The sequence below is a fragment of the Marmota flaviventris genome, chromosome 6, assembly GCF_047511675.1.
Source record: "Marmota flaviventris isolate mMarFla1 chromosome 6, mMarFla1.hap1, whole genome shotgun sequence".
NCBI classification, from domain to species: Eukaryota; Metazoa; Chordata; class Mammalia; order Rodentia; family Sciuridae; genus Marmota; species Marmota flaviventris.
In genome coordinates this window covers 120,496,093-120,568,181 of record NC_092503.1, presented here as the reverse complement: position 1 = coordinate 120,568,181, position 72,089 = coordinate 120,496,093, and the positions used below count along the sequence as shown (strand labels likewise).

The 72,089-nt window shown below is 37.1% G+C and overlaps 2 protein-coding genes across 2 annotated transcripts; one reads left to right on the top strand and one right to left on the bottom strand.

The window, feature by feature from the left end:
- The first annotated feature begins 2,657 nt into the window (after positions 1-2,657).
- On the top strand, positions 2,658-7,389 carry LOC114099344 (mamu class II histocompatibility antigen, DR alpha chain). Its single transcript, XM_027943621.3, has 5 exons — positions 2,658-2,787; positions 4,898-5,143; positions 5,724-6,005; positions 6,279-6,444; positions 7,110-7,389. Exons 1-4 carry the CDS (start codon positions 2,706-2,708, stop codon positions 6,431-6,433), a joined length of 765 nt encoding a protein of 254 aa, XP_027799422.2. The 5' UTR covers positions 2,658-2,705; the 3' UTR covers positions 6,434-6,444; positions 7,110-7,389.
- A 9,367-nt stretch (positions 7,390-16,756) lies between these two features.
- Positions 16,757-51,844, bottom strand: LOC114099246 (HLA class II histocompatibility antigen, DRB1 beta chain-like). The gene is made up of 5 exons (XM_027943487.2): positions 51,676-51,844; positions 24,003-24,266; positions 21,886-22,167; positions 17,846-17,956; positions 16,757-17,089 (listed from the first exon to the last, which is right to left on the bottom strand). The coding sequence occupies exons 1-4, from the start codon at positions 51,773-51,775 to the stop codon at positions 17,850-17,852; spliced, it is 753 nt and encodes a 250-aa protein (XP_027799288.1). The 5' UTR covers positions 51,776-51,844; the 3' UTR covers positions 16,757-17,089; positions 17,846-17,849.
- Positions 51,845-72,089: the final 20,245 nt, after the last annotated feature.

Sequence of the window (72,089 nt, the reverse complement as noted above, 5' to 3'; positions counted from 1 at the left end):
ACCAAGGGAAAGGGGTCAGGAAAGGGAAGCTGTAAGGGGAATTGAAGGTTCTCAGAATTTAGACTACGCAAGTATGTAAAGTACTGAGGTCCCAGCTCAATGTGGAAGATCCTTCATTCCCAAGTTCTAACCGATTACTCTGCAAGAATATTTCCTCTGGTCTTCAGTATTTGATACTATGGGAGGGTCAGAGTGAGATAGTGAAGAGATGATAGATGGATAGAAGATATACAGATATTATATGCATTGACATTTAGTAATTTTTAATAAAATTTCCATTTATTTCTATGGTCCTGTTTGTATCTTAAGGAACAAAAGCAAGAATATTACATCTCCCTGCTTCTGCTCAACCCAAATTTTCTGAACATACACTTTTCCAGTGAGACTCAGCATTGTGTGGAGCCACCTCACACAGAGGACCCAGGGTTTCAAGGACATGAGTTTTGGCAGCAGCAGACATGAGTGACAACCACAGCAGACATTCCACTCCCTGAGGGCTCTAGAGGAACTGAGATGGCAGGAGGGCTTCCCACAGGTTCCTAACCTCTTTTATTTTTTATTATTTTTTTTTCAAATAAGGGCATTTTTTTATTTTTTTATTTTTATTTTGTTTTTATGCGGTGCTAAGGATTAAACCCAGGGCCCCACATGCATGAGGCAAGTGCTCAGTCACTGAGCCACAATCACAGCCCCCCTAACCTCTTTTAAAGCTGAAAGTGCACTCACTGTTGCTCTTCCAGACTCCCCAACAGTTTCAAGGTGTACTTCTTTATAATAGATTCAATTCTGTTTGGAGTGTCTATGGGTACAGCAGGACAATCCTGAATGACAGTGTTCCTCACCACTTACCATCACCATAAATAGATCACTCAGGTGACCTCAGAAATCCCCTCAAGCACACAGGAAACTAGAATTTGGGAGAACAGGAAACCATGAGTAGCGTCCATATAGGAACTTCTCTTGAATCACAGAGGAGGGGAACTGAAAGTTGTTTTTGAAGTCTATCAAATTTGGTAATCTCATGAGCAGAACCAATCAGTGGATTAGGACTAAACAAAATCATAAGTTGCTAAGCAATACCTTGGGATGAAGGGGCTTTATGACATGTAAAGTGTCTTTGAATCTACCATGCATTTATTAAGCACCTTTTAAGGACAAGGTATGATGGCAGCCAGCACAGGGTACACAGAAAAATTATACAACTTAGCTTTGCCTCTGAAAGAGGAAACAATGAGCCTAAATCATAGAACCAGACTCTCAGCAGAGACTGACACTGCAGAACTCTCATCTGGTGAGAGATGGATACCCAAACTATTTTAGGGCAGGACTGTGCTATGGGTCTCCTCTTAGTGATCTAGGAGTCAATAATACAGGATGTTGAAAGCCCTTGGGTGTGATCAGAAAATCAGTGATGCCCTCCTGATGTGTGAGGGCAGCTGCAGGTCAGGATAAGACCTCACTCAGCACAGCATCTACCCTAAACAAACATGTCATGACTGAGGTTAAATGAAAGACTCACCACCTGATGGGATGTCACTGCCAGCCTGTTCTTCCTTGGAAATATTGGAATTTCAGTCCTTTCTAGGTGTAACTTAACATTTTCTTTCCATTGCACTATATTTTCAGAAACAGGAGATTCAGAGACATTTAACTTTCAGTATTCTCTATGGAGAACATCAAAATATATTCTTTGCATCAGAAGTTTAATAGTCATATGACAGGAGAAGAGCTTTCATAATCTTAAGACATGGCAATATCTCCTCTGGGCTCTTACCCTGAGTGCCCAGTAGAATAAACTGGGCCCAATTCATTCATTGACCTGTGTCTCCCAGGTCAGATTCTCTCTACAGAATCTCTCCGGTCTGGCAGAAACTGGGAGAAGTTCCTCTCTTCACAGCCCATTATCTCTGTTAACCACTACTAAAGGTGTAGCTTTCCTTCCCTCTCAATCTTTGGGAGTGTTGAAGCTCAAGAGTTTCTCTTCCAATGTCCTCTAAATACAACATAATGCCACTGACCCCAAGATCGTGGTCTGAGTTGGTCATTCAGTGATCCAGGACATTGAAAAGAGAAGCATGAATCCATAAGGAGCTTCTTAAGTGAAGCTCTGTCACCCTGTACTGCCCAAATCCAGGCATTCTCTTTAGATGATTCATTTTGGGGTTGGGGCTGGGGTTGGGGCTCAGTGGTAGAGCATTTGCCTAGCATGTGTGAGGCACTGGGTTTGATTCTCAGCACCACAAATAAATAAATACAGGTCCATTGACAACTAAAAACATATTAAACAACAACAACAACAACACCCTTCCCTGTTATCTTGGCCTAGAGGCAGGATCTGTATCGTATTCAACTTTCACTTTAGCTTATTTCCACTAATTCTTTTCTTCAGGTAAAACCCTTTTCCAAAACTTGGATTAGGATGGAAGAATGTGTGGATGATTGACCAACATTCTCAAAAACTTGGATATTTTTGTTGCTTGTTTAAGAACTGTCTTCCCCCCCTCCCCCATTGGACTACTATCTCTTGTCCTGGATCCTTTACAAAAGTCTTCTCCTAGCAACAGACGTGTCATCGCAAAATATTTTTCTGATTGGCTAAAGCCCAACTAATTTGAATTTTAATCTTGTGTTCTTTTATTTTTGCCTCTTCTGCCTCACTTGTGAGTTCTACCGACCCCCCCCCCATCAAAGCACTCTAGAAGAAAATGGCCAGAAGTGAAGTCATGGTTTTAGGATTTTTCTTCATGGCTGTCCTGATGAGCCCTCAGGAATCATGGGCTATCAAAGGTAGGTGCTAAGAAAAATAAAAACTGAGGATAGCAGACAGGAAAGCTTTAGAGAAATGAATTGTGGGTATTTGCAAGGCAATCTTTGGAGTGAAAGAAAAGTTTGAGAGTCTGAATCTGAAAGCATAAAATATAGTTTGGATGAACTCTTCCCTCATCATAAATTGAAATAAGTTGAATTTAGTTTGGAGGATCAAAACAGTTTCACATTAATTAATACCACTAATATGATAAAAGCCAAACTTACCGGGGGTGCAGGGGCATACTTTTCTGACAGGCATTAGCATTTAACATTTCTGGGTTTTAATTTTTCTTTCAGGAATCTTGGTAAAATCCAAATATTGGAAACATCACATAATTTTGTTAGAATTAAAAGAGAAAAAATGAGACATTATTAGCAGTGTTCTTAACTGAATACATGATAATTTTTGGCAGGTAAATTCTGTCAGCATATTTTGAGCACAGGCATTATATTGAAGATCACTAAAAAAGTAAAGTCACCAAAATACATCTATCCAAGAAAGGGGACAGATGTGCTGATATATTGCATTTAATTTACTGTTTCTTGGGATAGTGACAGCCACCCACCTCCTTCCCTGCTACAGTAGATCTTACATTGTCTGTGGTCACTGTTACTTAGTAATATTTCCAAGAGCATAGACAAATGAACAAGTAGAGAGTCTGATATTATTTTCTGCCATATCCAGAACAAATATTTGTGTTATTGTAAATACATGTTGTGGGAAAGTATTCTCCCAGAGTGGCCCTATAGAATGGAAATGAGCAAAGGAATAACCCAGATCCCAGAGACATAATGCCATTATAGGTTTCTACTGCCCAGAAAGAGCCCTATATTGGCATGTTTACCTGGAAAGGTAGAGCCCTCCTCCTGGGTTGGAAAATGGTAGTCAGAATTTAGTTGTTGGTGCATAGATGCAAATGCTAAATAGATCCCTAGGTGTATTTATAAACAGCCAAACCTTAAAATCTGCCTTATCTCTGAAGCCTGAACACAGAAACACTTTCCTTTCAGTTTCACATACCTTGGAGGCTGCATACTCTCCAACTATAGCTTTTCTTTTTATTCCCTTGGGGTTAGTTATTATTAATATCAATCATAATCTTGTCCCATAATGACCATCTCAATATAAGGAGCATTAAGATAAAGGTCAGATTACTAAGTTCAATTCAGATCATTATCCTTCTCAAAGAGCTATTCATGGTATCAGGGAGGTAGGTGCTGTACAATAGTGCAAGATCTAAATCTTAATTTTATGGGTGCCTCAGACCCTAGTTGTATTTTCCATGGGTCTGGTCCTTAAATACAGAGCAGTTTCTGACCTTAAAATGTGAAGCATGCTTGTTAGAGATTTGAAAACACTCCAGGAAATTACTTAATCTCATCTCATTTAATCTTAAAAAAAACTCACAGTAGAATCAAAATCACAGCAGAACTGTAATTGGAAAATTACACATAAGTTGGTAGAAAAATCTGCTGAAGATCACTAGGTAAGTAACTGAACAAGACTTCAGGTTTTTTTTTTATTTTTGTTTTTTTTTTACCCCCTATTTTGCAATGCTGAGTTTTGAACCCAGGGCCTTGCATGTGCTAGGCAAACACTCCTACCATTGAACTACATTCCCCAACCCAAGAATTCAAGATTTTGTTTGATTTCAGAGTTCAGAACTTAACCTTTCAAACAATATTTCTTAGTACAGTGTTGGGAGAAGGAGATGTTCTGGAATTCTGGCCCAAGTATATTTGATACCTGGGTAAAGTATAGCAGCTCCTCTCTTAGGAGCTGCTGCTAGATTTCTGAAAAGAAAATATTTCCCAGCTAGTCAAGTGGAGTCAATTAATAGCTTCATAAGAGGCTGGACTTTCAGCTATCATATCCTTCAGTCCACCTCTCTAACAGTGTCTCCTCATCTCTTCCTTTCCAGCTTTGTTCAGTTTGGCTGTCTGTCACCTTGTTCTCACCTTGTCACTCATTCTGTCTTCCTCCATTTAATTTGGCTCAGTCTGTCTCCATCACCTCCTGCTCACATGCATATGTCTTCTTCATCTCCCCATCCTGATTCCCTCCTTAACTCCCTTTTCTGCATTTCAGAGGACCATACCATCATCCAGGCAGAATTCTATCTGCACCCTGACGAATTAGGAGAGTTTATGTTTGACTTTGACGGTGATGAGATTTTACATGTGGATTCGAAAATTAAGGAGACGGTCTGGAGGCTTAAAGAATTCGGACAATTTGCCAGCTTTGAGGCTCAGGGTGCATTGGCCAATCTAGCTGTGGACAAAGCCAACCTAGACATCATGATGAAGCGCTCCAACAACACTTGGGACTCCAATGGTACCACTCCCTTCTCTTCTCTCTGCTGCGCTCCTGGGTGTAGGGATCCAAAGCTTTAACATAGATACTTCAAGTGATTTGTCGTTTATTGTGACTTTCCCTCCCAGAGGCCTCACCCTAACCATAAACAAACCCCAGATTCTCTTGCCATGGACTCCAAAATTTTGAGTTTGTGCCTTTCTTGATGTGCTCAAGTCTTGTCTCTGTCATCCATGGCCACTCATGAACTCACTGTCCATGTTGGGGGAGCCAGGGATAATATCCTTGAAGATTTTATCTTGAGTGATACCTTAGGAAGGAAGATCGGAGAAGCTGTATCTCTTGGTTTCTCTTTGCTAGAACACACCAGACATAGGCATCATCTAGTATCCCGAAGCTTCAGGATCTGTCATCTCTTTTCTGAATATTGGCTCCAGAGCATCAGAGCCAGGTGTCTTGAGACTGTGGCTCAGACTTCTCAGGGCACAATTTCAACTGGTTGGGTTTAGAGTCACTAGGTAAATTTGTACCACAAGTCATTGGGGGAGAGAGAGGAGCAAGCCTAAGGAATAAAGCTAATTTCTGTTCTGTGTACCCCCAGTACCTCCAGAAGTGACAGTGCTCTCCAGTGGTCCTGTGGAACTGGGAGAGCCCAATGTCCTGATTTGCTTCATCGACAAGTTCTCCCCTCCAGTGGTCAATGTCAGATGGCTTAAAAATGGACAGCCTGTCACCACAGGAGTGTCAGAGACAGTCTTTCTACCCAGGAAAGACCAACTTTTCCGCAAGTTTCACTATCTCCCTTTCTTGCCTTCCAATGAAGACTTCTATGACTGCGAGGTGGACCACTTGGGTTTGGAGAGACCTCTTCTCAAACACTGGGGTATGGAATATCCTTCAGTCCTCTTTAAGTTTCCTGCTATGATGCTTACATCTGGTCATTTAGAACTCAGAGTGTATCATAAAATCTGCTACACTTCATACCATTGTGTTCTTCCATTATCCACCTTCTTCAACTTTTTAATCTGTAATTTCACCAACACCTCATTCTTTCTCTTCTTTCAACTATTCATAACTATACTATTGACTACATTTAACCCTAAATGCTGTTCCTTACCACATGCATTACCATTTACTCTGTTTTATTTTGCCCCAGCGTTTGAAGAGCAAACTTCACTACCAGAAACTAAAGAGAATGTGGTGTGTGCCCTGGGCCTGCTTGTGGGTCTAGTGGGCATCATCATGGGGACCATCTTCATTATCAAGGGCACGCAAAAAAGCCATACAGGAGAACGCCGAGGGCCCCTGTGAGACAAGTGAAGGTGGGTCAGGCATGATCAGAGAAGGACATCTTTAGAGACTTGGGAAAGAGGAAAACAGGGAAAAGCATGAGTTATACCTTAGGAAGGAGGATCGGAAAAGCTATATCTCTTGGTTTATCATTGCTAGAACAAACCAGACATAGGCATCATCTAGTATCCCAAAGCTTCAGGATCTGTCATCTCTTTTCATAAATTTCTCCTAGGTCATACCCATAGTCTTAAAAATAATTTTCAGCACCTCAAGTCATTGTTTTGAATTATAATACAACATCCTAGTATTTAGGAGAGTAAGCTTCAATATTTAGGAAACTTCTGGACTATTTTTCCTAAGACAGGGCTTTGGTACAGGAGCATTTCCAAAGATTGGCACCCTTGGGGTTAGGTAGAATCACTGAAAGAAATGGAACTGTCTCAGAAGCCAATGCCTGTTTTTGATCCTCGTGTCTTAAAAGTGCTATCAGAACATCCAAAATAAGGCAAAGCATTATTTTGCTCAAAGTGATGTTGACAGCTGGCATTGGAAATGTCATATCTACTAAAGGTTAGAAGAATATCAAAGGACTTTTCCAAAGTCAAATGATAGAGGGAAGATGAAGAAATCCAAAGGAAAGAGCTCAAATTTATCCATCTTAAGCTCTTTAATAACTATTTGTGTCCTCTTCTAGGTGATGACCTTTCTTAGAAGTCAATGAAGAAGTTTCTGCTTTACTAGCTTTCCAAAGCTGATGATACCAGTGTTCACCTCTGTGAAAAGAGCCATATTCAGCCCTAAATTTCAAGACTGTGATGGCTTTCCTCCACCTCTCTGTATTCTAATGGCCTGCTGGGCTTCCTTGTCTATTGCCCCTTCCCTCTATTTCCCATTGTTATATTGGCACAATGCAATTCCTCTGGCATGAATCCTGTAGGATTCTATCTCTACAATAAAACATTCTTAACATTGCATAGACATCATCCTGTGTACTTATTGCTTAGAGTTTCTCCAAACTGTTTTTTAACATACAATAAACTATTTTGAATGATTGTAGTGGAATTTTCAGTATCTGAGCCAGTTCTTTGTGGGGAGAGGGAAGGTTCCGGGGAATATGTTCAGTTCTTCCATTCTTTCATCCTGAAGTGTCTTAATGTTGAATGTATCTTATAAGCTCTAGAATTAATTAGAAAATCCCAGTCTCACTAGGGCTTGGTCTAATTTCAAGCATCTATGGTCAGTCCTGTTGCTGGGCCTAGTCCTCTTCTGGGAAACCTAGAGCAGGTTGGTTTTCTGGGAATTTTCTACTGAACAACAGGTTCAGAATCTGTTTTATTCTTGGGCCTCCAAGAACATAATGTATGTTCAGTGTAATGAATCTCAAACCTCGGGGTGTGGCATATGATAATGAGTTCAACAGACAGAGGAGGACAGAAGGGAGTAGATTGGGAATCAGATGAGAATAGGATCCACAGACATAACAGGATTCACATGCTTATCAACATCAACCATTCTAAACTCAATGAGGAATGAGATGGGGCACTGAAGACTGGCATTACCCATTCTATTAGACCATGGTCTCAGACACCTGTTTCATTACTGGGAGAATAGTCTGACTCGTTCTTGGAAGTCTCATTCCTAGAGATGTATCCTTGAAAAACTGCTAGATATGGCATTAAAATGAAGAAAAGAAGGTTTGAAACATAGTGAATTATCATTTGTGAAACTAGGATGATATTTATCTCTAAAATGGTTATGTGAATCTACTACAAATCTTGAAGACTGTTCATGACAGTGTGGCAACTGGCCAATAAGTTCTGTGGAAGTGAAGTAGACTTGGGTTCCATGTTGGCTTATCATTTACTAGTTATATATTCACTGGTATCATACTTACCTTTGCCTCAAATTCCTCATGAAAACATAAATGTTAGTTTTTACTGCATTGAGTCATTATGTGACTTAAAGGAAAAATATAAGGCAAGTAATTAGGAACCATGGTTAATGATGCCAATTATTGAAAAAATTCTACTGTTTTCCTTAAAATTTCTATGGCCTGATAAAAATCCTAGAGGAGAAGGATGGGGATAAACAATCACAAGCCAACAATTACTAATAAATTCAGTAAAGTTTCACTACCCATGGCAAGAGAATTAATGCATAATTTTAAGAATTTTGAGGATAGACTAGGCACAAGTGTTTCTATTACATAATATTACATATTACATATATAATATGTAATACATATGTATGTTATAGATTTACAACAGAGAATACATTAAAATTTAGATGGGTATGTAATAAAAAAGAAAAAATAAATCCATATCCTCCATGTAAAAAGAAAAACATTTTAAATAGACCAGTTTTTGAACATTTTTTTAAAGATAGAGAGAGAATTTTTTAATATTTATTTTTCATTTTTTGGTGGACACAACATCTTTGTTTTGTTTTTATGTGGTGCTGAGGATCGAACCCAGAGCCCCAAATATGCCAGGCAAGCGTGTTACCGCTTGAGCCATATCCCCAGCCCCTAGAACATTTTTAACTTTACAAAAATAAATTCAGAGAAAGTACAGAGAGTTCCTCCACAGCCTCTTCTCTCCATCACCTGATCCAGTTTCTTCTATAATTAACATCTTGCATTAGTTTGGTACACTTGTTATAATACTGATAATATTTATTATAATACTGACATTTATTCTTAGCTAAAGAACATAGTTATACTAGGGTTCACTCTAAATCACACAGTTCTATGGATTCTGATAAATATGTTAAGCCATATATTCGCCATTACAATATCATACAGCACAGTTCTACAGACCTAAACAAATGCTCTGTGTTCCAACTAATAATCTCTCCCCTCCTGCTCATGAACCCCTGGAAAATACTGATCTATTTAATGCCTCTATAATTTTACCCTTCCTATAATGTTATATAATTGCAAATATATATAGATTTTTTTCAGACCAGCTCCTTTCACTTAGTAAGAGGACCTTAAGTTTCTTCTATGTCTTTTCATAGCTTGATATCTTGAATGCTGAATTAACACTCCACTATATGGATATACTATGTTTTATCTATTAACTTATTGAAGGATATCTCGGTTGCTTCCCATTTGGGACAATTATGAATAATGCTGCTGTAAATATCCATACAGGTTTTTGTGTGGATATAAGTTATCCACTAATTTGGGTAAACACTTAGTAATACATTTTCTGAATCATAGTGTGAGAGTATTTTTAGCTTTGTAACAAACTGCTCCAGAACTTAGAAAGGGGTCTTAATTTAAAAAAAAAAAAAATCTATTCGCTAACTTGTAATAAAAAGAAACTTCCTCAATGTGAGAAAAGATAGCTGTCCTATTGCACACATCAGAACCAGAAGCAGAATTTTTAAAAATCTCCCTTTGATGTCTAGAGTACTAGAGGTATTAGACAATGAAAGCTGGCAAAACAAGTTAATAAAATGTGTAAGGATTACAAAGAAGGTAAAATTGTCATTATTTACTCTTGACAAGAGCAGACACTTAGAAAACAAACATAATAGAAAAGTTCACAGACTAATAAGCAAATTTAATAAAGTTGCTGGATATAAGGTCAGCATAACCAAAACCAATTACATTGTGTTCTATCAGAAACAGAAAACAAAATCAAGAAAATGATAACTTTCACAACAGTAACAAACTTATCAAATGCCTATGAATAAAGCTTACAAAATATTGGAAAAAATTATATTGAAAATTATAAAACATCATTGGGAGAAATAATAGATATAAGCAAATTGAGAAAATACCCAGTTTAGAGATTATAACACTAAATATTTTCAAAATGTCAGTTCTCTCCAAATTACAGATGTATTCAATAAAATCTCATTAAAAGTCATGTCAAGGCTTTTTATTTGCTTGCTATTTTGTTTCTTTTTCTTTCATTTTTTCTTTTCAAGGTATGAAGGAATCATCAAGCTGAATTTAAAATTCATATGCATTTGCTAAGGTCTTAGGTTAGCCAAGGAAATTTTTGAAAATTATAACACAACTGGAAAAACATAACATATCAAGGCCTACTATATGATTGTTAGTTATCATAGTGTTTTGTCAAGAGCAGACAAATAAGACAACAGAACAGAATAGAAATTTAGAAACAGACCCATCCCCAAACATGTGTCTATGATAGCATGACAGAAAACAGTCTTTCAATAAACACTACTAGGTTGTTTGAACCCTTAATAAAGTTTATGATGACACTCAGATCACCAGTAACTAACAATTTCAGATGAATTGAAGTTATTTAGTGGAATTTAACACTGAAGCAAAGTGGGCCTTTAATTGTTTTTGGAAGATGAATTTGAGAAAAATAAACTGATTTACTGCACAATTTCTCTCTCTCTCTCTTTTAGTGAGTTTTAAAAAGTTAATTGGGATAGGTTAAAGAGGGTGCACATTATCTGTTACTCATCTCAAAAGGGCATTGTTGTTCTATATCTCATCCCCTTCAATCTGGGCTGATTCTGTTGACAAATAGCATGTGAGACAATGCATGGGCTCTCTCTCATCCAGCGAGGAGGTCCACAGAACAGGGTAGAGGAGAGTGTGGCTACAGAGTTGCTAATCAAGACCTCTGGAGACCAAGCAGGAAGCAGATCTGACTTTATTGTGCAGTTACCATGTATGTATGTATGTATATATATATATATATATATATATATATATATATATATATATATATATATATACACTCAGGCAGTAGCTAGACAGATTATAGGCAGCCACTAATACACTTTCTTGCTAACTGTCCTTGCAGTGACCAATTGAGGAGCTGGCCAGAGCAAGCAGATTACAAGCAGTCACCAGTACAAATTCTGGCCAACTGTCCTTGTAGTGACCAATTGAGGAGCAGGCCCTGAAGCAAGTGTCAGGACTGCAAAACATGGCCTCATGCCCAGGGCTCTGCCTACAGGGTAAGTGGCCTGCTGCTCACACACCTAGCACGAGGGGAGTGGCCTGCCACTCAGAAGCCCTTAATGTATGCCATGTATGCAGAACTAACTCCATGCACCTGTCCCACACCCCACAACTCTGAGGTTGGGTCTAAAGAAATCTTACAGCTGTTATTTTTCTCTCTTGAAAAACATATTTTTGGGATGCTGTGCCCTTAGCCTAAGAGCCCTGTCTTCATTCTTGGGGAACCACATAAGCCACATTTGAGGTCCTGGAACTATAAGCAGAGGGTGTCCCAGTATCCAAGTTGAGCCTCTTAAGGACCTGAGCCGGCTTCCCTCTGGTTGCAACCACATGGGAGACCCCAGTGAGAGCCCCCCAGCTGAACTTGGTCAGTTTCCATTACTATGAGAAATTATTATGTGGCTGTAGTTTTTAAACCACTAGGTTTAAAAAAAATTAAGAAGTAGATAGTGTAATACTGTTTTTTCAAAGACAATATTTCGAAGAATATATTTTTACACAGAAGCAGGCAGTGAAATATTGTGTTTTTCAGATTTTCATTGAAGATGTTAAATCTAATGATAATAAATTCTTTTGGTGTCCTTTACTGTCTTTTTAATATCCGTAGGAGCTGTAGGGATGTCATCTATTTCATTCAGATGGTTACAATTCATTTTTCAGATTTTTTTGTTTTTCTTCCTTATTGGTTTTGAAGGTTGTTTATCAAAAACAAAAACAAAACCCCAAAACCTTCTGATTCTGTTCATTTTCTCTGATATACATCCATTTTCAATTTTATTAATTTTCTTTTTCCTTTTTTGGACTTTTAAGTTAAATTTATTTTGTTTTCCTAGATTTTTGTTAAAAATTTAGATGTCTGGTTTTAATAAATTTATAATTTTATAATATAAGATTTAAACCCTTAAGTTTCTAACAACTGTTTTACTTGCACATCAAAAATTTTGGAAATCTGGGCTGGGGTTTTGGCTCAGTGGCAGAATGCTTGCCTTGCACATGTGATGCCTTGGGTTCGACCCTCAGTAACACATAAAAATAAATAAACAAAATAAAGATATTGTGTCCATGTATAACTAAAACAAATTATTTTTTTTGAAAATACATTTTAATACACCTCTATTTTAAAATATTTTCTAATTTCTCTCCTGAGTTATTCTGTGTCAATCCATATATTGTTTAGAAGTATATTGCTTCATTTCCAAAGATACTGGGAATTTATCAGTCTTATTAATTTGTAATTTGATAAAATTGTGGTCAAAGAATATATACTGTATCACTTTAATTTTTTAAATTTATCAAGACTAGTTTTATGGCCACAGTAGAGATTCTATGTTAAATGTATTATTATTACAATGTTAATATATATATATATATATATATATATATATATATATATATATATATATATATATATATTATATCTTGACTTTCTTAGTGATTTTTTGTTTGTACAAAACTATAAAGATGTTTTTCTGCCTTCTGTCTACCTCCAAAGTTCCTACACCCCCATCATGAACTCAGCAAATGTTGTGAAAAGGGACTCCACCAGCAGGAAAAAGTAGACACATGTTATATTTGGAAAACTCTATAGATTTCAATCTATCACCCAAACCCCCTGGGACATTTAAGAGTTTTCTGGTTTCTCTGCCCTGTCACAGTCTCCCCTTCTGTGGTAGGTCTCTTTTCCCACTCATGTTAAGATTTAGAGATGACCCAAAGGATCAGAGTGGACACTTGTCCCCAGCTCAATTAAGCAGAACTTCTCTCTATATAGGTTTTAAAAACTCTTTGCATCTATAGTTCTTTGGAGTACTTAAAAATAACATTTTTCCAGTTGATTCTTTTAGTTTAGTTTACATGTTGTTGTTACAGTAACAAAGATGGCCTTTGCCTTGTTCCATGTGCTAACTGGAACTATAGTTTGTAATTTTTTTTTTGTTCTAATCCTTGTTACAAACTATAGTCCTAGTGCATTCATTTAAAGCCCATGCATTATCCCCCAAAATGACTATACCATAATATATCTGTCATCTATCTAAAAAGTCAGAATTTTTTTCTTCTTACATCTTTTATCTGCCATCTTGGCTAAAAATATGATAATTTAGACTGTAAACTCCTAGGGTAAAAATACTGAATTATCCAAACCACCCAGTTGGGCATGTCAATTCATGCTCATATTGCCATGCATAATATCTAAATGTCATCTTGTAGTATATTGTCACCTCACATACTTTGTAATATAGAATTTTTATAAGCATGACAAATTTGTCATTTTTTCTTTCAGAATTTGCAAGATATTTTTATTTTTTTTCAGTCCTAGTAGAATTAATAGCCAACTTAAAGTATGCTTGGGCTCATGTAAGATTCATTCTTTAAGATAGATTACAAGAAATGGATTTAACATTTGCATTTTAAAAGCTAGTAGATACTATCCAGCTGCTGCCCATTCACACTCCTGTTAATAGTATAGATATTATATAGATTATTATGTAGATATTAATAGTATATATATTATGGATAATCCCTCTCCATAAGATCTTCTAAGTTCTTGATTCAAAAACAAGCTATTATATTTGCCAATTTGGGAGGAGAAATATCTCATCATATCATTATATGAATTTGCATTTATTCGTAATTATTGGTGAGTTTAAATATTTTATGTTTAGTTGATATTCATATATTCTCTTCTGTACACAGTCATGTATCCTTTGTCCAATTTATTATTGAATTTTTTTCATTGATTTGTTGACAATTTTATATAGTAAGAATGTTAGCCCATTGTCTGAATTGTGTTCCTCAAGTTTTTACTGAGATCATAGCTTTCTTTTTTATCTTTTTCTTTCTTTTGTTATTTTTTCAATTCAAAGGAATTTATAATTTTATTCAAAATATTTTCTTTTTATCTTCTGGGTTTTCTGTTTTGCTTAGGAAGATTCACTTTACAAATATCTTAAAAGTTTTAGTAGATAAAATTTACACATCACAAAATCTATTCATTGTACAGGCAAAATTAAATGACTCTTGTAAATCAATAATTTGTGCAACTATCACAACTCAGTCTTATAATGTATCTATCTCTACAAAAGTTTTCCTGTTTATTTATAATCCCTACCCCCCATTCTAAGCCTATACCCACTGACCATATTTGTCTTTTGTATTTCATGTGAATGGAATCATAAACTCTTGTGTTGTTTATTCCAGTTGGTACAATGCTTTTAAAATCCATCAGTTTTGTTGCATATATCATCATTTTGTTTCCTTTCATTGTCAAATAGTATTGCATTGTATGGATGCAGTGTATTTTATTTATCCATTTACTAGTTGATGGATATTTGGATTGTTTCCAGCATGGGGCTATTGTGGCTAATGCTGCTCTGAACATGTATACACATATCTTGGTGTGGACACATTTTGATTTTGCTTAGGTAGATTTCAAGGAATAAAGTTACTGGGTCATATGACAAATATGTATTTAACTCTTTAAGAAAGTGACTATTTTCCAAAGTAGTTGCAACATTAACACTCCAGCAAAGTGTAAGTTTTAGAAAGCCTCTTTGTTATTAAATGTAATTATAATAATGGTGATGATAGTAATAGAAATAATAACAAATGCACTATTAATTTTATACTTTCTTTATATTTTCAAGTTTTATTCATCGCAGATCTATTTTCTTGAAATGAATGTGTTTTTAATACATTTTGTCAACAAATTGAAACCACCCATGTATCTTAATACATGATCAGGGTTTTGATTCTGGTCTCAGGAACAAAAACGTATCTATTAAAATAGGTGTATGAAATGTATTAACATCCAATAGCTTTTCATTCCTTATTATGCCTCTTTTAAAACATAAACCTTGAGAATATAACTTCCTCAAAAAAAAACCCCACATTTCAGAGTATTAAGTTTAAAAAGGCAATCTTTTTGCTTTTTGTTTTCTTGTAATTAGTTTAAAGGGAGGAATTTAATATTTAATATTTTTTAAATACTCAAAACCTTGAATAGAGGATGCTTATTAAGAATTTATAGGCCTTCATGAGGAATTAACTTAAATCATTAACAACCTAATGGTGTCTGGAACTACTTTTCCCTACCCCAAATCATTCTCTCCTACTCCATCCATCATTTCTTTCCTTCAACACAGGCAAGATTTTGCTCTTTTTCTTCACACATGCAACAGGTCCACTCCACAAAAGCTGAATCATAGTTTACTGAGCCCATGACTGTAATCTGTGGTCCTCTGGGAACTTAGGCCTTATAAAAACACACAAGAAGAAGAAGTTTCCTTTTCCTGCCTTTAGAAATTGTTGTGAGAGAACATGAAAGCTAAAGGTGCAGGAGGTGCCCTACCATCTCAGCACGTTGTGAATGATGAAGATCATTGGAGAAGCCACTGGCCCATTGACTCAAGCAGCCCTGGAGATGCCCCACCTTGAATCCCCCTGCTATGTATCACAGCAAGTTATGAAAAAACAGAACTAATTAGATTGGATTTCCTGCTATTCTTACCAGAAAACACCTTCACTGAAATAAGAGAGCCATAGATTTTAGTTCTACCTTTCAATTAATTTCACACTGTGGATCTAAAATAAAATGAGACAAGTCATTTGTTCATCAGTGGGAACAAAACCAGAGTAAGGTTACAACCCTGGGATCTAAGAGAACAGATATCAACCAATATCTACTCATCAAATTCCTATAGGAGAATCTGCTTTATACAAATAATTCATAGTATGACTTAAAATATATTTTTTATAAATATATACATTTTAATAATTTTAACAGGCATAAAAATAAAATAAAAGTGGTATCTAACAGTGGAGAAATCATGTCCAAATGGTTATTACTTTGAGATAAACTTCAGAACTGATTTTTTGCTCTTTGATTTGACTTATATTGGAAAATGACTCTTCAGATGGAACACAAGAGCAGAACCCTCCATCTTCTCATCCAATTTAAGTGCCTTTCCCAGAAACTTCTTCATAATAGTATATTAATAGAGTCTGTGGATTTTGATCCATAGATTGATTTGAAAGTTACACAATGTTTTAGGCAAGCACCGTCACCCCAAAAAAGTTTTGATTTATTTTTCTAGCTTGTTCTCTATTAAGTACTTTCCATCAAGTTTGCTTTATTTGTTATAGTCTGTGCTTTGGGGCATTGTCTTTTAAAATTCTGAACCAATTTTTAAATTGACAAGTAAAAATCATTTGCCCCATGGTGTAGTGCATCCTGTTTGATATATCTGTATGCATGGAAAGGATAACTCCACCTATTTAACAAGTGGAATATCTCATGCACTTATATGAAAATGAAAGGAATTGTTATATTGTGATGCAGTCCTTCATTTCTCTTTCCTTTCTTTTCCTTAAAACTCTGAAGCAGATGATTTTTCACTCCATGTTTATTTGAGGAAAATGGAATAAAATAATGTGGCACAAAGTGAGTTCAGACCCTCTGGAGGCAGTCAGAGTTGAATATTCAGGGTCCAGAAGAAAATGGAGAGAAGGTCCCCCTGGGGCTCTACTGGAGCTTCCAGGTCAGGGGCAGGGGCTCAGGAAGCAGCAAGAAGGAAATGTTCTGCAGGGTCACTGAACTACAGAGAACCAAGTCCTGAGAATGCACTGTCTATGTGGAAGAAGGAGAGCCAAGCAGGAAGCCTTTTTATGACTTGGAGAGGTTCCATCAGTGTTGTCACCTTCTATTCAGCTCAGGAATCCTGCAGAAGGCAGAGGACAGTGGTATTTCAGTCCTAATTTTGCAAATGGCTTCCTTTCCCCTCTCATGATAGCATTGTAGTACAAAGAGAAAAAAAAAATTCTTAAGTCTCCTAATCCAATGCTACTTGCATAGACCTTTTATTATGTGGAAAGAAGATTTAGTGCATACTGCCTGATCAGAAATTTGGACTCAAAGCCTTTCCCCTTATTTCTGTCTCAGGTCTGGTCACCTCTACCTTCTGTTGTAGGGAAAACAAATCTGTCTCTAAGAGAGGATTAAAGGACATTACCTGTTGGCTGAATTTTTTGGCATCCTAGGAAGATAGATACTTAAAGATATGGAGGCAAATCTTCCCCCAGCCTCAATATCCTGAGTCTTAGATATGCCATCTGAGATTTCTCAACACCACAACCCAAACCAGCCAGGGCAGAGGGTGGAGAACAAACTGAGAGTGTGTGACTAGGAAACTCTTGTCACACAAATAGAATACTTAGCAACTCTTCCTTCATTTTCCCCAGGTTCTTGACCCAGTATCTCTAGTTGTTAAACTTTCTTTTATCTCTATAAGCCACAACCCCTTAGGTTTTGATATAGTTACTATAGACTGTTGATTTACAGTTTTCTAGGAAATCTGAAGTCACCTGGGGAAAGAAAAAACTTTATATAAGGTGTCCTGAGAACTAACCCCAGCAAAGCCCTATTTCTTACCCCAGAAAAGTCTATAGAAAGTCTCAGCTACAAACTGGTTCCTTACCTTCCTAATTCCTGTAGTAGATGAACATCCCCACCCCAAGGAAGAGAAGACCCAGAGCAAAGATCCCAACTCCACTCAGCATCTTGTTCCATGCAGACTCAGACTGTGGCCCTGAGAAAAGAAGCCAGGTTTAGTGATTTTTGCCCCTAATATATCTCTTAGAGACCATGAGAGACAGAGTTTTGAGACTGGAGGAAGAAGGCTTGACTACATTCTTGGAAATACAGATTTTAAAATCACATTGAACAGCTACAAGATTCATGCACTGAATTCATTAAAATGTCATCACCTTGAAATATTGCCTGATGTAGAAGAGTCTGGGACCCACGGAGGTTACATAGCTAGTCTAGGTTGACAGAGATAATGAAAAGAAAACCTGATATTGGTTCTTCTGGATGTCAGCAAGGCCCCTGCATTGCTTCACTTCTAAGATCTCAATGAACAACCCAAAGCAGGGGCACCAGAAACATGAACCCAGTCCAGAGTCAGGGTCTGGAGTCAGGATAAGAAAGTGACTGTTTTGAAACAACCTGGGCCCATTGTATGAAAATGAAATCCAAGGTGCCATGAGATCAAAGAAACAGATATAGGATCTCACAGAGTGCAATTTATTGTGAGACATAATGATGAAAGTGTGGTCCTTGGCAGCAGCAAGACCAAGTGGATCCCACAGTTTGAGGAAGAAGGAGGGGCATATATCCAAGTTAAGACAAAAGTGACTTCATTCAAGCCAGAATACCTGGTTTGTTTTAAGGTAATATTAGGAACATTCTCATCACCAGGGACCAGTTATAAAGCTCCATATACCATTCTAGCAGTTGTTATTTATTCATTGTTTGCTGGGAAATGAAGCAGGAAAAGCCATCTAGTGCTACTTTGGGTGATCATGACAGTTTACTCAAGATGGCTGCAGTCATGCCAAGCTAAGTCTACACTTTCACCTCTTATAACCAGCTCTTACAATCTCTCACACACTCTCTTCTTGAGACATGTCCTAATCTGTGAGGGGTTTAATTTTGTGTAGTCAGCACACTTTGAAACCACTTGTCTGACTTATAAGAAGAATCCACAGCAATAACAGAAGCATTTGAGGGGAGGATTATGCAAATAATAATAACACTCATTTTTTTTTTCACCAGGAGTCCCTGAAACCAAACCAACAATTTAATATGTCTTCTACAGAAGGGAGAGGATAAAATTGTTTGGTATGTGTTGGGTTAAGTGCTAATCAGTGCTTAGGAAAGCTTGCAGTTAGATAAGGACTCTAAAAGAATGTGATAATGAGAAAAATGGAAAGTAGGGGTGGGGGGTGGGGGAGCTGGCCACTTCCTTTATCTCCAATCTGTAGGAGAAAATCTAAATAGAGTGATCCTGGTTGAAGAGGATTGTACTCATAAAACATCTGAAAAAATCCTTCTGTGAGTGGCATGCAACCTGTCATGTATATATTCCTCTGCTTGTAGGCATGGCATGTCTCTCCATTGAATCCTAGACCCCCATCTCCAAGGAATGAGTAGTTAATAAAATGTCCAAAACCTCTCTGATGAGTTCTCTAAATTTCTTTCTCTGGAATTGGTAAACAGTATGTGTGGGGCCTTTGCAGCCCTGGGATTGAACAATGTATGACATGAGGTATGTGATACGAGAGATGTACACACAATGTTTTGTCTTGATAACTGCATGGCTTCCAGGGAAAACAGAAAAAGACTGCAATTTCAGCTATGGATGGAAAAATAGATGCTTAATAGGGGCTTATAAAGCTAAATATGTGTCATCCGACAAGACAATACCGTTGGCATCATCTCTCTTAGATAACACAGCAGTGGCAGCTGATGGCTGGTGTAGTGGAGCAGAGCACACACAGTTGGCTAACTGGATGGGGTCTGTAAGTGATTCCTGAAACTAACAGTGAGATGGCATGTTAGACTGGGAGTGGTCTGAGGTATTTCCTTTAGCCCACTAAGGGCATAAGCCATGACCTGTGGAGGTCTAGAGTCCAAGATCAAAAGGGATAGTTACCTATGACCAAAAACCTATAGGTACCTTTTGTACTCATGTTATCCATTGGCTGCTCCAAGTATACCAATAATTTTCAGATATGAGGGTCACTCCGTCTTGTACTTATGAGATCATAGGCACTGGGCTGCCCTTATGCTTTTGTCACCATGTTTTCTAAAAGGCAGGTGATGAAGCAATTTCATAGGTAAAGGGGCCCAACATTTTCCACTATAAGTTGTTGAAAAGGTCACAACATTGTTATAAATATGCATGCCACTTTTTTAGAGTAAGGGCCTGCATTATAGTGGATTGAGGCTGGTGAAATAGTCTCAGCTACCTTCTAGAGATGAAATAGGCCATCTGCCTACTTTTTTTTTTTTTTTTTTGGTGGACCAATTCATTGTGACCAATGAAGCATTTTTTTAAAATTTTAAATATTTTTTTAGTTGTAGATAAATACAATAACTTTATTTTGTCTATTTATTTTTATGTGGTACTAAGGATCAAACCCAATGTTCCACACATGCTAGACAAGTGCTCTATTACTGAGCCACAGTCCCAGCCCAACAAGTAAAGTCTTGATCAGTGACTCCAACTATAATAGGGTATCGCCGTCTATCCTAGTTAGCGATTTATGCTGGGTTCACAAATCTGACTATTCCAATAACTTAAAATGGCAAAGAAAGCATGTAAACACACAAAAGTAACTTTTCAAAATCTGAGACAGCTCTCCAATCTTTGAGGTCCATGGAAAAAGAGAGAGAAAGCCACTGTAATTCTTTATTCTTATATTGGGGACACAAAAGAGGAGGTTCCATGGAACATTCTATCCCCAAAAGGACAAAGGGGTCAGGTTTCAGGGGCTGAGTCTAGCTTAGTGATATCTTGCTGTCAGCAGATTGACTGACATCTAGGAAAGCCACACCCATTTCATGTGCTGTGTGGGGATCATAGAGCAAGGGAAAAGGACACACACATTGCCTGCCCAAAAAGAGGGGCAACGTCTGTTCAGTCCACTTCATGCACTCAGTGCTCATAGTTCACACACATGCGGCCCATGGGGCGCTCAGTTCCTAGTGGCAGCTCCCAACAATAGAGCATTGTAGAAACTCTATTCTACAGGAGTGTGTCTAGTTTCAGCTTCCTTCTAGAGCTGTGACCAAAAACCTAGAGGTACCTTTTGTTTTTGTTGACCAGAGGGCCCAACTTATGCCATCTTCCATACTGTGACATCTAACTGTATTGGCATGATAATACAGAGCATGCACCTGGTCTACCAAATCCTTGCTTTTTCAAATGCTTACTACTGGGGAACATCTAAGTCCTTGTGGCTTCCTTCAATATCGTGGGTCCAAGCATTGAACTAGATGATAAATGAACAACATGGTCTAGGTAAGATAACTGGCCCCATGGTGCCAAGAGATAGAAGGAAAAGGAGACAGACTAGAATTGCACAGAGCACAATCTTTTAGCAGAAGCAGTGTCAAGTAGATCTTATGATTTGTATTAGAAGGAGGGTGTCCATAATGCTCAGGGTGAAAGTAATTTCATTGAAGCTGGAATGCACCTGGTTTATCTTCAGTTAATATCAAAGAGAAAGGGCATATTTCTGGTTCCAGTGTCTGGTTGTAAACCTGCACCTACCACTCTAATGGTTTGTCTATTTATAATTTGCTAGAAAATTATGCAGGAAAAACCAACTAGGATTACTCTGGGGCTATCATGGTGGTACCATTCAAGATGGCTGTGGTCATGTCAAGCTGAATCCACACAGTGACAATAACCTATGATATTATGGAAAGGTTCAAAATACTTACAACATCTCTTTGAACTACTGGGCATAATTGTTTCCCTAGGGCATATATGTGTTTGTAGAAACTATCACAGGACTGACTACTCCCCATGACCTATGTTACCGGAAAGGAGAACATGCAGCAAATGAAATTATGGTATAGGGAGAAGAGAAACCTTATACTCAGAGGTTAGCCAAGTCTCATTCTTGGTGGGTAGGGATTTATAAGTTCAGGAAGCTTCTCACTCACTCCATTCCACTGTGACAGGGCTCGTCAGGCTTGGGTGCTCCACCTGGCAGGTGTAGACCTCTCCACTCTGAGGAACTGTTTCCAGCATCACCAGCATCTGGAAGGTCCAGTCTCCATTCTGGATCAGGCCTGTGGACACAACCCCAGACTGCTCCTCCTGGCCATTCCAGAACCACCTGACTTCAATGTGGCCTGGATAGAAGCCACTCACTGCGCAGACCAGGAGATTGTGGTGCTGTAGGGGCAGAGTCTTTGTGGGATACACTGTCACCTTCGGCTTAACTGAGGGAGAAAATGTGGAAAGAATATGTCAGGAAGGCAGAGCCATTCTCCTTGGTTGGCTGCCTTTCTGTCTCCCTTCAACTCCAGGCTCAAGTATGGCAGGTCTCCTCAGAGCTGGCCATGGGCCTAACAGTGTCATGTGCCTTGAATTTAATCCTTATAGCAAGAGCCCATTAGTTTGAGAGATTTGGGGAAAATATGCATAGTTTTGTCATAGCTTCAAAAAATATTCATTATTGAATTAAATGTTTACCAGATATATAGGGCATTAATTAAAAGTGTGATTTCTGAACTGCTTGGGTTTAAATCCAGATTTTGTCTCTTTTTTTTTTGTACCAGGGATTGAACCCAGGGACACTTAACCACTGAGCCACATCCCCAGACCACCACCCCCTTTTATATTTTATTTAGAGACAGGGTCTCACTAAGTTGCTCAGGTCTTTACTAAACTGCTAAGGCTGGCTTTGAGCTCACAATCCTCCTGCCTCAGCCTCCCGAGCTTCTGGGATTACAAGCATATACCACCACACCTGGGTTGGATTTTGCCTCTTACTGGTTGATTTTTTGGGGGGTACATTTCCTTGTGCCTCAGTTCTCCCCTTAAAAGAGGATATTGACACTTTAAGCATTAATGTATCTAAAATATGTAAAATACCTTCAATATGTTAGGTGTTTATTATCCTTGTTTATTTTGAAAAAAATATGACAAAGGTATTTGGATGGAGCCTATCCATGCTACCTTGATGGACTCACCTCTTAAAATACCTCAGAGAGGGCTCCACCCTGAGAAGCAGGGACAGACAAAAGTGATTCTCTTGAGTCCCAAAGAGAGGAAAAACAGCAGGGAAAGTCATTCCTTTTAAAATTGATATATTGACACTCTGAGGATGAACTTCTCTCTTTTGCAAATCAAGCACACCTACTATTGGAATTATTATTTTATTATATGTGGGAACAGAGTGTCTTTTGGGTAGATGCCCAGCACCAAGGAGAGGCAGTATAGATGGCATGGGATTAGATTATTTATAATCTCTCTTTCTAGCTGATGCTTGGGGCCTAGACATTAACATGTGTTAAGTGCCTGAGATAATCCCTGACATAACCAATCTCAATCATGCATTTTTATAAAAGAAGACACCTTGTGGAAATATTTCTCAATACTACAAAATGATAGATTTAAGAATGGTTGGCTAATAATAACATTGGTGCAGAAAAATTCATTAAATAAAAATGTTTAAATTATTAGCATAGAAAACAATAAAAAGAATCAAAATATAAAGCCAGAAATTGAAACAAATGCTAAAGCAAATATCAATGAAGTGTTGATAATCTTCTTGCATAGAGACCCTATCAAACACTGAAAAAAACAATAGGACCCCAGAAGTAATAAACATTAGATAATTATCAGAGCAGACAACAATGGGCCAATAAATGTGAAAAATGTCCAAGAATTTAGAAATAAAAAAATTGAAATTAAAAATATGAAGGTATACATTTTAAACTAAGTATTTGGCAATATGGAAAAAATCTAATGGAGAATGAGAGGTAAATTGCTCTATTATACAAAGAAAACTGTCACTACTTAAGTGCTATTAGCATTACATAAAAATAGTTAACATCAATATGTTAAGGAACCAAATTATAACCTGAAAGCCTATTTCATAATCATTTCAATTATGTAAAAATATCTGTGCTAATAAACAAACAAGTCAAAAATAGGAAGTTTTTACCTAATGGAAACCTCAGAAAGACCAGAGGTGCTTCGGAGGTCTCCGACCCTCTCTCCCCACACACCCCCTCCTCCACCTGCCTGGTGGATTCAGCCCATTACTCACCTCTCCGCTTTGACATTAGGCTAACAAGTGCGTAGTTGTTTCTGCACCTGTCCACAGCGGCGCGGTAATTGTCCAGGATGTCCTTCTGGCTGTTCAAGTACTCAGCTATGGGCTGCCCCAGCTCGCTAACTGCCCGAAATTCCCCCACATCGCTGTCAAAGCGCAGGATTTCCTCCTGGTTAAAGATGTATCTGGTCACATGCCACACCCGCTCTGTCCCATTGAAAAAATGACACTCAGCTTTCATCTGCTGCAGGAATCGTGCTGTGAGGATAGGAAAAATCAGTCTGAGGACTTGCTGGGAGGACACTGACATTAAAGGCAAAAGCAATGTGCTGGGTGGGGAGGAAGATGGTTGAGGGCACCAGGAGACCCCTAATTGACTTGCACCTGTCCCCAACCCCCATGTATCAGCACCCAGGGGTTCATCTTTCATCTGAGACAGAGAACCAGAAGTGGTGGGGTCACACCTCTAATCCCATGCCATCTATAATGCCTCTCCTTGGTGCTGGGCATCCACCTAAAGACACTCTGTTCCCATCTCTCATGCCCATAGCTTTTTACCCTCTCTTTATGAAATACCATCTCTGACATTTTATAAACCCAGATGGTCTGCTGCACCTGGGACTCCAAAGACAGAAAAACAGACAAAGCCCCTCCACCCCTGGAGATTAATTCAGCAGCAGCTATTCAGATATTAGAAATGTCAGAAGAAAATTATAAATTTCTTTTATCAGAGATTAGCAAAAAGATCTAAATGACAATAGGGTTCTGGAAAAGAAATTCTTTTCAAGTAAAAAAAAAAAAAATAGATGTGATTTGAACCAGATGAAGAATGTGGCATATGTGTATGTTCTGGGGAAAAGGGAAAGTACCTGTCAGGTAAAGGTAATAATCATGTGAGAAAGCTTGAAAGAACAGATGAGCTTCAGGAAACTGGAAGACACAAGGCACCGAAGCACATAGAGGGAGACCAGGAAGGTAGAAGACAGACTGGAGAAATCATGGGGAACTGCACACTTAAGAGCCTATAGTGCATGTCAGGATTTTAGATTTATGCTAAGCAAAGGCAAAACACTAAAGAGGCTTAAGGAGACTAAAATCAGACTCTAATACAGGTCCACAATCTCTTTTCTGAATTTCCAGATGCAGGGAGCTCAGAAAACAAGATTTTTTTTAATGTGATGCAAAATTCACTTGTCAAACTGACCTGATGAAGTAAAGGTAAAGATGTGTCTCAGAGCTTTAAGAGTCAATCAATCACATGTACTTCTGTAGTTTCAATACATAGAAACACAAATGTAGTATGTATGTACATATGTATACATACAAATGTATATATAATTTTTTGGTTTTTTATATTTAATTGAACTCAGAAAACATTTTAAAACTGTAGTTAAAAGTAAGACAAATGAATGCAATAATCTGATATCATTTATAGTACGGGAATATGGATTAACTGGTTAATTTTGATGAATTTTACTGAAAAATATTTGTAGCAGTCATCAGTATTTATGCCTTATAAAGGAGAGTTGCTGAAAGTTAACAGAGATCAGGAGGACAAAGAACTGATGAAATATTGAAAAACATTGTATAAAGAAAAAATGAAAAAATAAAGATCTTGAACTTGTATTGACCAAATGGATTCAAGAAGAAAGTGGTGAATTGATGCAACTGTGAAGCTTTGGTTTGTTTGCTTTGTAATGAAACAAGCTAAAACAAACCACAAAGAACTGAATTGGAAGAGGAATGTTTAAGTGTCACATAAACAGAATTCTTAGAAATAGCACAATGTAAACTAATGTTTTCCACCTTAACACCATTTATATTTTTTGGCGGGGGGTGGGGGGTGCAGTTTTACCCGGGATGGAACTCAAGGGCACTCGACCCTGAGCCACATCCCCAGCACTGTTTTGTACTTTATTTAGAGACAGGGTCTCACTGAGTTGCTTAGCATCCCCTTTTGCTGATGCTGGCTTTGAACTTGTGTGTATCTTGCTATCCTTGAGCTGTGTGTGTGAGTTATGGGCATTTGAGCAATATGAGGGGACTGGTCTGGCATTGCACTGATTGGGCTGTGCACAGTAAATGTGCCTTTTCTCTCCCACAGTACCTGAGATAGATGTGACTTGCCAAGATGTCAGTCAATCTACTGACCCAAGACATCACAAAGCAAGACTCCACCTTTTGAAACCCTACTATCTCTTGTCTTATTTGGGTGGAATACTCTATTGAATGTTTTTTCCCTAATAAATAGATAGGTTCAGGGTGTGCTGTCTCTCTTGCTCTCTTTCCAGTGCTGTCCAGACGGGAGCTGATCCTTAAGATCGCAGAACCCTCCTTCTTAGAAACTCACATTCTTGTGTTGCATGGTTTCTTTGCTGTTTTCTTGGTTTAATGTTGCAGCCAGCTCTTTTGAACCCAGCTCCTCTCATCAATGCAGGCAGCTGCTGAGACTTGTGGTCCTCTTTCCTTTTCCTCCTGAGCCGCTGGGATTATAGGTATGTGCCACCATCCCGGCACCACTGACATTTTGATTCAGGTAATTTCTCACATGTCTCCTGGTGGGGCCTGGCAGTGAGGTGTTGGATGTAAAACTGTCCCTAGTGAGCATTAGTGGTGTAAAGCATCTGAAAATCCCCTAGTTGAAAAGCTAATGGACATTATGAAGCAGCTTTGAACTAAATGGAAAAATGTCTGATTAAACATAAGCCTTGGCAATGAACAAATTTGTTTGGCTGGAAAAATAACCAAATACTAGAATCACATTTCTAAAACCATTCATAATGCCCAACAAGAGAGTGTTAAAACTATTACAGATTCTAACCAAACTATCCTTGCATGTGATAATGCTTACCTCAAGCAAAATGGGCAGTGACTGAAAAAAGCCCTAATCCAGGAAGTTTGAAAGGCATATTTTATTTCTGCATTATTAGAAGAAAAGAAAACAGACAACCAGAGAGAAATTTTCTAAGTGGTTCAACAGCCACTTTGTATCCATGGCTCAAACTTTTTTTTAAATAGACTGTTGGGCTATGAGAAAATTGTAAAGCACTATTATCTGCAAAACTGCAGTATATACTGTATTCCTAAACTTCTTGCAAATATTGAAGTTAGGATTTTTAATCTTCCCAGTATTATACCTGTATTGAAATATTATGACTAAGATACCTTTTTTAAAAAAGTAGGGTGGCATCCCATGTAAATAGAAGGGAGAGCAGTAGAGCAAGCTGAGGAAAGGGACTGACAGGGAGGGAGAGAGGGATGGCAAAAGGGAGGAATGCAGCAGAACAAAACTGACTGAACTATGCTATGTACTCATATGACTATACCACAGTGAATTTCACCTCTATGTATGTCTATAAAGCACTAATTTTTTAAAAAATGTAAATAAATAGAAGGAAGATCAGTAGAGAAGAGGATCAGGGGAGGGAGGAGAGGACATAAAGGGGAAGTACTGAGGACTGCAGTGGAGCAAAGTATATTCCATGTATGTATGATTATGTCAAAACTAACCCCATTATTATATATAACTATAATGTGCTACTAAAAATTTAAAATGATACATTTATGCTTTAATGATACTTATTTAGTATTTTAAAAAGAGGAGGCAGGAATAGTTTTTGAACTCTGTTTAATGCAGCTTAAAGAGGCTTAGAATCCACAGCTTTCTGAAAGAAGTCAGTTACTAAGAGTTTATTATGAAGTTAATAAATGAAAAATCAACTTTAACAAATGTTTGTCACAGACTAGGGACTGTGCTTATGATTGCAAATGAACTAGCAGATGAAGATTTTGTCAACTATAATGCCATTTTGAGATATGAGTTTAAGAATACAGACAGAAAACTGAATATCAAGAGGACAAACATTCCTGTTGAAATGTGGAATGGGCAACTTGTGAATGATTCATGAACAGGAAAAAAGGAATCTAAGAATAGAAAGGGTCAAAATGTATGAGCCTATTCAACATCCTATAAATTAATTTGTAATGTCTCAGTTCCCCAAAACTTTCTGAAATATAGTGGAACAGGAACATGACCTCAATAAAAAATATTCTATTAATCTCATGAGGGTTGGGGCTAAGATTTGACTGATCACCTGAGTGACCAGGAGACATGGCCATCAGCTGAAACCTACATACCGGACCAGAACCCTAATGGGGAAGCACGATCTTGCTCAGTATTCCCCAGCCGTGAGGGAAATCCAGCACCATTGGGTCATACATATTCTACCTAATTTTGTACCCTAATAAAAACAAACCCTACCTTAAGCTCTGGCTATTTATCTTGCTCTTGAGATTGCCCATATCCTTCTCTGGGAACGCATATTTTCACCTTTGATTTTCTAATAAAGTTCTTCCTCTCCTTGCTGAAACCTGTTATGTTATTAAGTTCTTTTCTGTGATGTTGTCAAGAGCCTGAAAGGCCTGGGCAAAGGGCTCCTCTACCTCTGGAAGACCCCCTTCTACTCCCATATATTAACATTTAAATGGAAAGAAAACCATATGAATATCATGTATGATAAAAGTTTACAAGATAAAAATCAAAATAAGCCAAAGTAAGCTGCACAAAAAGAAACAAAACTGAGCACTGTTGAGCATAACCTGAGTGGTGGAAGCATGGTAGTGGGGACAGTGAGAGGCACAGGTGGAGTTTCCCAAAAGTGATATGATGAGAACAGGGGACCAGTTAGCTAGTAGCCCCAAACATCCACCATGAAACCAGAGACAATGTGGTGTCTCAGAGAGTTTCCTTATGGACACAAGTGAGTCAATGGAAAGAGTCTTCAAATGGTAACCTGAAGAGTGCTGCTTTCTCTCTTGTGAATCTCTTTCACTGAAATCATGAAATGCCCGACTCAACTTGCTCGTGATGACAATAATGACCCTGGTTTATCTAGGTTTCTGAGCCTAGATATAACATCAGATATAACAGGCATGGTTATTTATTAACTTATATTTAGCTTAATGTGAATCATAAGTTTGAAGATGGCTTCACATTTTCTTAAGAAAAAGTAACTAGAATCGTATTTATCATCTTTATACCATAATCATTGTTGTTTATAGATTGGGATGTGGAAATATTGGTGTGTTTAATTACAGGTCATTGCCCTTTGTCCCACAGAGAGTGTTCTGTAATTAACTGGAAATGGATTGGTTAACATTCTAAAATCCCAAACCCCAATTTCTGAAGCACATCTAACTCTAAGAATTTCAGAAATGGAAATGTGGCTCTGTATATGCTTTGAGACACTGCTGATGACAGAATAAAGGATGATTTTGATACAGAAAAGGGCAAAGGGGAAGTGAAGAGATGAGTTTGAGGCTTCTACTGGAATAATACAAGTAGAAGATAACAATATCTAGGACAAGGGCAGCAACCTGGTACACAAATGGGATTTGAGAACTGCTTTGGACACAGTATCCCTGGGACCTATGGATGGATAGAATGATAATAACTGGCATGGACGTAAGTGCAGTGTGGCAGGCACTGTTCCTAATGCTTTACACATATCATCTCAGTTAATCCTCAAAACAACTCTGTAAAGTATATATTATCATACTTATTTTACAATTGAAGTTACTAAAACATAGACAGGTTGTGTCACTTTTCCATAGTCATATATTTAATGACAGGCCAAGAGCAAGTTTTAGAAATTTGAAAATCTACATGTTTTAGTATTCAACCACTATCTACACTTCATTTAAAAAACCCTGGATAGATAATAGCCAAGATATCAGAATACAGTTGACCTGTGTGTGTGCCTCTGCTACAGATAACCCAGTTCAATAAAGAAAAAATTGTATTTCAAGGAGAGTGATTGAGAGAGAACCGTAGAAATCAGTGATGGGAACCTTAATCACCATGTGGAGTCAAAAGGCAATCTAATAAAAAAAAGCAAAACAAATGGCAATTTTAAACTCAGCTCTATGACAGAGAGGGAGGATTATGGCTGGTGTGTACATCCCTAGAAAGAAGGCAACATCCTCAGTATCCTGAAGCTACAGGACCAGTGCTGTCATAGCCACAAGCCCAAGTCCCACCTGTGCCTTCTCTGTGGGAAGTAGGGAAGTTCTCCTTTTCAGCCCAAACCTTGACCTATAGCTACTGGTCCCAGTTCTGACTTCTCCGTGCCTGTCCATCAAGAGTTTGGAATGGTCATAGTCACATCCTATAGCTCCAGGAATGCTGTTGTCAGTGGCTCTTATCCTAAGTACTACCTGTGCTTACCTGGTAGGAAGTATGGAAGGACTTTTTCCCTGGCCATGGCATTGGGACTCCAGACACTGGTGCAAAAAGTCATGAGAATGTGAGATTCATGTCCTGCAAATCCAGAACTCTGGCTATCAATGCCACAAGTCTTGTCCCCACGATCTTGCTACATATGACTTAGAAACATTCACATCCATATTCTGTAGTTCCAGGACCACAGATACCAAAGTCACAAGCCAAAGTTTACCTGCACACACCCTGGGGGACCTGGGGAACAACTCCACAGTTTACAAATTTGGAACTACAGATACTGGTGCCAATATCTCTGGTACTATCTGTGTTTGTTCCTTGGAGATTGAAGAAGGTCCCATCTGGGTTCAAGAGATCCATAAAAATGGCTAAGAATGCTACAAATCCTTGCATCAACTATAATTGGCCCACAGGATGTAAAGAAGGTCCCCTTTGTGTTCTACAACATTAAGTACACAGTTACCAGAGCCACAGACCCCAGCATCTCCTCTACTCATCCTCTGGGACCTGCAAAAGTTCCCCTCTCATCCTATGGTTCCAGAACAGTGGCTGCTGCTGCTTCTCAGTCCCAGTCATCTCTTGTATTCAGAGAGTTCTGGGTAAGTTCTCCTTTATATCTCTGTCTTAGAGACCATGTCTACTTGTTACACCCATTGGTGTCACTTATAATTGCCCCAAAGGACCTGGGGACAGCCCTTTCCATAATCTGCATCTCTGATAGTATTGTCAAAAAGCCCTGGTTCCATCAATGCTTAACTCTGTGGAGCCTGCCTGAGGACTGATACCAATGGAAGATTATGTCTTCTGCAATGATATACAACATCTTTTATGAACCACTATAGTAGAGACTACTGAGGCACCCTTAGACACGGCTGACATCAATCCAAAATGCAGAAATTACATGGAGATTACATTTTGAACTCTCCAAACCAAACCCAAGGCACCAACCCAACTGAAATCCTATAGCCCATCTAAATTAAACAACAACAAAAAACTTTCCTACAAAAGCTACTTCATAAAATGGGGAGAAGCAAACATTATACCACATGTGCAGACATCATGACAAAGGAAGGGACAAAAGATGCATTAAAAAACATAATATATCCAAAAGAAAATAATCCTTTATTAATAGATCCCAATTTGAAAGAAATCTATAAAATGCCCCCCAAAATAATTCAAAACAATGAACCTAAGGAAAATCAGTGAAATGCAGATGAATATAGAAAAACAATACAAATAGATGAGAAAAAACAATTTAAGATACGAATAAAAAATTCAATTAAGAAAAGAAATTATTTAAAAAGGACCAATCAGAAATCTTGGAGCAAAAAATATCAATCAATGAAATAAAAATAAAATAGAGATTCTGCAACAGAGTAGAACAAGCAGTAGAAAAAAATTCTAAAAGTGGAGTACAGTTCCTTTAAATAAACCTAGTCAAACAAAAATAAATTAAATAGAAAAAAGAAAGTTTATGAGAATTATGGGACACCATAAAGCAAACAAATATTTGCACTATGGGAATTACAAAAAATGAAAACATAGATTTTGAAAATCTTTTTCACAAAATAATAGCCCCAAACTTTCCAAATATGAACATCCAGCTATAAGAACCTCAATGGACCCCCAACTAGATTAAACCAGACTAGATCTTCACCAGGGCATATTATAGTAAAAGTATGAGGCACTGCTAGATATGCTGGTGCATGCCTGTAATCCCAGCAGTTTAGGAGGTTGAGGAAGGAAGATGATGAGTTCAAGGCTAGCCTCAGCAACTTAGTGAGGCACTAGGCAACTTAGTGAGATTCTGTCTCTAAATAAAATACAAAAAGTGCTGGGGATGTGGCTCAGTGGTTAAGCACCCCTAGATTCAACCCTGAGTACTGCCCCTGACCCTAAAAAAATGTATGAGATAAAGAGAGAACCTTAAAAGTGATAAGAGCAAAGCATCAAATTACATATAAGATAATGCCTATTAGACTTATAGATTTCTCAACAGAAATTTTATCGGCCAGAATAGAATAAGATGGAATATTCAGAGTACCGAAAGAAACAAAGCAAAACAAATCTGTCAACCCAGATTACTGTACCAAACAAAATTATCCTTCAAAAATGAAGAAATATAATCTTTCTCAAATAAGTAGAAACTGAGGGAACTCATCACCACCAGACCAGTCCTTCAAGAAATATCTAAGGGAGTCCTATACAAAAAAACTAAAGAATGCTAATTTCCATTAGGAAAACATAAATATAAAAAACTCACTAGAAAAAAAGATCCATGAAAGTTAAAGAGAATCAAACCTTATTAAGACAGAAAACCACCAAATCACAAAATAAGTAAGATATAAGAAAGAGAAAACAACAACAAAAATACAAAACAAGCAAAATGCAATTAATGAGGTAACAGCAAGAAGTCCATACCTATCAACAATAACCCTGAGTGTAAATGGATTAAATCCTTCAATCAAAAGACATAGACTGGCTGAATCAATTTAGAGGAAGGCCCAATTATATGCTACCTACAAGAAACTCTCTTCACTGGTGAAGATGCACATAGACTAAAAGCGAAGTGTTATCAAAAGATATATCAAGACATATCACAGAAATTAAAACCAATAGTGAATAAGTAAAGCAGACTTTAAGCCAAAAGCTGTAAAACCAGACAAAGAAAGTCTTTATGCATTAATACAAAGATCAATTTGGCAAGAAGATTGCAAATGTATATGCATCTAACATGGGATCTCACATGGGATCTCACATGGGATCTAAATGGAGAGATTGATTCTAATATAATAACAGTTGGGATATTCAATATCCCCACTCTCCTCAATCATCCAGATGGAAAATAAACAATTAAACCTCTGATTTGAACCATACTATAGGGCAAATGGACCTACAAATCGTTTACAAAACATTTCATCCAATAGTACTAGAGTATGGATTATCTCATCAGCCTTTGGAACATTCTCCAGGATAGATTCTTTGCTAGTCTATGAATCAAGCCTCAATAAATTTATAAGAATTGAAATCATGTCATGTATCTTCTCAGACCATAGTGGAGTAAATCTACAATCAATAACAAGAAGAAAAATGAAAATTATAAAAATACATGGAAATTGAATAACATGCTCCTAAATGATCAATGGGAAACTGAAGAAATTAAAAGGAAAGTAAAAAATTTCTAGAAACAAATAAAATGACAATGTAATCTATGGGATGCAGCAAAAGCAGTACTGAGAGGGAAGATTATTGCATTACATGCATACATAAGAAAAAAAGAAAGAAAGATCTCAAATAACCTAACAATGAAGCTCATGAACTTAGAAAACGAAGAACAAACAAAATCAGTAGAAGTAAAGAAATAAAATAAAATCAGAGCATAAGTAAATATGATCAAAACTAAAATAATAATACAAAAGATCAAAGAAACAAAGAGATGGTGTTTTGAAAGGATAAATAAAATTGATAAACCTCCAACTAGACAAAACAAGAAAAATGAGGAAATTATCAAATAAATAAAATCAGAAATAAAAAGGCAGAATTATAAAGTATCTACAGAAACTACTATGAAGAATTAGAAAACCTAGAAGACATGCTTAAATTCATGAACATATACAACCTACTAAAATTGAATCAGAATACATGGAAAATCTAAACAGACCAATACTGAGTAATAAGATTTAATGAGATAAAAATCTCCCACCTAAAAAAAGTGTAGGATCTAATAGTTTTACTGATGAATCCTGCAAAACTTTTGAAAAAAACTAATTCCAGTTCTTAAACTATTACAAAAAGTGGAAATGTAAGAAAATTTCTAACATTTTTTATGAGTCCAGCATTATCCTGATACCAAAAGTAGACAATGGTATGAGAGAGAGAAACTATAGACTTGGATATCTAATGAACATAAATGCAATAAAATACTAGCAAACTAAATTTAACAGCATGTAAAAATATCAAACATCTTTATTAAGTGAATTCATCCCAGATGTTTTTGTCAACTTTTTCACCACTATGAGCAAAGGACCTAAGAAGAATAATTTTATAGGAGGAAAGGCTTATTTGATGCTCTTGGTTTCAGAAGAATCAGTCTACAGATGGCTGATTTCATTGCTCTGATCCCTAGGTGAGGCAGAACATCATGGCAGAAGGGCATGGTGGAGGAAATCAGCTTGAGATATGCCAATCAGGAAACCAAGAGAGTCCTGCTCACCAGAGACAAAATATATACCCCAAAGGTAGCCCCAGTGTCCTATCTCCTCCAGCCATACTCGACCTGCCTAGAGTTACCACCCAGTTAATCCATTCAAGTGGATTAATGCACCAATTAGGTTAGGGCTTTCATAACCCAATCATTTCACCTCTGAATATTCTAGTATTGTCTCACTCATGAGCTTTGAGAGACATCTCATATCTAAACCATAACACTAGGGTTCAATATTCACAAATTAATAATTATGATAAAACATATGAACAGAATGAAGGAAGAATCCACATAATCATTTGAATAGATGGAAAGAGAATTTGATAAGATTCAGCATCCCTTCCTGAGGAAAACTCTCAACAAATTAGGTAGAGAAGAAACAAACCTCAAAATACTAAAGGCTATATTTGGAGAACCCATAGCAAAATCATACCAAATGAGGAAAAGTTGAAACCATTTCTTCTAAGATCAGGAACAAGACAAGGATGTCCAGATCAACCACTCTTATTTAATATATTATTGCAAAAGCAATTTAGCAATAGAATTTTTTTAAAAAAGGACATTCAAATTGGAAAGAAAGAAGTTAAGTGATAAATGTTTACAGATGACATGATTTTATACATAGAAAAACCTAAATAATCCATGACAAAATTGTTAGAACCGATAAATGAATTCACTCAAGTTGCAGGATACAAAATCCATATGTAAGAAACAGTAGATTGAATGAATGATTCATTGATTGACTGATTGATTGATTTTAGTACTGGAGATTAAAACAAGAGCCTTTCACATGCTAGGCAAGCACTGTACACTGAAGTATAATCCCAGCCCTTTCTGTTTTGAGATTGGCCTAGACTGCCCTCAAACTTGCAATTCTCCTGCCTCAGTCTTCTTGGTAGATGGGATTGCAGGCATACACTACTGTGTCCAGCTAAACATTAGCATTTTGTATACCAATAATAAGCTTGATTAAGCAAACCCACTCAAAATAGCTACAAAGACTAATATTTAGGAATAAATATAATCAAGGAAGAAAAGGGGTTCTATGACAATTATAAAACTAATGAAAGAAATTATAGAGAGCATACAAAAAAGTAAAGCTAACCTTGTTCATGGATCAGAAGAATATGTATCATTAAATTGATACTACCCAAAGCAATCTATAGATTCAAGGTACTTTCCATCAAATACCAAACACTCTCTTCATGGAGTTTTTTTTAAAGCCCTAGAATTTATAAGGAACCACAAAAGACCCAGAATACTCAAAGTGATCCTGAGCAACAATAAAAAACCAAAACCAAAGCTACAGGCATTCACCAACCCTGACTTCAAAACACATATATGGATTTATTGTAACCCCCATTGAAAAAAAAACCAAGAAAACAAAACAAAACAAACAAAACAACAAAAAGCTACTGGCATAATAATAGACGCATTAACTAATGGAACAGAGTAGAGAGCACAGATATTAATCCACATTCAGAGAACCAACTAATGTTTTTTTGACAAGACACCAAGAACGTATAGTGGGGTAAAGACTTTGTCTTCAGAAAACAGTGCTGGCAAAATTATATACATACACATATATATATGTAGAAGAATGAAAATAGATTCCTTCTTCTCACTGTACACAGAAATCATCTCAATATGGGTCCAAAACCTAAATGTAATGCCTGAAACTATGACATTGCTACAAGAAAACATAGAGGAAATACTTCAGGACATTGGTGTAGCATAGGATATCAAAGGCAAAAGCAACAAGAATAAAAAGAGAGAAATGGGATTATATCAAACTAAGAAGCTTCTGCACAGTAAAGGAAATAATAAAACTAAGAGACAACCAATAAAAGGGGAGAAAACATTTGCAAACTATTTATCTGATAAAGGATTAATATCTAGAATACATAAGGAATTTTAAAAAAACTGAAGACCAAAAAGGAAAGAAAAAGAAAAACCCAAAACCATAAAACCCTAATAATCCAATTTTAAAATGGGCTAAACAACTAAATAGACACTTCTCAAAAGAAGACATTGAAATGGCCAATTAAGTATATAAAAAATCTCAGTGTCACTAATCATCAGGGAAATGCATATGAAAACCACGATTGCCCCAGTAAGACTGCCTACAATCAAAAGGACAAAAGATAACAAATGCTGGAGAGAATGTGGACAAAGGGAAACCCATAGACTGTGTTGGTGGGAAAGTAAATCAGTACAGCCATTATGGAAACCAGAGTGGAGATTCCTCAAAAAACTGAAATTAGTACTACTGTATGATCCAGAAACCCCACTAATGTATATACACATTTAAAGGGGATGAAATTACTTTATCAAAAAGATCCTTGCACTCTTAGAGCAGTACTATTTACAGTAGCCAAAATATGGAATCAACCTAGATGCCTACCAGTGAATGAATAGATAAAGAAAATATAGAATATATACACAATGGAATATTACTCAATCTTTAAAAAGAATGAAATCCTATCATTTTCAGTAATCTGCATGGAACCAGAGGTCATTGTGTGAAGGGAAATAAGCCATACACAGAAAAACAAATACCACATGTTCTACCCATTGGTGGAAACTAATAAGTCAAGAAGAGTGAAATTGAAAAGTGGTCAAAAAAGCATGTAGAAAGAAGTTCAGCAAGGGGCCCCAAAACAATTGGAGAGGATAAGTTAATTCTGGTTTTCCTATAGTACAGTAGAGTAACTACTGATTACAAGAATCTATGACATATTTAGGAATTAGTTCTGTTTTTTCTATAGCACCGTAGGGTCAAAACAATTTATGATATATTTCAAAATGACTAGAAAAGTATAAAATTGCCAACAGATAAGAATAATTAGTGCTTCAAGAGAAAGAAATGTTTTACACTGATTTGATTATAAATATATGTCAATAAAAAATCTTAAATAATTTCTTTGAATACAATTAAGTTCATATTTTCTGCTTTGTGTAAAACTTCCCTGTAACTCTCCATCTTATTTAAGGATTAATAGTAACCTCAAAATTCATAAATACAGTCTATTATTTTCAGTCAACCTTTCAATAATAGCTTTCAACCATATTAATCAGCCTTCTTGTAAACTTCCTCTTCCTCATTGTAATGATTAAAGTTGTTGTCTCTCACTGTAACACATTATCATCACAGGGTAGTTGGTGCACATGTTTTATGTAGAAACTGCTAATTTAACTCAAGTTTATAACTGAATTTTTAGTCCTTTCATTTCTTTACTTTTGAGTATAGAAGTTGTGTGTGTATAAAAATTACACATTTATATATGTAAAATTTATATGTAGATACATATAACTGAAACCGATACATATATATACACAAACATATATATATATATATACACACATATATAAATTGAAAAATATTTTGGTTTACAAATACAATACTGCAGTTACTCAGAAATTAAACCTGCAATCATTTAGCAGATTTCTTTGCCTTGTGAGCCAGTCACAAGCCATATTAACTTATACTTCATATCATCTTCTCCCCTATTGTCTCTGCCACTGGTCCACTACTTGCCCACAGTAGACAAGACATTTCATGCCTATTAATGGTTTCAATGGCTTGTGTTCTAACTTTCAATCTCCAGATGCCAATACTCCTACAATTACCAGGTTTGGCCAGGCATAGTACTCTTAGGTTTATAATCAAGTCTTCATGAAGGAGAGAAACTGAGAAGTTGCTAAGCTCATGTAAACAGTTTACAAGAAATGAGTAGATTTCTAGACTTGGTGTAGTGACCTTCACAGAGCTTCTTTTGCTCTGGAGAATGAAGGTATTCAGGAGTGAATTCAGGATCACACAGGTCTATGCAACAAATTCTCTATACTCACAAATTCTCTAAGTACCTTCTTGACAGATGATAAAGGTAAAAGAGTGAAATTCTGTTCATTGTTACCTGTCCATATCACTGTTAACTGTGGTTAACACTATTAGTTCATATTCTCATTATGTCTGTATGATCATGTGCCCAACTTAGGGTTGGCAAGGTTAGCTAATACAAATGGTCAGTTTATATTTGCTCAGTTTAATTATTATTATTTATCAGAAATACATACTTAACTGAGCATCCTGTATTTTATCTGGAAACCTTAGCCAAAGAAGAAGAAATGGAATTTAAAATTCTTTGTTTTCATCAACACATGCTCATGAGTGCCTGCACATAATATGAACCCATGTCAAACTTTTCAATTACAAATGCAAAATGAATTAAAATTTCTTGTAAATATGAGAGCTTTCAGGGATTGAATTTTCTCTCATCCTAAGACATATTTAGGTCCATACAAACATGAGAAACTTTATCAATACTCCAGATCCCACTTAGGTACTGTTCACTAATGGTGATTAAAAACTCAGTCTCTAGAATCAGAAAATGTGAATCTCAAAATGCACTTTTCCACTTGGGTCAATTTTTGACATCTATTATCCTTTTTCTTTACCTCTAAAATGGATTTAATAATGACATGTTCCTTACAGAAACATTGTTAAGTGTTACATTAATTACAAACTCTCCCTAGTGCTGTTCACGTGATAAAATATTTATTACCATTTCATTTTTATAGCCCCCATGAAAGCAAACTCATAGACTTTTGTATTCTTAACTTCGTAGAACATCCAATACCTCAACATGATTTGGCAATTATTTTTCATCAATTTTATCACTAATCACCACTTTGAGCATGTAAGGGCAGAAACTTTGGTGTATTTATAGTCATGCAGCATATATGAACCCAACACATGATAAATGTGCTGAGACAGAAGAGAGGGGTCTTCCGCATAGACTGATCTGCAGTGTAATCTGGGTTTTAGCACTAACTATGTGATACTGGTCAAGTTACTTATACATGTGAGTTTTAGATTCCATAGATAAATTCCATATTATATATTCCAGAGTTTTAATTGCTGTATATATGATGGAATGGCTACTGGAATGACATGTTAAAATGTATAATAGGCCTGCAAAATGCTACAAGACTCTATAATGACAGAGACCAGATTATGTTGTTCATCAATCCATTCTCATCGATAGTGTGATAACTAGCAATTTCTAAATTGCTAACAAAAACTGGCTGTGCAAATATTTTATTTTTTTTATAACCAGTCAGTGCTGCCAAGAGACCTTCAGTGCTTCCTTGCTAAGGACTCACCATCTCTGTCTGGTTCTCAAGTCCTCTCACTTCCATTTGGAATCTTTACTCTGTTTCTTTAGGTCTAGCTGACTCCAAGGTGCCAGGGCACAATCCTTCCCTGAGACCATCCACTGGGAACAGTCATCTCTACTCCAGCCTCATGTGTTCAGCTCCAACTCTCTCTTCAAAAAGTTAAATCCAGTTTCTACCTTGAATAGTCTACTGACTGCAAAGGTCAAGTCCAACCCATCTAGAGCTTGCTTCTCTGTCATGTTGTCCCTTTACTTCCTCTGGTGTCTCACCCCCACTGGCCACTCTCTCCCCTTGAGAAAAGTCTACTTTCCTTGGCTTCCATGCATCACATTCGCTAAAACATCACTGGTCCTCTTTTTGGTACCAGTTGCTGGCCCTGTCTTCTTGTTTTCTACTGACAGTCTCTCTCCCCATGTAACCTCTTCCACGTTTCTGGAATTTTAACAGAGAACATGTGTTGATGACACTAAAAAATATCCCTGTAGCCTAGGTCTCATCCTGAACTGCAGTGTCTTACCTTCTACTAACTTCTTGGTAGCTCCACATAAAATCCAAAAAAAATCACGGCAGGCTTAACTTGAATGAAACCTTTATTCTAACCCCGCACTTGAAATCCCATCTTCTTTCAGTCTTCCCTATCTCAGTAGGTAGCACCACCATGAAGACAAAATCCTAGGGACAAGCTTGATTTCCTACCCTGTGGTCTTTGTTTAAACCATTAACACTTATGCTACAATTTACCCAGACTGTCCACTTGACCTTCATCACAGTCTTCACCACAACTGCACTCCATGAAGCTACAAGCTTGCTTTCACTGGAGAATTCCACTGTGCTCCTAAGCAGTTTCCCTGCCTCCAAGTGTGAGCCCCAACAATACCATCTCTTCATGGGAGCTGCAATTACTTTTTAAAAGAAATTTAAATTAAATCTCCTCAAACCTCCCTGTGGCTTTTCATGTCTGTTTAAATAAAACTGGAATTTCTCGCTGGCCATCAGGATGTAACATGAAAGGGCTGATCGCTTCCTGTCCCATCCTCCCCATCCTGTGCCTCCTGCTTTCCCCAAGGGCACACCTTGCTCACCATACTTCAGCCACTCTAGCCTTCTTTGTTTCCCTCAAACACAGCATATGTCTTCCCACAATTCAGCCTTTCCCCTGTTCCCTTTACCTGGAACACTGGTTCTTTATGTAATCACTTGACAGGCTTCTTCTATTCTCAGCTAAATGTCCCCTTCTTTGGGAGGGCCCCCGAGACACTTGAGCTGAAGTGGATGAATCCTGTTTCTCTGTCCCATCACCCTGATGTCTTTTTTTCCAGAGCACTTATTACTCTGTGAAGTTTTCTTCTTTATTAAGCTTCTCCTCTATCATTAGATGAGATCAAGAGAGTCAGGGCCTTTCCATGTTATTGAAATAGAATTCTCTGAGTCCTGAAGAGAGCCCAGTACATAAAAGATGCTCTGAGAAGTAATTTGGTCTAAAAGAACAAACTCAAGTTTTCAGGAATTGATCATCATGGAGATTCTGGAAAGTAAGAAGGGGTTCAAGTGCCAACATTCTTTTATTTCGATGACACACTGTATCTCTTCCACACCTAATTAGATAGTAAGATGCATTTATTCTTTTTTCCTGCTTTGAGTTGGAAGAACTACATAGTGAAAAGAGGATTTGAAGTACAAGGAATAATTTCATTAAGTTTAATTTCATCTGATAGGCCTCATTAGGTGAGTACAAATAAGAAACCCATGTTCTTACATTTTTCTGTTGATAAGATCACTCCTGGTTTTCCATCTGGCTTTTTAACTAATATTTATGGTTCAGGAAATTGTAGCTGGCTAAATCTCTGGAACCAGAAAACTCAAGATAACACAAACTTTGCCTGGGACTTTCACAACTCTAAAATGTGTCTATGTGCTGACTTAAGTACAAAAGAGACAATACCGAGCCTTTCAGAGGAAGCATGTTCCTTGATTGGTATTTCAAAATTTCTAAATGAGCCAAATAATCTTTTGCTACCTTTCTCAAGGTTAATAATTACAAATTAAAGGAAGAGATCGGTAAATTATAGTAAGTAACTAGTACTTGCAATAACAGAAATCACATTAAGGGTGCCTCCATGGCAAATGCTGCCACCACTGTCTCTTCCTGTCCATCATCTGCCTCTTTTCCTCCATCTACCACTCCCATCACTCCCCCTTCCATACACTCTGAACCTCCCTTCTTAACCTCCCCATGTTTCCCACTTCTATTCCTCTAGTCCTTCCCTAGGAGCCCCCTTTAACATTTAAATGACAGGAAATGGAAGCAGACATGTTGCCTACACTCCTCAGACTAAATTAGAAATTTTAGCCAGAGTCAAAGATTTTCTAAACCCCCAAACCATTCTCTTGACCTTGACTGATGTTTTAGCCTGATCACTAGCACTTACTAACCTGGATTTTTAGATCTTTACCAATTTATCCACATGGCCAGGCGTGTGTGTCAGCTGTGGATGGGAAAGTCCCCTTAGTGTTTCTTAAGTAGCTGACAGACTAGGAACCAACAAGACACAAAGAACAGCAACAGCCTAGTAAGGGCCACTCCTTTGATTTTGCCCCGACCAGGTGTATTGCAAAACCATTAGCATTGCACTCAAAAAAGGACAAGTCAGTTCTTGATTATTATAATAGATTTGATAAACTGTTTTAGTCAGATTTTTTTTTCTTTTTATGCTGCTGTCACGAGAAGACCTGACAAAAACAATTATAGAGGAGGAAAAGTTTATTTATTTACTTTTTTATTTGGATCTCATGGTTTCAGAGGTGTCAGTCCATAGAAGGCTGACCCCATTCCTCAGGGCTTGAGGTGAGGCAGAATATCATGGCAGAAGGATGTGGCAGAGGAAAGCAACTAGGGACTTGGCACCAGGAAGTTGAGAGAGCTTTGTTCAGCAAGGACAAAATATATACCCAAATGTGTGACCCAGGGACCCACCTCCTTCAGCCACAACCTACCTGCCTACAGTTACCATCTAGTTAATCCCTATCAAGGGATTATTTATTTATGAACTGATTAGGTAGAAATCCAATCATTTCATCTCTATACTTTCTTGCATTGTCTCACAGATATGAGTTTTTGGGGGACATCTCATACCTAAATCATAACACAAACCTTTCAACAAACTTATTTAACTTGATCTTTGTAGCCAAACTTTCTTGAGACTCTCAGCACCTGAATCAAACATTATCTCAGTTGGGCAGCAGACTGTACCCATGAAATAGCTTCCCTAGCTACCTAGTGGTCAAAGAACCTAGAAAAAGAATCTAGAGTTACAGAGCCTTAGATTTCCAGGAGAGAACCACCCAACTAAAGACTCTCTAATGACCACAAGCATAGAGGGCCACCCAAACACCCCTGCATCTCAGATCAATGCTGCCTTTTTTGGTGCTTACAGGTAATTTTTAATAGGACTGTCTTAAATACAAACAGTGGTTACAAAACTCTGTTTGTATTTAAGAATACAAACTTATTAAACTCTCATAAGGCTATATCCCCCTTCTGTTCAACAAAATTAGTGCTGTTCCAGGGACATTCAGAGAATATTCCCCCTACTTAAAACCAAAAAAAACTAATGGAATTAGATATTAAACTTGGGGATAAGTTAGTCAGAGCTCTAGTTGACATTGGGGCTGAATCTATCCGTCCTTAATTCCAACACACTTTTACCTTCCCATTCTTGAGTTTCTGAATTTATCCAGTTGGTGGGGAGTGCTAACAAATGTATAGAAGTTCCAAATCCCTACTCGCTTCCATCAACTTAGGTTCTCTCTTGTGCACTTACTGTTCCTTACTCTTTCCATCCATACCCATATGTGGTTTGGAAATGGATTTTCTGGAAATACATCAGGCCCATATCTCTTTCTCCCAAAAGGGAAAATGACACTAGAATTCATCCCATGATAAGACTCTGGCCTTATAAAACTAGCCCCTACCCAGATGTTCAGCTACCCTGTAATCTTTTAACAGTACTCATTCTATCCTCAAGGAATTGCCTGAAAGCCTCTGGCACATAACAATCTTAATGTTGGGCATACTCTTTTAGCATCGCCAACTAAAATACAGATGGATCATAATAAGCTCTTCCCCAGGCAAGCAATGCTTATTAAATCCTGAGTCCTTGGCTGACATACAATCCTTAGTGGATAACTTTATACATAAGAAACGTCATTTCCCGCACCAACCCTTGCAATTCTCCATCCAACATATTTGCAAATCTAATGGAAAGGATGGATATTTGTGCAGGATATCAACACTATTAAGAACATAGTTATTTTCCCTCAATACTAAGTGGTTCCTGACCCTCATAGCTTGCTGTTCAATATTTCCCCTAAGAGCAAATATTTTGAAGATATTAATTTCTGCAATGCTTTCTTCAGTGTATCAATATAGCTTGACAGTAGCTGCCTCTTTGCCTTCATCTGGAAGGGCCCACAATATTCTTGGATAGTCCTTCCCTCCTTCCCCAAGGGTATACTGAAAGCCTCACTTACCTATTTTTCATGCTGATTTAGCTGAAGTCTCCTTCCTCTATCCTTTGACCCTACCCCAATTTATGGATTATCTGTTTTTTAAAAAATCCTTTTATTAGAGTATTATGGTTATACATAATAGTGTCATTCATTTTGACATAATCATACATGCATGGTATGTAATTTACTTCATTTCAGTCCCCAGTAATTCCCTTCCCATTCCTTCCTCCAACCCCCTGTTTCCCTTCTTCTACTCTTCTAGGCTTATTTTTATTTATTTATCATTTTAATTGGTGCTTTATAGATATGCATAACAGTGGCATTCACTGTGGTATACTCATATATGTACACAGCATAATTTGATTTTATTCTTCATTTCTTCCCTTTTCCTGTCCCTCTTCCCTCTCCTCCAATCTCCTTCCTCTACTCCGCTGATCTCCCTTTCATTCCCATGGGATCTCCCCACCCCATTATTTGCTTTTATATTCTTCCTTCTAAGAAACTTACCTGACTGACGCATTCACTTACTTCATAATCTGATTTAGAGGGCTTAAAGTTTCAAAGGAAAAAATAACAATTCTGCTAGACTTCTGTCAAGGGTTTGGGTTGCCTCTTGACATACAAGGAGTGAATGACCTGTCATGCTTTCTAGTCATTTTAGCTTTCCCTTGTTCCTACAATAAAATTCAACTCCAAGAATACTATGGTTTGGATAAATGTCCCACACAGGCCCATAAGTTAAGGGATTGGTCACCAGCTGTAGTGCTATTAGGAGATGTAGAACCTATAGAAAGTGGAGGCAAATCAGAAGAAGTAAGGTCACTGGGAACATTCCCATGATAGGGTTCCCAGCCCTTTCCTCTATGTCTTTACTTCACAACTGCTATGAGGTAAGCAGCTTCCTCTACACTGTGCTCTCACCACGATGGAATGCCTCATGCAGGTCCAAAAGCAATGGGCCAACTAAACATGGACTAAAATCTCCAAAATTATGAGCCCAAACAATTCTTTCCTCTTTTTGAATTGCTTTATCTCAGGTATTTGTTACAACAAAGGGAACCTAACAGAGGAATTTTAGGATTTGCAGGTATCTTAGAGAGCTGGCTGCCAAACTTCTTTTTGTGGTCCTGAGCCCTTCATAATTTATTGGAAAAAATTCTCTCTTGGACCCTCTAATGAACCCTTGATGGAAAAACATCCATCAAGGATAAAAAAAACCAAAAAACAGTTGAACTTAGATGACACTTGGAACAATCCAATTACCATCTCCCTTTTCATGTGTTCATTTAAAATTGGAAAGGAAATGCCCTAAGGATCCTTACTCAACCCCATGGAGGACAGAACAGGTCACTAGGGCATGATAGTCAGTAACTAACCCAAGTGAGCCAGTGATTCTCTCCCTATCTAAAGGTGATTGCTACCAACTCCATTCTCATTAAAGCCACAGAGAAGAATGTCATGGGATCTTCCCTCACCATCTATATTCTTTACTGTGAGAGCCCTCCTGAACTCTCACTATGCCCAGCCCTCTCTGCTTATCACCTTCTCTGAGATCCTCTTCCTCTCCTCATCTGAATTTACCATCACCCAATTTAATCTGATCAACCTTGCCATTTTCTTTTCTTCCCTGGAAAATGACGTTTCTTATGACATAACTAGACCACAAATTCTCAACCAATAAATAGATCTACAAGAAACCCACTCATATAATACAAACTATAACTGTTTGCAAATAGTTCTGATCTCAGAGGACCAATGAGTCACCACCAAGTTGGATATGCCAGTCTCCCTTGATGATACTATCACCTGAGCTCCTTTTGAGGCCTTAACTGCATGAGACAAACCCCACCATCTCACCAAAGCATAACTCCTAGCTAAAAAGACTGCGAATGTTTATCCACAGAGGACTTGCCTTTGTGGTAAGGCATGACTGCCACATTCTGGAAGCTGAGAGAATTTTTAACACATATAAATGGTTTAGTTGTAGATGTGGTGCTGAGGATCAAACCCAGTGCCTCACACATGCAAGGCAAGTGCTTTAAAACTGAGCTACAGACCCAGCCCCAGAATTTTGAACTTTTATTTTTCAACAAATAAAAGATAAAATGCTTGTTCTTTACCTTTTGGATGGTGGTAAGGCTCCAGGAACTCTACCTTTCATTAAAGTACAGGGTCACTCATTGGCCCAGAAAGAAGAAAGTAAAAGAAATAAGATAATTGAAGCCACTAACCAAGCAACTATCTCGCAGGAGGCCCTACATGTTATGGCCTCTAAAAGTTCTCCAATTTTTACCCCCTGTGCAAACCAAATTTATGCCATAGGCCAATAAAGCCCCAAGATACTTCCTCCGTGGTTGAAAGGAAAATGATAAACACACGACTGTTTAAACTGATGGCAATTGCTGGATAAGTCACCACTCTCCCACTGGATCTTTCAGCAAATGTAATGAGCCAATATCTATACCCACTTACAATTTCTCAAATGCTCACACTTACACATTTATTTGAAAAAAAGTCAATTGCTATTCATGTAGAAATATATTCTCCTAATTTTATAATCCTGCAGTTTCAAATGATTCACAAAGTGAGTTAGAAATGATCCAATCCTGAAAGGATACCTGCTTGGAATAGTTGAAACAATTTGTTCCTGTCTCCTCTGCCCAACTGTCACCCTTATTTTATCTTATAAAAATCTGTAACAATACCTCGACTGTTTGGTGTGACCAAAACTCATGTTGGGCTTTTTATAGAAAAATACTGAACAGGAAGATCAGTATTAAGAGTTGTAAACACAATGTTACTAAACTAAGGTATAATTCCATATTTTCCTCTCTTCCAAACAATTCTTTATTTATTTATTTATTTATTTATTTATTTATATTGGTTCTTTTTAGTTAACCATGACAGTAGAACCTATTTCAATATCAATTTTTATTAATTTAAATAATTTAAATGGCATTTTGTGTACCCCCAAAGGATCTTTTTGTTCCTGGGCAAAAAGATGCTTCTTGGATCCATAAGTATCCCAGGACTTGGAAAACGGGAGGAACTTTTCTTCTAGGACAACTTATAACCCCATTCACAATACTTAAGGTCTTTATCCTGGAATAAAGAGAACTTCCACTATTACAGGTGATCACCATGATGACAACCTGTTGGATTATGAGTTTGACAGCAGTGAACATTTCAAGGGTGTGGTTTACCAGGTGGGTTTCATCACAGGAGATTGGCAAGAAGAATATTGGGATCCTGGCCAGGAGTTGTCACTATCATCAAAAACTTTTCCTGTACTCAGGAGAACCACCTATTCTACCACTCAGCTCAGTAAGCCCAATGGAGATAGTAGGATTCCCCTATGTAGACCTGGGTAACCACGTTGCATTAAATTACCTCTTTGCTGCAAAGAGTGGTATCTGTGCTGTATCACGTATCTTATGCTGTACTTGTATAAATACTTCTAGACAGGTTGATTTGGAACCTTCCAAACCTTACAATTGGCTAAGTCCCTAAAAGGAATACCTTCAAAAGTCCCCTTAGCTGGTTAAACTTCTAATTCTCAGATATTTTCAGTTCAGTATCATTTGACATTGACTCCCTCTTGGGTTCTACCCTATAGTTTTAAATTATTCTCTTCATATTGGAGTCAAATATTTGTTTCCCCTCTGTCAAAATTATTCAGCCTATTTTAACAGATGAATATAAGAGAATCCCACCAGAATCCTATTAAGTCAGCCTAAACATTCTGGGCTCTCTCCAGCTAGAAAATGGAGCCAGTTCTAACCAAGAGACTTTGATTTAGATGTGACAAATATCTATCAGGATGCCCCTCATTAGTATATGGCTCCGATTGTTCAGTTGGTCACTGCCCATCCATCTGGATATAGAAGTGGGACAGGCTTCATCCAGAGAAGGTAACAAATGACTCTGGTATCATGGTGGGACACAAATGCTTTATTCAATCAAAATGCTGCCCAATGACAAGTTTCCATCAAAAGGGAGGAATGTTTCCTTTAAGAAAGGCTGAATTTCCAAGGAGGATCTCAGATGAATAATTGGGCTTGAATTCAGAAAGAAATCTTGCAGTCATTTGTTGACTGGGTGTCATACACATGGTCTGTGTTCTGGGGAGAACCACAACCTGAACATTATGGACCTACTGCTCTTGTTTCAATTGCCAAGACAAACATATTTTGGGAATTCTCATTTTGCTGCCTGAATTTTACCAATGAACTATGACCTACAGCTATATGTAAATATGAACCAATCAGGAATGAGCACAGTTGTAACCCTCATTTGCATAAAGTGGACCACAGTAAGAACTTGGGCTGGAAATTCCTCTATAAGTTAACCCCTCCCTCTCTTTGTTACTTTGCAGTACATGTTCATTTTAACTCCCTGGTTTGCAAACTTGCTATTTTTTTGTTTTTTAGATGAAGCCTCTTCTTTTCTCTTGAGCCTATTTTAAATGAATTTTGATTGACAGGGATTACTAGACTTATTGTGATTAGAATGTTGTTAGAAACACAAATTAGGACCATGCTGATGAGGTTTCAGATGGACATGAGGAACAAGGTGTTGGAAACTGGAGTATAATACAGTGGCAAGGAACTTGTTGGGATGATGTTCATATCCTAGACTCTGTGGAAAGCAGGACTTTAGATGAATGAATTAGGATGTCAAAAGAAATATTCAGGCAATAAATTATTTTGGCTGTTTATACTAAAGTGAGAGAAGACAAATGATTTAAAACCACAATTGATAATTAAATGAGAAACAAAATGGAAACATTTGGAAAATTCCCAGTAAGGCCATGTAAATAATAAAAAGCATGTTCAGGAGAGAATACAAAGGTGTGGACAAGCCACTCTTTTCTAAAGAGATTAATATGGATAAAATGAAACCAGGTTTGAGTCATTGAGACCATAGCAGAATGGCTCTGAATCATTTCAGAAGTTTTCTAGTCAAGCTAAGACCTGAAGGCAAGGTTTTCAGAGAAGTGCCCATGGGACCTCAGCTTTTACTGCTTTGGGACTCTGCTCTGTGAGTTCTAGCAGAGTGCCCCTTATCCTCCCAATCCAGGGTTCAAGTGAGTTTGGATGTGGTTTCACCTACCACTCCAGAAAGTGCAAGCTTTAATTTGCCTGCATCGGTGTCATGATAATTCTGTGGGTGCCCTGAGTGCAAGAACTGCAGAGCCATGATAGTCTTCAACTAGATTTCAAAGGATTCACTGGACAGCTTGGGGACCCAGTAAGAGGCATGTTGCATGAACAGAACTAAAACAGAGATCCCCCACTATAGTATGAACCAGAGGAATCATAGAGCAGAGGCCACCACAGAGTTCTCATTAAGGTAATGTAGTATAGCCCTTGAGACCACAGAAATGTGGGAAATTCAATCCTGGGAAGGCTTAGGCACTAGACTTCATCATAAGAGCTGCTGGAGACATTAAGCCCAGCAAAGCCAAGACGGCATGGCTGCCCGAGGCCCTGGGGGGCCACTCCACCCAGAGTATCATGTGGGACATGGAGTCAAAGATTTTTCTCCAGAATTTAGAATTAATGCTGTTTTCCACATTGGGACCAGTTAATACCTTCATCTTGCCTACTTCTCCATTTTGGAATGAGAATACCTATTCCAGGCCTGTCTCATGATTATCTTTTGGAAAGAGACTTCAGAGGCTTCAGAGCTGGAGGGAAATTTGCTCAGTATGAATCCTGGCATGAATCTGGCCCATATCTGAACTAATGAGACTCTGGACTTTGGACTTTTGAGTTGATAGTGCAATAAGTTAAGTGTTCGGGGTGATGGGTACGGTATAAATAAAGTTTATATGGGAGAAGGAGATGAATTTGGGGGACCAGGGATGAATGTTATGGTATGAATATCTCTCTTAAAAAGTTCATGCACAATAACACTATGCACAAATGAAAAGTGTTGAGAGATGGAACGTTTAAGAAGTGATTAGGTCATGAGGGAATTGTCCTAAAGAATGGATTAATGAACTTTTTCATGGGAGTGGATTTATTATCATGAATTTGCATTTGTTATAAAAAGAATAATCTCTCTCATGCTCTCACGCACATTTGTTTTCCTCTTTGCTCCTTGGGATGATATAGAAAGCAGGCACACCTCAGCTAAAACCCCTTGATATTAGACTTTCTAGTCTCCAGATCTATAAGTAATAAATCTCTGCCTTCATCAAATAGACATTCTTAGGTTTTCTGTCATAGAAGTACAAAGCAGACTAAGATAATGACATCTCTGGGGAAAGAATAGGGTAACCAGACATGGCTAATTAAGGATAATAGAGGGTACTAGGTAGGTAACAATTTGGGGAAAAACTCCAGTAGATCAATGAGTTCCCTTTACTTACTGACTCTCATCCCATGAGACAATAACAACCTTCACACTCTCTGTACCCCTGGTCAGAATTATAATTTGAACCATATGAAACTTATGATTTTGAGTACTCTTGATTTTCAAAAATAGAATGTCATATACTTTATATTATACTGTTGAATTCCTTCCTGTAGGCTCAATTCAGAGACATGGGAGGTGTAGGGGAAACTGATGGTATAGAAAGATTCAAAACAGACTCATAAACCAGTCATGGAGGCCCTCGCCTGTAATCCTAGCGACTTGGGAGGTTGAGGAAGGAGGATAGTCTCAGCCCATGTGTTCAGCCAGCCTGTGCAACATAGTGAAAACTTGTCTAAGGAAAGAAGGAAGGGAAGAAGGAAGGAAAGAAGAAAAGAAAAAGTTAAAAGAATCTTAAAGAGTACTAACCTATTTTTTTCAGAAGATGCTCATTAACTACAGGTTTATTCCAAGGTCTAAGTGCTCTGCTTGAGTTTCAGGGTGCTTTCCATAGGAGAAAGAGAGAGCATTAAAACTAACTTTCCTTGGAGCATCTGCAGTACAGGGATTCAGTACTGAATGTTTATACTTCATAAACACTGAAGTTTGGGAAGAAAGAGAAGATAATGGAGGATACCTCTTGTTATATCCTCACACATGAGACAGAGGTGGCAACCACATGGATGCTGGTGAGGATATAACACAGGATCCTCCAAAAGAAACCCTTCCAATTCCCTTAGACTCCCATAAAAATTTTCAGAGAATTCTTTCTTCCTTGTTTCTGGCATAATTGAACACAATAAAGGGAAGTGCTATAGGGGAATTTTTAAAACATCATTATTTCTAAGTCTCCTCAAGTCTCTGAGGAAATATGATGTGATGCTAGAGAGGTTCCACTTCAGGGAGCTGGGAAGAAATGTTGTATATAGAGGTCCTCTGCACAGGTCTCCTAGAGAGGACAGCATCTGGGCTTGTATACGTGTGTGTGTGTGTGTGTGTGTGTGTGTATGCGTGTGTGTGTAAGTGTGTAATTTGAGACTCATGTGATAAAGATAAGCAGATACAGAGAAAACTCACACATTTTTGAAGGATTTTGCCTGGACAAAGTGTGAAAGTTAACTCCCATCCTTCCCCCATCCCCCAATATCAGCTCAGCACCCAAGGTGTGCACTTACGGCGGGTATCCCTGGCCAAACCCACAGGAGGGCTCAGCAGCATCAGTATCACAGTCAGAGCTGCCATACAGGAGCATCTGGGAAGCCACAGACACACCATGCTGGAGAACAGGAGAGGATGGATGACAGAGGATCAGGCAAGTGCCACTCAGTGAGAACAATGGCCCTTATCACCTACATCCCAAATAATAACAACCAAGGTGTTCATTTGTTTGATGTTAGATTTGGTAATCTTAGTGTTGAAGAACCAATCAGCATCAGAGATGAAAATCATCATCAGTTGGTAGTCAGAGACTCAGTATGAGGGCCCTGTTCTGCAACTTACAATTTCCTCTATGAAAATGACTGCTTTAATTTAGTCTTTTAAAGATTTGATCCAGTTGCATCTGAAATATTAATTAGACTATCTGTGAACTGTCTCTGTTGGCCTCTGACACAATAACTCTGGCTTTATAAGAATTAATATCTTATATGAAAAATCGTTCAATTCCTTAATCATAGTTCCCATTATGATTTCCTCATTTTATTGAGGATATATTTCTTTATCATTCCCCTTCTTCTACCTTATACTAAGAAAATATGCAAGGAATTTGCTAATGAATACATTATAGAAAATTCAGAACATGATAAAAAATATGACTTACATAATTTAATGTAATCATATAAATTGAAGCATAATTTTATCATTCAATAATTATGCATTATATTAATATAAATGTAATGTCTTAGAATGGACTAGAAAGGACAAATATACATATAAAATTCATCATTACTTCGAATTCTGCCATGGTTCTAATAAGCAGTCTTTCCCTATGTGCCCTAGCATTTCTAAAGGTAGAAGTCACCATGCAGCAATAAAAATCATGAAAATTAACTTAGTGATTTTTTTGTATTTTTACTTTGTCCTCAGAATTGTCCTGAGGGATTTTTATACATGCTATTTTAAATCAACTCTCATATCAGCACAGCAAGATAAGTAACCATTCCACTCCCAGAGATGGGGAGAATAAAGTGATGGTGAACAAGCAACTTGCAAGGATACATGTTGTCCTTTTTGTGCAACAAAGTTTGAATGACTTGTACATGACCCAGTTTCTAAAGAGAATAATGTCTCTCATATGAAAATTACTTTATCACTTAAGTCATGAATATGCATATCAGTAAGGCTACTTTTCAATGAATTATAGCATTTTATTTTACATAATGTGAGTCAACCACTGTGCTGAAATTATAGCTACCTCAAAAGATTCTCTTCATCTCCATAGCTATTCTACTCTGGAGAGAATGAAATTTGGATTTATCCTTTGTAATGACATTTATGGCTCCACACAATTCCTAAATCCAGTTTATCACTCTTGATCATTATTTCAGCTTTCTTAGCTTAATGTGGGGGAAGTTTGATGAACTCAGAGCAAAACAGAAATGGTATCTCAACTTCATTGAAAAAGATATATTTCTATTAATGTGGAAATTTTGAAATTTCTTAAAGAAATTGAAAAAAATTCACTATCATTCCTGAATTTCAGAAGAAACTCTTTGTTCCTAAATCTGAATGATAATTCATAACTATGGCTAAGCATGCAGTTGCAACCAGAACATTACATTTAATATGACCAGCAGAAAAATTATAACTTAGAAACTAACTGCAATGAGTGGTATTATAAGAAAGTGAAGCTAAGCTTTTCCTGGGAATTACAGAATAAAATGGAGAGCAAAGAAAAGAAATTTCAGATACCCTAGTTGCCATCTTTATTTGGGGTAACTCCTATCTTGGGACACGGGCCCAACACCCCGACCCTCCCCATCCCCAGGCCACCAACCTAGCCCAGTGCTTGCAGCTTCTTGGCTGGCCCCCAGCTCTCAATGCTAAGTCCTAAAATGCTCTATACAAAACATCTCTCCACAACAGTCATGCAGATCCCTGTGCTCAGCCCCCAGGACCTCTGGAGAGAGAGATTCCTGAATGCAAAGTAGAAAGGGCAGGGGTGAGAGAGATACAGTTTAGAGACTAAATTAGAGAACAGGAACTGTGGGGACCACAAGCAATGTAAGGAACTAAGATCAGGTGCCCACATCACATGAGTGGACCCCAAAGGAGATTCCTGGGGATCTTCCAATGGGGATTGGCAAGTGCTATACCCCACCTCCAGGAGTTCTACCACTAAGACCACCCATCCCACCCTAATAACCTTCAGCATCCTGAAGGTGGAAATACCAGCCCACTCCAGACAACCACAACAATTGAATGAGAAAGGAAGCAGGGAAGATATTGATCTCCAACAGACATAATTGTTCAATTTTCCTTTGAGATTTTTTCCCTTTTTTCCCCACCCTCACATCCCCAGTATTTGTGAAACCAAGCACTTTTCATGCATTGGGCTACTGAGGACTGGGGTGTCTGAATAGTATAATATGGTTTTGTTGTATATTCTTTTATCCTTTATTTTTACACTTTTTTTCTTTTAAATATTTTACTCACTCTCTATATTTTCCTCCCACTTATCTGTCTCCCCAGTCTCTTTCTCTCTTTTCTCCTGCTAACAGCCAACTTCTTTTGATTCCTCATTCATGCTTCCTATGATCTAATACCTCTATATTCTCACTTTCTACCTCATTAACATCTCAGCCTACACCTCCCATCTTCCTTTGTCCACCATTAGAAACTGTAGACTCTTTTGAAAACTTACTTCTTATATTGTAGATAATAACCAAACACACCCTTTCTGTTTACTGTGACAAACCTGTAGATGTCTAATAGACTATTTGGTTTAAGGCTGAATATTGTTTCACTGAGTGCTGTTAATAGTGATCTCCCTCTTCAAGGCAAGGAATTCGAAACCTGCAGGAACACTATAAGTCTAAAGGATAAAAACTGTAACACCTTGGATCTGTACTGCTAGAGGGAAATACACACAAATAACATGACAAAACAAGGGAAGAAAGTGCCCCCAAACAAACCAAGATACTACAATAATAGGATCCTTTGCCAGCACAGTAAAAGAAATGTCAGAGAAGCAGTTCAGAATTAAAATGATCTGTGAGGTAAAGGATGATATAAGAGAGAAAACTCAATAAAAGATCACTTCAATAAGCAAAAGACTACTTCAATAAAGAGATAGAGATTCTAAAAAAAATCAGAAATCTTTAAAATGAAGGAAACAATAAACCAAATTAAAAACTCAAATAAAGTGTCACAAACAGACTGGATCACCTAGAAGACATAACCTCAGGCAATGAAGACAAAATATATAATCTCAAAAATAAAGTTGACCATAGAGTGAAGATGACAAGAAATCATGAACAGAACTTCCAAGAATTATGGGATAACACTAAAAGACCAAATTTAAAAATTATTAGGATAGAGGAAGGCACAGAAGTACAAACCAAAGGAATGAGTAATCTGTTCAATAAAATAATATCAAAACATGTTTTTCAAACCTGAAGAATAAAATGGAAAATCAAATACAAGAAAGTTACAGGATAAAAAATGTACAAAACTAAAATAGATCCACACCAAGGCACATTATAATGAAAATGCCTAGCATACATAACAAGGATAAAATTTTAAAGGCCACAAGAGAAAAGTATCAGATTACATATAGGAGGAATCCAATTTGAACTCAGCAGATTTCTCAACCCAGTCCTCAAAGCCAAGACATCTTAGAAAAACATATACCAAGCTATGAAAGAAAATGGATGCCAAAAGAATCATATATCCAGAAAAACTAAGCTTCAGATTTGATGAGAAAATAAAAATCTTCCATGATAAACAAAAGTTAAAAGTATTTTACAGCTAGAAAGCCCACACTACAGAACATCCTCAGCAAAATATTCCAAGAAGAGGAAATGAAAACAGCAATGAAAATCAGCAAAGGGAGGAATAACACTAAAGGAAAAGCCAATCAAAGGATAAATCAAGTCAAGTTAAAAACAAAAAATAAACCAAAATGACTGAGAATACAATCATGTCTCAATAATAACCCTGAATGTTATTGGCCAAACACATAATCAAAAGACATAGACTGGCAGATTGGATCAAGAAAAAAAAATATGCAGACTTCAAGAGACTCATCTCATAGGAAAAGACTTCCATGGACTAAAGATGAAAAAAACATACTACTCACATGGACTGTATAAACAAGCAGGGGTTTCCATCCTCATGTAAGATAAAGTGGACTTCAAGCCAAAATTTTTCAGAAGGGATAAGGAAGAACATTTCATGCTGCTTAAGGGAACTATACATCAACAAGACATAACAATTATAAATATATATGTCCCAAACAATGGAGCATCTATGTACATCAAACAAATTCATCTCAATTTCAAAAATCAAATAGACTGCAACACAATAATACTTTAACACACCTCACTCACCAATGCATAGATCTTCCAAACAAAAACTAAACAGAGAAAATATAGAACTCAACAATACAATCAAAAATTTAGACTTCACAGACATATGTAGAGTATTTCATCCATCAATGAATGAATACACTTACTTCTTAGCAGTACATGGATCCTTCTCTAAAATAGACTATATACTATGCCACAAAGCAAGTCTTAGCAAATACAAAAAAAAAAAAAAATACAAACATTACCCTGCATTCTTTCAGATCATAATGAAATGAAATTAGAAACCAATGATAAAATAAATAATAGAAGCTACTCCAACATCTTCAGACTAAATAATATGCTATTGAATGAATGATGAATAGCAGAAAAAAAATCAGGGAGGAGATTAAAAAATCTTAGAGAAAAATGAGAACACCAATACAACATGTCAAAATCTCTGAGACACTATGACGGCAGTGCTAAGAGGAAAGTTCATTGCATTTAGCTCATTCATTAAAAGAATAAAAAGCCAACAAATAAATGACCTAACATTACATCTCAAAGCCCTAGAAAAAGAAGAACAAATAAACACTAAAAGTAGTAGATGACAAGAAATACTTAAATTCAGAGCTGAAATCAATGAAATTTTAACATAAAAAATTCAAAAAATTGATGAAACAAAAAGGTGATTCTTTGAAAAACATGAAAAAGGAAATATCACAGTGGTTAAAATTGAAATACAAAAGATAATTAGAAATTATTTTGAAAATTTATACTTCAATAAAATCGAAAATCTCAAAGACATTGACAAATTTCTAGAGATATATGATGTACCGAAACTGAATCAGACATACACAATTTAAACATATCAATTTCAAGCAATGAAATAAAAAATCATCAAAAGCCTACCAACAAAGAAAGCCCAGAACCAGATGAATTCTCAGCCAACTTCTATATGACCTTCAAAGAAGTATTAATACCAATATTCCTCAAATTATTCCATGAATATAAAATGGAGGAACTCTTCCAAACTCATTCTATGAGGCCAGTATCATCCAGATTACCAAAACCAGACAAAAACACATGAAGGAAAGAAAACTTCAAACCAATATTACTGATGAACAAAGAAGCAAAAACTTGCAATCAAATTATGGAAAATTACATACAAAAACATATTAAAAAGATAATGCACCATGACCAAGTGGAGTTCATCCCAAAGATGCAAGGTTGGTTCAACTTATAGAAGTCAATAAATGTAATTCATCTCTTCAACAATGAAAGATAAAAACCATATGATCATCTCAATATATGCAGAAAAAGCATTTGACAAAACATGGCACCCTTTCAAGTTCAAAACACTAGAAAAACTAGGGATAGTATGAACATACCTCAACATTGTAAATGCTAACTATGCTAAGCTCAAGGCCAACATCATTCTAAATGGAGAAAAATTGAAAGCATTCCCTCTAAAAACTGGAACAAGACAGGGATGCCCTCTTTCACCACTTCTATTCAGCATAGTCCTGGAAACTCTAGCCAAAGCAATGAGAGAGATGAAAAAAATTAAAGGGATATGAATAGGAAAAGAAGAACTCAAACTGTCACTATTTGCTGACAATGTGATTCTATAATTAGAAGATCCAAAAGATTCCACCACAAAACTTCTAGAGCTAATAAATGAATTCAACAAGGTATCACGATATAAAATCAACACCTGCAAATCAAATGCATTTAAGTATATCAATGATGAATCCTCCTAAACATAAATTAGGAAAGCTACCCCATTCACAATATCCTAAACAACAACAACAACAACAACAAAAAAAAAAAACACTTGGCAAATCAACCTAACAAAATATGTGAAAGACTCCACAATGGAAACTACAGAACACTAAAGAAAGAAGTTGAAGAAGACCTTAGAAGATAGAAAGATCTCCCTTGGTCTTGGATAGGCAGAATTAATATTGTCAAAATGGCCATACTACCAAAAGTATTATACAGATTTAATTCGATTCCAATCAAAATCCCAATGACATTTCTCATAGAAATTGAAAAGGCAATCATAAAATTCATTTGGAAAAATAAGAGATCCATAATAGCCAAAGCAATTTTTAACAAGAATGAAGCAGGAGGCATCACAAACCAGAACTTAAACTATACTACAAAACTATAGTAACAAAAATGGCATGGTATTGACACCAAAATAGACATGAAGGCCAATGGTACAGAATAGAGGGCACAGAGAGGACCTCACATAAATACATTTATCTCATAGTAATCAAAGGTGCCAAAAACATACATTGGAGAAAAGATTGTCTCTTCAACAAATGATACTGAGAAAACTGAAATCCATATACAGCAAAATGAAGTTAAATCTATATCTCCCACCATGCACAAAACTCAACTAAAAGTAGATCAAGGGCCTAAGAATTAGACCAGAGACTGCACCTAATAGAAGAAAAAGCAGGCCCAAGTCTTCATCACTTCAGCTTAGAACCTGACTTCCTTAACAAGACTCCCAAAGCACAAGAAATACAATCAAGAATCAATAAATGGGATGGATTCACGCTTCTTCTCAGTGAATGAAATAATCAATAGCACAAAGAGAGAGCCTACAGAATGAGAGAAAATCTTTACCACGTGTACATCAGATAAAGCACTAATCTCTAGGATATATAAAGAACTCAAAAATCTTAACACCAAAAAAAAAGCACAATCAATAAATGAGCTAAGGAACTGAGCAGACACTTCACAGAAGAAGATATACAATTGATCAACAAATATATTTAAAAAAATGTTCAATATCCCTAGCAAATAGAGAAATGCAAATCAAAACCACTCCAAGATTTCATCTCACTCCAGTCAGAATGGCAGATATCAAGAATACTATCAACAATTAGCGCTCGCGAGGATGTTGGGAAAAAGTTACACTCATACGTTGCTGGTGGGACTGCAAATCGGTGCAACCAATCTGGAAAGCAGTATGGAGATTTCTTAAAAAAAATTGAAATGAAACCACCATTTGACCTAGCTATCCAACTCCTCAATCTATACCCAAAGGACTTAAAATCAGCCTTCTATATTTACAGCAATTATATTTATAGCAATTCACAATAGCTAAACTGTGGAACCAACCTAGATGCCCTCCAAAAGATGAATGGATAAAGAAATGGTGGTATATGTACACAATGGAACATTACTCAGCATTAAAAGAAAATAAAATATGGCATTTTCAGGTAAATGGATGAAGTTGGAGAATATCATGCTAAGCAAAGTAAGCCAATCCCCAAAATCTAAAGATCGAATGTTTTCTCTGAAAAGTGGATATTGCTGCATAATGATGGGGCCAGGGAGCACATACGATAAATCAAGAAACTTTGGATATGGCAAAGGAAAGGAAGGAGAGGGGAGGTGGCATGGGTATAGGAAAGATGGCAGAATGAGTTGGACATCATTACCCTATGTACATGTAGGATTACATGAATGTTGAGACTGCATTGTGTACCATCAGAGAAATGAAAAGTTGTGGTCCATTTGCATAGAAGAGTCAAAATGTGCTCTGCTTTTATGTATAACAAATTAGAACAGATTTTAAAAAAGGAAAAACAATTATATATCAACAACTTGCAGAAATACATTTAAAGAAAACACTATCAAAATTGTTCATATATATAAATTTAACACACAATTGACAAGTCATACAAATTTTATTTTTAAAAAGAATGGACAACAAACTAGTATATTGTATTCACTTATGTGAAATAAAGTGATTTAAATATTATAATCTCACACTTTTCTTCAATGTTAATCCAATATACTGATAGCTTAGGTACAACAATGTACCCAATGTTACCAAACCATCAATCCTATAAATGATCTCTGGGATGAATTTCTTCACTGAAAGCAAGTGGGGAAAGATCTACCTTGCTCTTGGATAGGCAGAATTAATATTATCAAAAATGACCATACTACCAAAAGCACTATAAAGATTTAATGCAATTCCATTCAAAATCCCAATGGCATTCCCCATAGAAATAGAAAAAGGAGTCATGAAACTCATCTGGAAAAATAGGAGACCCGAAATACCTAAAGCAATCCTTAGCAGGAAGAGTGAAGCAGGTGTCATCACTATACCAGAACTTGAACTATACTACAGAGAAATAGTAACAAAAACAGCCTGGTATTGGCATAAAAACAGGCTGGTAGACCAATGGTTCAGAACAGAGGACACAGAGATTAACCCAGAAAATTACAATTATCTCATATTAGACAAAGGTGCCAAAAACATGCATTGGAGAAAAGATAGACTCTTCAACAAATGGTGCTGAGAAAACTGGGAATCCACATTCAACAAAATGAAATTGAACCCCTATTTCTCAACATGTACAAGGATATACAATTAATCAATAAATATATGAAAAAATATTTAGCATCTCTAGCAATTAGAGAAATGAAAATCAAAACTACTCTAAGATTTCATCTCACTCAAGTCAGAACAGCAACAGATGGTGTTGGAGAAGATAATGCTAAGTGAAGTTAGCCAATACCAGAAAAACAAATGCCAAATGTTTTCTCTGAAATAAGGTGAATGACTCATAATGGGGTAGGGAGGGGGAGCACGGGAGCAATAGACAAACTCTAGATAGGGCACAGGGTTGGGAGGGGAAGGGAAGGGGCAGAGGGTTAGCAAGGATGGTGGGATGTGATGGACATCATTATCCAAAGTACATGTATGAAGACATGAGTTGGTGTGAACATACTTTATGTACAAATAGAGATATGAAAAATTGTGTTCTATATGTGTAATCAGAATTGTGATGCATTCTGCTGTCATATGTTTAAAAAATGAAATCAATTTTTAAAAAAAGATCCCCAAGGGGCTGGGGATGTGGCTCAAGCTGTAGCGCGCTCGCCTGGCATGCGCACTAGGTTAGATCCTCAGTACCACATACAAATAAAAATATTGTGTCCACCAAAAACTAAAAAAAAATAAATATTAAAAATTCTCTCTCTCTCTCTCTCTCTCTCTCTCTCTCTCTCTTTAAAAAAAAGAGACCCCAAAAAAGATATGGTGTCCACCTAAAACTAAAAAATTAAATTTAATTAGGTAAACAGATAAAAATAAATATGTCTTTAAAATTACTAACTCACAAGTTTCTCTAGGTGGGAAGATAATAATAATAGAATGTTGATTTCTACATAATGTCTAGAATGTTTCTAGACATTTGTTTCTAGGATTTTTTCTTCAACTTGTCTGATATCTTGGGTTTTACAATTTAAAATGAGTAAATTAGATTTAACATCAGTGGGATTAATCTTCACTAGAAAAATCTGATTAATTTACAAAGTTAAAGTGCTAAAACATCAACTGCTAAATATAAAGTCAATCATTCATAAAATTTTATAAGAACATATATTTAAACAGTATGCATTTATTTTCATAAATTGATAAATGGAATCATTTGTCTAAATTCAGAAATTTCATAAGGATTGTTTCAGAATGTGGATTAAGAAAAGGGTCAACAGCTAGGAAAGAGAAATAAGAAGGTTTTAGGTATGGAAATATATTTTAGTATGGAAAATATGTTTCTGGATAAAAAGGGCTTTGTGTGGTAACGTAAATTTGTTGAATGTCTAAGCAAGTCACAAAAGGGTTTGTTAAGGGTAAATTGTTAAAGTGTGCATGTAACTAAATTGGACATTTATATAATTAGCATAATCAATCAAAACTCTTCAAGGCTTTTCCTAAGATCAAATATTAATGTACTGATATAAACCAAAATTTAATCTATATTACAACAAATGTTTTTAAAGAAATTAGTGTTTAAACTTGATATAAAAACATCAATGTAATTGTGGTTCTATTACTGTCTACTTTGTATACTAAATGTGTTAATATTTTTCAGGTATAGGAGTGCTTGAAGTAGGAGGTTTAAAAGAGCATTTTATCAAGCTGAAGTTCTCCAAACTATAGTTTTCTGTAATAGTAATTTTAGACTTATAAAATTAGCAAATTTTGTGGGGATTCATTTATATCATTCAATGTTCTATAACTAGACATGAACTTTATGTTAATTTTTACACTGGGGTAGAAATTTAAATGTATTTTTAAAAGATAATGAGAGCCTGATCTGTTAAAGGTTAATATTGTGAAACAAAAACATTTTGCCACTTTCCCACAAGGAGGGCTTAAGAGCTCTCTTAGCTATTGTTTGAGTCCTGTTTCAGATGTAATGTCATATTGTCTTAGCTAACATTCATATAGACTTAGAAAACAATATATATAAACTTTATAAAATGATATTTAAGAAAGAGGCAAAGATCAGCTTCAGAAATAAAACACTTTGCCTAAGATTTACCAGGAGGTCCACCTCACCTGAGTTAAGACATTGCCTCTCACCTTACTCCATGTTGAGGTAATTTAAAAATAGTATAGATGTAAGCTCCATTTGAGGTCATGTTCAAAGGATAAAGTTTTGTTATAAAGGTTACTGGGATCTCAAAACAACAGGAGGTATAATATATTATGTGCCACAAGTGAAATAAATCAATGAAACAGTCTTGAAGCAGGACATGGGACTTTATTTGCTGGTAGGCCAAAGCTGCCTCTGCCCTCTTTGACCCCCATCAATAGTTAAGCACATCTTGTATAGCCCACGACCATGAATGCTAACAAGGCCAAATAAGCAACTGTTGCTATAGTTCAAAACCATAGCAATTTAGAAAGGGGGTCAGTATGACCCAGTTCAGGATACAGTTGGGGTACAACATACTGCCCAAGAAAAATGGGAATTAAAAAGAGAACAACTTATAAAAGCATTTCTTAATAATATATTGTATAAGAATAAAAGAAACATTTTTTCAACCACCATAAATTTCTAAACAGAGTTTGCTAAGCAGCATTTGGGGCAGAGGCAGGGTTTTCTCATGGGATAAGCATTTCATACATGAAATGGAGTCTCAGGGTAAAATGGAGTTTGTCTGGTCAAAGCACATATGGTTTGGCCCATAACAATATAACTAAGTAAGCTTTAAGATTATAAAAGTTACATTTCTTAGTTCATAGTTATTATACAAACTCAATATTCTTTTACACTTGTTAATTTCATCTTGTATTTTCCTTGTAAACTTTAAATGTCATCTGTTATTGCCTTCTAGAACTAGAACTTTCAATGTAATAACCTAAGTTAATTTGACATATTAGGCCATCATCTATAAACAGAATGTAAGGTTAACTTTCAGTACTAATACTGACCCCTAATTAAATAAAAGGGGTGAATTGCTGTAAAGTTATAGACATTAAAGTTAAAACCCAGTACTCTTACTTTAAGACTGGTGAAACTGGCTTGCTGGATGTTTCAGACCAAAGCTTAGAGATTAAAGTTAAGGAAGTAAAAAGGCCAAGAAAGAAAATAGCCAATATTTGCCTCTTGTCCTCTGAGTCAGCTTAAACCCAATGAACAAGGGAACTTCTTTAAGGGTTTTGCAACTCTGGGTCACATGACCTCCCCATCAGGGGAATCATTGAGACTCTGGAGAACAGAAAGCTGACCAGTGCGCATGCTGCAAAATGAAGGGTCTTTGGAGAAGGAAGACATCCCTGATGCTTCCAAAGGAAGCCACATCATCAAGGAGACCCTAACCCTCCTAGCAGATGGCACCAGAAAAGGTAAGAGGCTTCTCTTAAGTTCCCCAAGAGTGATCCCTGTGGGAAGTCAGATAACTCTTAACAATAGATAAGAACAACATCAATTTGACCAGCTTTTTCTTGGACACCTAGCAAAAACAATTATAACCAAAGTATGGGAACTTAAAAGAAAAAATTGATTCTTTTAATAGAACATAAGATGTACAGATGTACACTTGTTTCAGTCCCACAGCCTGGATGCCCCCAAATTCTGAGGCATTTTATCCTATGTGAGGCTCATATTTACCCCTGCCTACCAAAAATTGGTCTCACCTGTATATCTTTATCTTCCTTACTCCTCAAATTGACTTTTTACCTAACAACTGAAAGTTTGCCTATTCTGATAATAGTACACACAAGAGAGCACCATTATCCGGATATTTCTTCAGTTTATTTTCTTGCTCATAGGGCTAGAGATATCCACTGGGATTGGCACAAGAGCAGCAGGATTAGGAACTTCTGGTTACTACTATAAAAAGTTGTCAGGACAGGTTATTGAAGATACCCAGTAAGTTACCAATTTGGTACTGACTTTACAAAATCAATTGGATTCCCTGGCATCTGTGATCCTTCAGAATAATTGGAGCCTAGATTTCCTTACTGCCTAACAAGGTAGCCTTTGTCTCATTTTCAGGGAAGAATGTTGTTCTATGTCAATCATTCAGGACTGGTAAGGGATAAAGTTAAATAAGTACAGGACCTATTGGAACAGCATAGTGAGAACTAGCTGATTATTAAATGGTGGGCTTCTTGGCTTTTCCTCTTTTAATCCTTCTAATATTCATTTTTCTCATAATATCCTTTCCCCCCACTTTGTAACTTTATACAGAAGCAACTTCTTGACAACATGACCCATCGAGCCCAGACCACCTCGAAAGAACACGCAAAAGCCATTCTCCTCCTTCACTCACAACATGACTCTCCTGAGCCCCATAAGGAAGGAATGTCCCATACTGATGTCAAAATTTCCTCCCTCTACACCCCACTCAAGCCTCAACCACCAGAACCATGTAGGAGCCTAAAATATTCTCCATCTCCTTATTCTCTTGCAGATCTCAGACAGGGACCGCCTACTCTGCCCCTTCTCAGAAGGAAGTAGCCAGATATGATAAAATCACCAAACTCATTGTATCCCTTTCAGAGTCTGGAATGATAAATATTGTTACTTACCTGCCCTCCTGCCCCACCCTAAATTAAATATACCACCAAAATTCCTCTCATAATCTGGCCCTGCCCATCAAGAGGGCCCACAAAAAGTAACTAACTCCTCCCATGACAGGGCTTTGCTAAGACCCTATAAAAGCCAGACCCTTGTGGTGGTCTGCCACCATTTTGCCCCCAAAGATGTGCCCCTCCAGTGCTGAATAAATCTTCTCTGGTCCATGAGGTCTGCCTTCATTTTTCTTTTTCTTTTTGTATTCTCTTTCATGTGCTTTCAAATGTGACTTGATGGTTCTCTTTTCCAACTTTTGACATTCTTCTTTTTATTTTCTATATTAGGCCTTTTGATTAAGATTTGTCATGAGGAGCTTCTTTTCTGATTTTGTATATTTAGGATCCTACATGCCTTTTGTATGTGGCTATCTAATTTCTGATATGGGGGAAGTTTACTGTTACTATCTCATTAAAAGTTTTCTTAATGTCTTTATCCTGTATCTCTATGTTCTCATCTATCAAAATGATTCTCAGGTATATTCTCTCAAAGATTTCCCAGAGTTCTTGTAAATTCTGTTCATGTTCTGTCATTTTTTCCCTTTATTGCATACTGTGTACTCAAGTTCATGTACCCTATTTTCAAAGCCTGAAGCTCTTTTCTATGCAATCTAATCTCTTGTTTATGACTTCAAGTGATTTTGTAATGTGATTCATACTGTCTTTCATTTCAAGGAGTTCTGATTGGTTTTCTTTAAATGTTTTAATTTCTTTATTGAAATGATCTTTCATCTCCATTTGCTATCTTAATTAATTCCTTGGATTATCTTTTAATTCACTAAACATTTTAAAAATAATTTTCTCTAATCTTTCTCAGGAATTTCATCCATTCCAATATCTGTGTAATCTTTAATTAGGGGATTGTGAATTTAGGTGGGAGATTTGACTGCCTGGGGAGAAAAGGAACAAGAACCAAGGTATGAACAAACAAAAAAATGTAAGATTTAAAGCACTTGAACCCCCATATAATTATACCCCATCTAAGTCAAATCAAGGCTAAATAATGAACAAGTGCAGAATTAAAATATTAATGTGAAAGTAAAATTATATATATATATAGATATAAATTTTTGAACATATTGGCACTGAGAAAATACACACCAACTGCATACACACACTCACACACAACCATGTGTAATGTAAGTGTGATATAATAAAATGATATTTGCAATTTTTAAAATTTTAAAAATTCCTTAAAAAAGGAAGAAAAAATTTAAAAATGTGAACATGGAGAAAAAAAAGGTGGGGAGAGAAATATATCTTGATGAGAAATAATTCACTTGTTTCTAGTGTGGTGGTTAAAATTTTGGGCAGCTAAATATAAATATTTTCATTCTTTATATTTATTTTTTGGCTCTGTAACCCTTGAGATGTGTGTTGTCTTTGTATTCCTCATCTAGTTGCCAGCTAAATATAAATCTCAGCTTCCAGTCTCCCAGTACAGGTTGGGATAGACAGGGGAGTGCTGATGACTTCTGTAATCCTGTGGAGGGGGTGAGGCAGAGTTCTAAATTGGAAGTTCTAGTAGTTAGGGTTTAATCTTGGGTAAATTTTGGAACTCTGCCAATGGATATTTGAGATTTGATCCACATTTGGTGCTGGTCTTTGCTGGACCTGTGGATCTCCAGCACCTCTGGTAAAATTCACATTGAGAAAAAAATTCATGTTTAGGGCATAGAGACTAACCTTCCACATTTTCAAATTCACTGCTGTGAATGTGAATTTCTGTGTATCTGCCCTGGAGTGCAGACACTCCCAGGTGGCCAGTATAGGTGTCTTCCCAATTGCTGTATGGAGCATCAGCAACAAAATGAGCTTTCTCCCCTTGTTGTTCAAGTCTTATATGAACCAGGGATAATTATTTTTGTGGCTATTTCAGTCACTCTGGTTCAGGCACACCTTGCAGATAGTAAAATGTGACAGGTGGCTGATTACTTCATGTGATCCTAATTTGTCTCTGCTCGATGTCACACACTGGTTATAGACAGTTCCCAGACTGCAGCAGAAGTCATTTTCTGGGCCAGGATCTAAGTGCCAATGAACTCTCTGCCCCCAGGATCTAATAAATTTTGGGTTGGTTTTGCCGCAGTCCGGCTGCAGCAAAATAACCGAGGGGTGACGAACAACTTGTGTACATTGATACAGCAGGAGTGGGAGCCATTTATTGTAGGACAGGAGGGGTATATATACATTACACACAGCTTATCTTAATTAACATAAACTAGATACAGCAGTCAACCAATAAGGAATCTCCACACTTAATGGCTCGCTGGCATTACTTCACAAACCATTCCCTCTGGCAAAATGCCAGGCGCCATCCTGACTTGTTCATAGACCTTAAAATTTCACCCTTTTGTTTAATTTAAATAACGACCATAGTGGTTTTTACACAAACACCATGAATAATCTGCTACAAGCAGAAGGGGAGAATACAAAATGCCACAATACCAAGCCAATTGATGGCTCCATGCAAGAAGCCCTTGGAAAAATTATACCAGGAATGACACCGTTAGCAAAGATACCGAGTTACAATTTGTTGTAGATTACAGTTTGTTGTCTCAGTCCAGGTAAAGCAGTGTCTCAATAGATTAACTCACAGTCCAGGTAAATCACAGTCCAGGTAAGTTCTGCAGGCAGCTAGCTTAAATCATAGTCCAGGTAAGTTCTGCAGGCAGCTAGCTTGATCCGAAGTCTCATCCGGTTCTCAGCCGAAGTCTCGTCCAGTTTTCAGCAACACTGGAAATTCTTTCACCTTCATCTTCACCGGCACTGGGACAAAGGCAGGAACTCCGGCAATGATGCTAAAGAAAATCCTGTAGTATTCCAGCAGGCACTAAGAAAATAACCTTCTGAACAATTTAGTATATTATCTCAAGGTTTTTTACATTTGAAATAAGCCTTAATAGTGCTCATTACTCATTAGCTTTCAGGTGTGGGAGAACCATTGTAGTTATTGACATTGGAAATGATCAAACTTCAGGGACACAGGCCGTCTTCCACCTGCAGTGTCCTGGGCAGCCCCAGATGGCCCCGGGGAGAGTCTGGGGAGTGTTCCGGACTCAAACTGCCACTGGGCACAGGGAGCAAGAGCCTGCGAGACTGCCTCCGGGTCAGGTTTGGATTTGGGCTCTCGAAGTGACGTCCCGCTCCCTAGGGAGGGGGGCAGGGAAGAGCCGGCTGCCACCACTTGGAAAGTCCTTGCTGCGCCATGACCAGCTCGCGCACGTGGCAGCCACCTCGCAGATTCACGCACCCTCTGGTAATGAAAAGTATTCAGTAATAGTCTTTTGCTGCAACTTTCCTGATAATCCTTCCTCCTCTGAACTTTCTTCTTTCTGACTAGAGTTCCTGGGCTTCCATCAACACATGCCCTAACTATTCTTGGTAGCAATGGGGTGCCTCTTTCCCTTATCAATTTACTTAACACCCCTTCCATATTTTCATCACAAAGACAATACAACATTTCAAGACAAAACAAGACACAAACATACTGTATCAATCTTCTCCATTTTTTCAAAATGGCCATTTTTCCTCTCGCCCTATCTAGGATGAGCAGATTTGCTCCCATCCTATCCATGGACAGGCAGCTTTTTTTTGTCACTTACCCCCGAGTGTCCCGGGGCTCCCTGGACGGGCCACTATCTGCCGCAGTCCAGCTGCAGCAAAATAACCGGGGAGTGACGAACAACTTGTGTACATTGATACAGCAGGAGTGGGAGCCGTTTATTGTAGGACAGGAGGGGTATATATACATTACACACAGCTTATCTTAATTAACATAAACTAGATACAGCAGTCAACCAATAAGGAATCTCCACACTTAATGGCTCGCTGGCATTACTTCACAAACCATTCCCTCTGGCAAAATGCCAGGCGCCATCCTGACTTGTTTACAGACCCTAACAGGTTTCACTGAACCGCTATGTCCACTGACTTTGTGTCCATTAAATCAGCCTCCCTCCTTAATCCACAGGAGCCACCAGGCAAAAATACTTGTTTCATTAGCTCTGCCTGTGCTCCCCTCACCTCCCCAACCAGTAGCCCTCCACTGCTGCTGCCAGCTGAGCTGGCATGTCTCCTAACATATTTTTTCTTGTATTCTCTTCAAAGTTTCTGAGTTTCTGTGTCCCTGTAGTTTCTTTTACAGCCCAGTATTAAGTTTCAGTGAGTTCCCTTTGTTTTCCACCTGGCTGAGGGCAGCCACTTTGTAAGTTTGGTGCTAGGCAACTGCTGGGAAGTGCACCCTTCCTCTAATTCACCATCTTCTTAATCAGTTTTGAAAAATTATGTGTAATTGATTAAAGAAGAGTTCAAATAATCTGAAATTCATTTCAAAGAGGCAGTCTGTATGTCCTTTTTTTCTCAAATTTGGGTTCACTGACAAATAACATTTGGTAGAAATGATTCCCCACACTTATTAGGCTATGTCTAGAGATATCTTGCAGTTGTTACTTTGCTGTCTTGGAGAAAATATTCCTGGAATGCTCAGCCCAACCCTTGGAAGCTGGTCTTCATTGAAGATAGGGCCACATAAGTCCCTAGAGGCCCCCCAAAAAGTGGCAGAGATACTGTCTCATGTCCAAGTTGCACCTTTTGAAAAACTGAGCTCCAGAAATCATCTGACTATAACCACATGAGACACCCAATGAGAAACCCCAGCTGAGTCCCATCAGTTCCCAGAGCTATGGGAAATTATTACATGGCTATAACTTAAACCACTAAGTTGCAGCCAAGTGATCACACAGAAGCAGATAGTAAAATAGTGTGTTTTTCAAAGACTTTCATCTAAAATATCAAATCCACTAGCATAAAATTCTATATAACATTCTCTTACTATCTTCTTGTTGTCTGTAAGGACCTCTGAGAATATCATCTTTTTCATTTCCACAGTTAACGATTCATTATTTGGGTTTTTTCCTTCCTCATTAGTTTTGCAAGCAGTTTATCAAAATAGAAAGCATAAATCTTCAGACTTTATTTTCTTTACTAGAAAATTATTTTCAAATATAGTAGTTTTTCTCATGTTTATTTGTTTCCTTCTTTTATTTTTTAAGTTCAAATTGCTTTTCTTTTTCCAAATTTATCAGTTGAGATAATTGATGCTTATATATCAGTTCTTTTATAATGTAAAAATTTAAACCTATAAAGTTGCATCTAAAGATTTCTTTGATTGGATATTAAAGTTTTTGAAAATCTAATTTAATATGATGTTATTTTAGATTACTTTGTCGTGTCTATCAATTTGTTATTTGACAAACCATAGGTCACATAGAAATGACTTGCTTCACTTTCAAGAATATGGGAGACTTTCTGAATCTTATAGATTTGTAATGTGACAAGATTGTGGTGAGAGAATACATTCTTTGTGATTTTCAACTCTTTGAAGTTATCATCACAGGTGTTTGTCCATAGTATGTTTCATTTTGATGGATTTTTGCCCCAATGTAAAGAAATATCCTGTAGGTATAGGATGTCATTAATATTCAGGTCTATTATAAATTCCAATTCAGTCCATGTGGTTGAATGTTGTTCATGTCTACACTTGCTGACTGCTGTTTGTTTGCATTTAGCTATAGAGATGTTTTCTGCCTTCTGTCTATCTCAAAGTTCCCACACCACCACACTGAACTCAGCAAAAATCCTAAAAGATGCAGAAGCTGGTAGGGAAAAGTTGATATATATTACATTTGAGACCTCCATAACTTTCAATCCATCACACAAGCCCAGAGGGTGGTTTCTCCTCGCCCTGTCATTATCTCCCTTTCTGTGCATTCCCCAGGTTTTACCCACATCAAGATTCATCAAATGACTCAAGAGAATAAGAGTGGACATTTTTCTCTGTTGTCCTAAGCAGCACTTGTCCATTTCTGGAATTTGGGATTTTAGACTTCTTTTATTGGTAACACTTAGAAGTTTTAAAATAATTTTTAAATTAATTTTATCTATTAGATTATTTTATACATTTTTTGTTTTCTAGTGATGAGAATGTCATTATAACTTTCTATGTATTAGTTGGCACTATCTCTAATTATTAATTTTATTCTAATCTCTGTTAATTGTTCAGGGGCATTCACTTAAAGCCCTGTACATTATTCCCCTGGAATAACTATACCATTATTTATTTAACTTCTGTCTAAATATTCACAATGTTTTATTTTCTCTTACATTTTTTTTATCTGCCATTTGGGCCATGTAGGTGAGAATCTATCTAGAGCATAAAGTCCTAGTGTAGAAGTACTAGACTATCTACACTATCATATTAGGCATGCTCATATTTTTATGCATAAGATCCAAATGTCATCTAATAGCATATGAGTGATTCCATTCTCTTAATATCTTCAAATTCCTTAATTTCAAACAAACCACTATTCCTGGACATGATGACACACGCCTCTAATCTCAGCTACTGTGGAGGCTAAGGCAGGAGAATTGCAATTTCAGGGCCAGCTACAGCAGCTTAAGGACACCCTCAGCAACTTATCAAAACACCATCTCAAAATAAAAAAATAAAAAGTAGTGCGGGTATAGCTCTGAAGTAAAGTACTCCTATAGTCAATTCCTGGTATTAAAATAATAATAATAATAATAATAATAATAATAATAATAATAATAAATAAACCACTATATTTTCCAATTTGTTGGGAGCTATTTTGGGAGGCCAAATAGCATGTGACTGTGTCTGATTCCCCTGCTGCCTGATGTGGCATCTGTAGTCATGCTGTGATCTGGATAGCCCTGGTCTTCTAGGGTGCCAGCAACTGTGTCCTTGTGCATGGGCCTGCCTTCCTATATCCCCATGTGTGGAGCTATGCTCACATGTTTCTTTGTAATATTATCTCTTGCCCTGTTGGGGATAGAATGTTCCATGGAAACACCCTTTGTATGTCACCTTCTCTTACTCTGCCCTTGAGTGTGGCCTTCCTAGATATCAGTCAACCTGCTGACAGCAGACATCATGAAGCTAGACTCAGCCCCTTGAAATCTGACCCCTTGCCTCATTTGAATAGCTTCTCCTCAAAAAAGGGGTCAACACATTCTCTCTCTCTCTCTCTCTCTCTCTCTCTCTCTCTCTCTCTCTCCAGAACCTTAAGTTCAGAGAAGCCATCACAACAACCCCAAAGAAAAAGGTATTTCTGTCTCTTTTTTTCTTTATTTTATTAGTTTTAATTAGTTACACATGACA

Coding starts and splice junctions, on each gene's coding strand:
- LOC114099344 (XM_027943621.3), top strand. CDS start 2,706: ATGGCCAGAAGTGAAGTCATGGTTTTAGGATTTTTCTTCATGGCTGTC. Junction 2,788..4,897: donor GGAATCATGGGCTATCAAAG/GTAGGTGCTAAG, acceptor TCTGCATTTCAG/AGGACCATACCATCATCCAG. Junction 5,144..5,723: donor CAACACTTGGGACTCCAATG/GTACCACTCCCT, acceptor GTGTACCCCCAG/TACCTCCAGAAGTGACAGTG.
- LOC114099246 (XM_027943487.2), bottom strand. CDS start 51,775: ATGGTGTGTCTGTGGCTTCCCAGATGCTCCTGTATGGCAGCTCTGACT. Junction 24,267..51,675: donor TTTGGCCAGGGATACCCGCC/GTAAGTGCACAC, acceptor CTATCCTCACAG/CACGATTCCTGCAGCAGATG. Junction 17,957..21,885: donor CCCTGTCACAGTGGAATGGA/GTGAGTGAGAAG, acceptor TTCTTTTCTCAG/GGCCACAGTCTGAGTCTGCA.